Here is a 60,948-nt window from a genome sequence, read left to right on the forward strand (position 1 = left end):
AGCTCATTAATAAGTTGATGTTGATTACATATTGAAATGAAAATGTTTTGGATATATTGGGTTAAATAAAATATATTAATAAAGTAAGAAAAAGAAAATTCTGACATATAGTACTTTAAAATAAAATGTCTTTCCCCAAATGCCACAGATATCAGATTAATTATTAATACTATATATAAATGCTATATAAATGCTACATGTATATACTACTATAAATACTATATAAATATTTATATGGTAATATCCATGTGCCAGGCATTGCTCTAAACACTTTACATATTCACTCATTTAATAATTACAACAACCCTGTAAGGTAGGTCCTATTATTTTTCCAAAGATATTTTTAACTTGAAGTTTAATTTACATAAAATACAACACACAAAATTTAAAGTACAATTATATGATTTTTGACTAATGTATATACTCATGTAACCTTCACCTCAATCAAGATATAGAACATTTCCATCATTCCAGAAAGTCCCTCTGCCCTTCTCAGTCTTTACCATCCAAAGAAACCACCGTTCTGATTCCTTAGACCATAGATCCACTTTGCTTTTTCTAGAAACTTCCTATAAATGGAATCATAGAGTCTGGCTTATTTAGTATAATCCTTTTGAGATTCGCTCATGCTGAAGCAAGTATCAGTAGTTGTTCCTTCTATTGCTGAGTAGTATTCTATTGCATGAATACATTACAATGTGTTCCCAGTTTACTCGCTGATGGACATTCGAGTTGTTTCTAGTCTTTGGCTATTGTGAATTAAGCTGCTATGAACATTTGTAGACAAGTGTTTCAGTGAACGCAGATTTTAGTTTCTCTTGAGTAAATACTTAGGAGTTGAATAGAGTAAGTGTATATTTAACTTCATAGGAAACTACCAAATAGTTTTCTAAAGGTTGTAAAGTTTGATATTACTATAAAAAACAGGAAACTGAGTCCCAGCCAGATTAATTAATTGACCCCAAATAGCTTGCCCAAGCATATGTGTTCTAGAGTTTCTCTAGTGGGGAATGAATTAGAAAAAGGGAACCCTGGGGCTGGGAAAAGAAAAGGTTGTGAAGTGGGAGGGAAGAGGGTGCTAAAACCTGGGGATCCAGCCCTGAGCGCCCTCTCTCTGCCCTGGGGGAGGGGCCATGTGCGGCCAGGGGACTGGGTTGTCCAGGCTGAGCCCTGAGGATCCAGCCTGGGGGGTGGCAGATGACATCCTTCTCACCACACTTCTCTGCCCCCCTGGCTCGCTACTGCTCGCCCAGACTCCCCCACCAGGAAGCAGCGGGCGGGCAGGGCTGTAAGCTGCCTTTTACACCCGGACTCCCGAGACGCACGAGGCTAGAACGCTTTGCCTAGGACGATTCTCTGCGGATCCTGAGGGCGGGACCCACTCCCTCCACCAAAGGTAGAGGGCGGGTTTCCACCTCTTGGAGGGGATCCGGGAGCCCCCTCCGCCCGTGGCGGGAGTATTTCAGACTTGGCTGCCTCCGCCGCCGCCAAACCCAGCGGTCAGCACAGCACTTGCTGGATTCTTCGTGTCTTTTTCTCTTTGCTCTACTAAGTGATTTTTCAGGAAGCAGCTCACACGGAGGAGTGAGATCACATTTATATGGTAAAATCAAACATCTCAGCTGAATTATCTTTTGGCTGGAAAGACACCAACTTGCAGATTCTAACAATAGAGTTGTCGACATTGAAACAGGAGCGGAGGAAATAGGTTTTTTATTATAGCGAGGAAATAGATTTTTAAATGTTGGCATTTGATATAGACAGCCATTTGAACCAGAAAATACCATCCAACATACAATAGGTAATTGAATAGAAAGCAAACACATTTTCATCAGTGAGATGGAGACTGCCCTTGTTTTTAACCTGAAGATATACACTGAGGAGGTCAAATTTACCTGGCAACTTTCTACCTCACTTGTCCTTTCATTCTAATATTTTGATTTACTTGAAAGGAAGAAGTGGAAACGCATAACAGGTGCTCATGATGAAAAGAGATGTAAGTCAGAGGCCTAATCAATGGACAAGTTGTCCTCAGACCCTGGACGGGTGCCTAGGTTAGACCCTGCAGAGGCTCCAGAAGAGACAAGGGCCGTGGGTTTCACTGGGGAGACAAGATTTGAGCAGAAGAAGCAATCAGTGAGCCATACAAGACGGTCTGTACCATACAGTTATGTCACTAGTCATGAAAATTCACATTTTCCTTAGACCATCATCATTCCACCAAAGCTGAATTAAAAGTTCACTGAGATCTCGTTACTTCTAAAAATTTAACTTATTGCATAGACAATACATTAACCAGGCTAAAACATCAGGAGAAATTTGAAACATTTTCACAAAAGTCTCCCTTCTATGGCATCTCTTAGCCACCGGTTCCCATCTGTTCTCCTCCATTGTTATTAGTCTGAGTTTCTTTATGTGCCGATAAGCACAGAGGAATAATCTCTCTTTTACACAGTGTAGCATACAGTTCACACTGGTCTGCATCTTGCTTTTCCCCCTTAATATATAGGTTGAGGATCTTTCTATATCAGCTCACAGAGAGCTTCCTCATTAAAAAAATTTTTTTTCATAATATGAGAGTGTTTCACTGTATGAATGAGCCATAAATTATTTATCCAGTCCTCTTATCTATGAACATTTAAGTTGTTTCCAACATTTTTGCTATTACAAACAATAATGCAATGAATAACCTAGTATACATGTCACTATGCACATAAGTTATATCTCTAAGGTAAATTCCTAGAAGTAGAATTGCTGGGTGGAAAGTTAAATGCATTTTCAGTTTTGAGAAATATTGTCAAGTTGCTCTCTGCAGAGGTTGTCCCACATTATCCTCCTAATTTTCTCCAAAGCCTCACCTACAGCATGTGTTATCATAAGTTTAAAAGTCTTAGTGAAATACGTTTTCAGTGTAGTTTTAATTTACACTTATTTGATGAATGAGATTGAACATCTTTTCATACATTTAAGGCCCACTGTATTTCTTTTCTCTGTGTAGTCTTTTATATTCTTTGCTCATGTTTCTATTGGGTTATTAGTGGGTTTTTGTTTTTGTTTTATTTCTAAGAGTTATTTGTATAAGAGGAAAACTAGCTTTCAACAATGCAAGTTGCAAAAATTTCCCCAAATTTTACATTGTTTTCTGACTTTGCTTATAGTATTTTTGCCATGTGGGGATATTTTCTCTTTAATGTGGTTAAATATATCAATCTTTTTGGTATGTGTGGCTGCTGGAATTTAGTTATAGATAAAAATATTTTCCCACTTTAAGAGAGGAGCTTATTAAAACAGCTCAACATATTATATTTTTATAAGACTATTTACAACAAGGCATTTATTACATAAAATTGATCCCCTCCCCTGCCCCACGTTAGTACATTAGATAAATAAGAATGATATGATCAAAAGTGACTACGATTTAAAATAGATAATGTCTGTATTCAGATATTTTTAGACATTTTTATTTATTACAGTCTAGTCATATATAGAACAGAAATTTAGTACCTTAACTAATTGTCACATTCAGAGCTGGAGAGCAGATTCAAAACTAAAGACATGAGAAGACCTCAATTTAGGGTATATTTTCAAAAACCTATAATAATAAATTAAATTAAAAAATAAGTAAAAAGGGAATTCCCTGGTGGTCCAGTGGTTAGGACTGTGCGCGTTCACTGCCGAGGGCCCAGATTCAGTCCCTGGTTGGGGAACTAAGATCCCACAAGCCATGCAGCCTGGCCAAAAAAATAAAACTAAAATTAAAAAAAAATTTTTTTAGTTAAAAAATAGGGTACATTTTCACATCAAAGAAAGAGTGTCCATGAAGGGGATTGATGCCTATAATATATACAAAAGTATTAAGATAAATATTTTAGAACAGAATACTCAGGTAAGGCACAGTCATAACAAACTCTGGATCCACCTTAATCCATCAAAAATCAATATATACTTAGCAGGGGCCTGCCGTGGCAAGGCACTGCCAGGCACTGTGGGGAATATAAAGAGATTGAGAGGCATTGTTCATGTTTACCCTTCAAATTTTCACATTATTTTTCACATGTGTATATGATCATTTAGGTATTAAGGCATCTTTCTAAGGTATTTAGCTGGCAAGTCATCCAGAAACTTTGGCCAAAAGAGAACAAACGTGAGTAACCATGTGATTTTTGTTACTAAAATTAAAAAAAGAAAACAGTTGACATTTCAATTCTTCTTTACCGACTTGAAGGGCCACAGGAAGGAGACCAGACTGCTGCCTCCCTCATATTGATTTATCTTGCCCTCTCTCTGTATCTGCCCCCCACAATGGAGTGAATAGAGGTGAAGGTTGGTCATCTTGCCACTCTCTATGGCCAACTCTTTCCATCTTATGGGTACAGTTTTATGACCATTGCCTTTGATGCAATAGTGGAGTATCCCTATAAAACATAAATGATTACACAGTCTTTTATTATTTCTATTATTTTATGCCATGCATTTTAAGTGTTATTTAATGTGTTTTGGGGGCAGTGATAATGGGTAAAGATTTGTGAAGTCTGAAAATACATCTAGATTATTTTGCATGCATTTTTGCAGCCTTATGGAAATAATTACCATTTAGAAGATAACAGAGATAGAGAGCTATAGACCAGATTTCATGCTCCTCTTTCATAGTGTACTATATTTCTAGAAAGGGGCTTCCCATTCTGGATCTGTATTTCCAGCTCCCCTTATGGGAGGGACCACGTGCTAAATTTGTATTGGTAGAATATGAACAGAAGTCATTTTATACCATTTTCAGGCCAGGTTTAAGAAATGTGGGTGCCTTCTCCAAGTTCTTTCTTTGCTGATTGGCTGCAGAGAGTGACAAGGCCCTGGGAGATGGCAGAGCCATGTGAGGGAAGGAATCACCAGAGGAAAGACAGGTACCCACTGAGCAGGAACGTTAACACCAGACTGTTATATGAGGAAGAAATAAACTTCTGTTGTGTTCAACCTCTGAGATGTTGGGGTTTATGTGTTACAGCAGCTAGTGTTACCCTAAATAAAACAAAAATCCTTTCATTATAAGTTGCGTTTTTTTGTAATATAACTCCAATATGGAATGCAGATCACTCCTCTATTTCGGCTATGTAAGTTTGGTCCCTCTGTCCTTATGGAGGTTATAATTTAGTTGACTGTTCTGTCTTTAGCCATGTTCTCACTTAGTGACCTCAATGAACAATAGAGGGTCTAAAAAGAAATTTGCAGACAGACGCAAAGCTGAAAGGGATAGCATGATGTTCAATGAGAGAATCAAGATCAAAAAGTTATCTAGATTGATCAGAGGGAACAAGATGAAATTTAGGCATGCATTAAAATGATATGCTTTCATAGACAGTGGTTTGAAACAATTGTAATGATTCAGACATTACTATGAATTGGGATAGGGAACATTTGATAAGTAATGGAAGAAAAAAGGGATCAATTCTATTATGTGTAAGGAAAAAGCAGTTCTTGTGAGATGCAGCTTACTCTCCAGTTACTTGAATAAAAAATCTGGGGCAGAATGTTTTAAATTGTCATCTATATACTTTAAGTGTATATGGCTCAGACACAGAGACTTCCGTCCACTTGGAAGACCCTGTTTACTTGAAAAACAACAATAAAACACACATCAGAAAGACTGATTCAAAAGATTCAGAAGATTAAAACCTACAGTTTTTAAAATTCATTAGAACTCACATTTGTAGAAAAAGGAGAACTCATTCGAAGTCAGACTCTGTCTAGGTGTCTAGGGGAAACGGAATAGAGTTCTGTGTGAAATTACCATAGCAATAATCACTCATCTTGGGCTTCTCTGGTGGCGCAGTGGCTGAGAGTCCACCTGCCGATGTAGGGGACACAGGTTCGTGCCCCGGTCCGGGAGGATCCCACGTGCCGCGGAGCGGCTGGGCCCGTGAGCCATGGCCGCTGAGCCTGCGCGTCCGGAGCCTGTGCTCCACAACGGGAGAGGCCACAACAGTGAGAGGCCCGCGTACCGCAAAAAAAAAAAAAAAAAAAATCACTTATCTTTATAGTGCTCTAGAGCAGGGGTTTCCAACCCTTGGGGACTGGTACCAGCCCGAGGCCTGTTAGGAACCAGGCCGCACAGCAGGAGCGAAGCTTCCTCTGCCGCTCCCCATCGCTCGCATTACCACCTGAACCATTCCCCCCATGCCCGCCTCCCAATCCGTGGAAAAATTGTCTTCCACGAAACCAGTCCCTGGTGCCAAAAAGGTTGGGGACCGCTGCTCTAGAGCAGTTCTGTCCAGTAGAAATATAATGTGAGTCACATACGTAATTTTAATTTTTTTAGCAGCCACATTAAAAAAGTAATAGAAACAGGTGAAATTAATTTTAGTGTTAGATCTTATCTAACTAGTCGTTTCCACATATATTCACATGCAAAATTATTAATGAGATATTTTGCATTCTTTTTTTCAGACAAAGCGTTCAAAATCCAGTGTGTGTGTTACACTCGCGGCACATCTCGGTTCAGAGCAGCCACATTCCAACTGTTAGTAGCTCCGTATGGCTCGTCACTGCTGTATGAGCACAGTTCCGAAGAGTTCATTGTCTTGTTTAATCTTCACAGAAACCCTCCACCATAGGTATTATTATTCACATTTTACAGATAATAAAACTTTTACAGAAGTGAAGTAATTACCCCAAGACACCCAGCCGTAAGGGAAGATTCACCTTCCGATGGGCAGTGTATCTCAGGGTTAAGTGGGCCGGTGTGGAGTCAAACAGAACTCTGGCTTCAAATCCTGGCTCTGACATTTTCTTAGCTGTGTTACCTCAGGCACATTTTTTTCAACATGTGATTTCATTAATCGAAACCTGGTGATAATAAGAACCCTCAATAGCTATTGTGGGATTAAATGAGATAATGCCTGTAAGGTCCTTAGCACAGAACCCACCCATAGCAAGTGCTCCCTGGAAGTTAATGTTATCACCTTGACAACAAGCCCAGTGCTCCTCCCACCTTCCCACACTGCTTCCTGGGAGCCTCATCTTCCATTCACCCAGGGTTCATTCTCCATGCGTGACTTTGACCAGGAACCAGGGAACTGAATGTTGGTTCTGACTCCAAGACTAGACTCATCCCAATACATCACAACTGCTTTTTTTGGTCAAACATATTGTTGTCATCTTCCAACAGCACAGGGTGTGATGACTTGACAAACCACAAAGTAAATCCGGAAGTGTTGAAAGGCAGCCATGGAGTCTCATTCTGAGACCCCTCCAAAGCGCCCCCTCACAACTGTGGGCATCGTAGGAATACCTGTCACTTGGTTCTGGGACTGTTCCACCCCTCTCATGCCCTTTGCAATCTGCACAGCTGAAGGGAGGAGATAGAATGTCTCTAGGCAGGAGCTGGGGCGTTCTCACAGCCTCCTCCCTGCCTGGCACCAGTATCCCCACTTATCTGCAGTGTCGTAACATGACCCCTTCCCCCAGAGCCAGGTTGAACTTCCCGCAAGCCAGTAACAGAGTGTTTTTTACCACCCTGAACGAAATACTTTAATAAAATATGGGGTTGGAGTATTGAACCCACAAGTAGTAATATGGTGGTGCTCACACATGCAATGCACGCTGGTTAGTGACTGCCCCCCAGAGTGCTTTCTTTGCCGTCATAGAGCAATGGTTTTACCGAAGACAGGCTCTCAAAAGATTGACACATAATGAAGTGAATCTTAGTTCATTCACTCATTCAACAGATATTTATTGAGCCCCTACCACGGACCAGGTGTCATGCAGGGTGCTGGGGACGCGATGGTGGGCAAAAAAGACAGAATTACCGCCTTCAATGAACTTATCTTCTAGAGGGGGATGTAGATAGAAATCAAATATAGAATTACAAACTGTAGTAAGAGCTGGAGGAGAGGGAGCAAACCGCAGAGAGATCTGATCTGGTCTGCAGGTCAGAGGAGGCTGCCCTGAGAAAGTAAGGACTGAGCTGAGGAAGCTTAGACTATGTGAGGGCCTGAGGGGATAGGGGAGGTACCTTGGCAGAGGGAAAAGTGTAGCAAGGATTGTGCTGGTGTCATCTCAGGTCTAGGATAATGGAGCTGGCTATCAAGAACCTCTTTTATACAAAGGCCCACTGTGTATCCTGCGGAAATGGCAGAGGGATTTTGGGGTTCAAGGTTGGACTCCGGAGGTTCCAAAATCATCTCTCCTACGGAATTCTCTGGTGATTCAGTGGTTAGGACTCCACACTTCCACTGCAGGGGGCCGGGGTTCGATCCCTGGTCCGGGAACTAAAATCCTGCAAGCCACACAGCGTGGCCAAACAAAACAAAACAAAACACAAAATCAACTCTCTTAAATAAGAAAGAGAAAAATGCTGCCCCAAACTTCTGAGAGAAGGAAACTGGGTGGGCAGGTGTGAGAGGGTTAGGCCACTTGTACACACCATTCCAGGGCACTAGCTGGTGTCCCACTCACAGGCCAGACAGTTCAGGGTTTGCCCAGACTTGAGAAAGCTGAGCGTGGTGACAGTGGAGGAAACATCCTCCCACCCCTGCCTTGATGGCAGCAGTAGTTGAATGTCATGAGGGCCAGGGTGGTGGCCCTGGCTTCTTTTTGTCACCGGGTGGCTGGAGCAATAAGGAAATGGCAGCTACAGAATGTAGTAGGGTGGGAGAGGCAAGCACAGCGCGGGCAGCTTCAGCTGAGCTGAAGAGGGTGGATCAGGGGTGCTGGGATCTCACCCAGTGATGTCAATGTATTGGGGGCTTGGCACGAGAGATCATTGCATTTTTAATGCCTATGACTGACCTCCAGGTTGTCAGGTTGTGAGAACATAATGATAAAGCTCAAAAAATGTCCAGACTTGGGAGGTGTGTTCCCCTTCTCCCCGCCTTCTCTCTTCCTCTTCTCTTCTTTTCCCTTCGCTTTTCTTTTCTTCCTCCTTCTCCTCTTTCTTAGGGTAAAACCATGAGTTTTGGACAAGTTGAGTTGGAAGTACCTTTGAGACATCCAAGTAGTGATGTTAATTACCAGCTGGACATGTAACTCTGTAACTTAGAGGGTGAGACCTGGGCTAGAGATCTGTGTGTGAGCTCATTGACATACATGGTACTTGAAACACTAGGCATGAATGCATGGCTGGGGGAGAAAGCAAGAGAGAAAGGGGCCCAGGAAAGGTCTTGAAGAGCCTCAACATGCCATGACTGAAAGAAGATGAGTCCACAAAGCAGCCAGAGCAGTAGGGTCAGAGAGTGAGGAGGGACACCAGTAGAGGGGGTTGTCCAGAAATCTAAGGGAGGAGTGTGTTTCAGGGAAGAGTGTGGTCCACAGGGTTGAATGCTCCTGGGAGGTCAAGAATGGAGCCTGAAGATGCCCACTGGATCTAGTGAGTCAGAGGTCATTGGTGATCTTGGGGAAAGATGTTTCTATGGAGTTATGGGGGCTGGAGTTTAGGAATAAATAGGAAGTTCGGAAATGGAGACAACAGGTGAAAACAACTCTTTCTAGAAGCTTGATTATTCTGTTAGAGCATGCAGTTGTGACGTTGAAATCTGTGCATTAGGATTCACTGAAGGAGGTACCATATTTCAGTGGAAAGAGAGCCATCATTTGTCAATGGGAAATCACATACTAACAGAATTGGCGCCCCCCTTAATGAATCTGTGGAGCATTGACTCTGGTGGGATTGCTACATATATCATGGCAGCAACAAGACAAATGTTCTTCATTTTGGGTATGCACCTGTAAACCTAAACAGCATGATCTGTACGTGCAGATGGTTTTGTAAACAATTACTGATATGGGGGCATTTTTAGCCCATTGATCTACTAGGAACAGGAAGTGACAGGAAAAGAGACTAATCACACGATGATGGATGTGTGCATCAGAATTCCTGACTCACAGCATGCATCAGCAGCCAGGTCTCAACACCATTGCCTGTGACACTTCAAACGGCACTGAGGCCACCTTAAAGCCAAGGGGGAGGGTCTGCCATGGCAACACAGGCATGTGGCATTCATTCAACTCTGACAAATGCGAACTGCGAAGGCGAGAGTGTGGGACCAGATTTTTGGAGACTGAAACATTTACTAACACCCACAGCTTTGATGCCCAAAGTCAAAGGCAGAGGAGTATTTCAGTCATTTTTGATCGCAATACTTCAGACATTTTGACCCATTTGAAGACACTGACAGCACTCACTTGGTTCTGAATAGGAATCAGCACTTTTTAAAAATCTGTGTTCATACGCCTCAAATCTCTTAACTCTAATTTCTGACACCCAAAGCGTCCATTTTAGAGGCGGATACTCCTCTTTCTATTTTATCCTTTTTACCTGGAAAGAAGTGGATCCTGAAAAGTTGAAATACATGTCAGGAGAAGGGAGAATGTTTGAAACTTTCATATCAGTGTTCATTAAGGTAAGTATCTTGACGGCACATCATACTGATGGCAGAGACGCCATACACTGAGAGCGTTGGTACTCACTTAAAAATGGCTTCAGGCACATTTGAAATGTACTTATTCATAGACTGTGCATAAATTAAAGGGAAGGGTTTTCAGAAACAGTGATCTGATGGTGACAGTTATCTATGTTCAGACATCTGGTGCTTGTCTCTCCTCATGCCTGAGCTCCTCGTTGGGTTTAAGAAAGATGCCAAAGCTGCCAAAATATCTCTTTTGCGCCCAAATTCACTTTAATAAATACTTACGTCTCCATGTCTTCGGGAGGAAGAGAATGAAGCAGGTGGGCCGAGGCAGGACACCAACGTGGGCAGCACCAGTGGACCCCGGGGTCTCCTTATTACCAGGGAGAGAAGGTGACCTCCTGCCTGGGGTGATTTTAGAATGCCTGGAAAGGACCCTGGTGGGGGGCGGGGAACGATGACGAACTGCAACCACAAAACTCCTCCACCTGTAAGTCAGGAATCCCTCTAACAGGAGCTAGAGATAAAATGTAAATGCTTATGGCTCTGCAAGAGATAATTCAGAGATTTTAATTCACCCTCAGGTGTAAATGGTGCTTCCAGAAATCTGGTCAAGCCTGAAGGAAGGAGGGTGGGAGAAAGACCCAGGCAGTAGGGCAAGGGCTGCCTCAAGGGCCGAGGTGTCCTCCGGGGGCAGACAGACAGGATCCCCATTTTGGCTTTGGCTCAGGGCTGGGTCTGACTGGGAGGGAGGCGGAGAGAGAAACTGTGAGAGATGGGAGTGGGTTCTTTGTACTCTTGGGAGCAGGGTGGTGGGTTGTCGGATAGTGGGCACATCAAAAAGATACCACCCTTTGGCTGCCTTCTCTGCAAGCCTCAGGCACTTCTTTCACAAGGACACTTCCAATGTCTTTTCATCAGTCCTGACAACTGCCATGTCAACACAGGACCTTAAAATTTGTTGCAAGACACCATTTTGGGGTATGCTCAGAAGAATCAATCCTGTCCACTACCTTCACTTTCTGAGAGAATCAAAGTGATAGTTGGTGGGGACCAAACCAGATTTAGGGGAAGGACCCCACTGAACTCTTTTATCCCTAGTTTAATATTATGGTTTTAGCATTTGCATATATATCTTCTTAAATAACATTGAGGATCGTAAGTGTTTGTGTCTGTGTATACACGGACTTACCATTATTAACTTATAACTTTTATTTCTTTAAAAAAAACACTTTTTTATGAGAGGCAATATAACCTAGTGTTTAAGGGAGTAGGTCCTGGAGCCAGATGGCCAAGGTATAAATTCCAGCTCACGTATTTGCTAGCCGTGTGACCTCGAGCGAGTTACTAAACCTCTCTGTGCTTCACTTTCCTTATCTGCAAATTAGGCATGATAACTGTACCTGCTTCCTGGGGGTGTTATGAAGATGAAGTGAAATCATACGTGGAAAGTCAGGCCAATGCCTGGCATGTAGCAGCACCTAATAAACGTCAGCCACTTTTGTTGGTGGTTTAGGGTTTTGCTTCCTATATCCTTCCAGCTCCTTAAGCCATAGTTCAAGATGTTCCTCTGTCTTCTGTATTTCCTGCAAATTGGCAGCTGGTTATCTCAGGTTTTGTGATGTTAGTGGCTGTTGATGCTGAGTGCCTAGATCCATTAATTCATTGGGGATAGCGAAATGGTGATATTCTATAACTTATTTTTTATTTATTAATTGGGGTACTTTATTTTAAAAATGCTTCCCTTCAGCTAATACTTGGTTACCCAGTGGTAAAAGTCAATAGAAAGGCAAAATAAATGCTTTATTCTTTCTTTTTATTTACCACTTTTGAAAGTAACAACTATGATTTTCTGAAGATGACTTTTTTTTAATTTATTTTTTTAAGGTTTTTTTGATGTGGACCATTTTTAAAGCCTTTATTGAATTTGTTACAACACTGCTTCTGTTTGGCTGTGAGGCATGTGGGATCCTAGCTTCCTGACCAGGGATCGAACCCGCACCCCCTGCATTGGAAGGCGAAGCCTCAACCATTGGACTGCCAGAGAAGTCCCTAAGTTCATAGCAATATGAACTCAAGTTTGAACGTAGCTAAGTTTCAATCAGTTACAATTATTATCATTTTTGAAGTTAAAATTGTCCCATCTTTGGCTGGTGGGAGGCTTTTTAAGTTGGCTCCTGAGTCTTTTGACATGACTGAAGTAGACTTTGATCACTTCCTTGCTACCCAATAAAACAAGATGTCCAGGATGATCTTGTATACCTCTTACACCAGACTTGGAATCAACCATCTCTCCAAGAAACTGTGGTTTCTTTTAGTAGAAAATGGTATTTCAAGACTACAGTCTGGGTACTATAGATGCTCATTGCTCCTAGGTTGGTCACTGTTTCTAGGCCTCTTCAGTTGACAGAGCTAGGATGGATAGATCAATTGATAGATCAACCAATAGACAGATATAAACTATCTCATGAGTTCCTACTGATACTTCCAATTCAAATTCAGGACTAAAGGGGTTTTTTTTTGTTTGCTTTTGTTTTTGTTTTTTGGCCGCACAGCTTGCAGGATCTCAGTTCCCTGACCAGGGATTGAACCTGGGTCAAGCAGTGAAAGCCCAGAATCCTAACCACTAGGTCACCAGGGAACTCCTCTGTTTTTTGTTTCTTTAATCTTAGGGGGTTTTATTAGTCATGTATACTTTAGTAAGAATTAGCTAGACTCTTTCCAAATTGACAGATGAGAACAAGTTCTCAAGCAAGCTTAGGAAGAAAAGGGAAATTTAGTATAAGGATACACAGAGCCCAAGGACAGAAATGCAGACAGACCTCAGGAAAGTGGTGAAACCAGGGACAAGAAAGTTATCAGGGATCAGGACAGCCCTGCTCTATGGGAAGCTTCTTGCTTTTCTTTCATCAGATCTACTTTCTCCACTTCATCATCCATGTGGTTGGTAAAAGGTGTCCAAACACTTCCAGGAGATGGGCATTTTCCTGTGTTACAAACATGGCTACTGGGAGTAGAGACTAGGGAAGAAAAAGGCAGGGCTGTTCCTAGGCAAGAGGGATTCTCAATCACCTGGAGTCCATGTCATGAGGTGTGTGAGTGCATAAAGGCTGTGGGCACAAGGGAAGGCAACCATGCTCATGAAAAGAATGCAGGACAGGGTTTTCACTTAACCTTTCCTGTATCACATCTGTATCTCTTTTCTTCCACTCCAAGAAGCCTGGTTCACAAGGATACAGGGCAGGATAAAATTAGAATATCACATAATTAATAATCTACTTTAGGACTTCCCTGGTGGTGCAGTGGTTAAGAATCCTCCTGCCAATGCAGGGGACATGGGTTCGAGCCCTGGTCCAGGAAGATCCCACATGCCTCGGAGCAACTAAGCCCGTGCGCCACAACTACTGAGCCTGTGCTGTAGAGCCCGCGAACAACAACTACTGAGCCCACCAGCCACAACTACTGAGCCTGCATGCCACAACTACTGAAGCCTGCTCGCCTAGAGCCCACGCTCCACAACAAGAAAAGCCATTGCAGTGAGAAGCCCACGCGCCGCAATGAAGAGTAGCCCCAGCTTGCCGCAACTAGAGAAAGCCCGTGTGCAACAACGAAGACCAGCACGGCAAAAAATAAATAAATAAATAAATTAAAAAAAATAATAATAATCTACTTTATCCCACTTCACACACACAATAGTCTCAGAGTAACATTAATACCACCACTATCAATGTAATTACTGAGAACAGTTAAAACTCAGTTTTCATATATGTTCTCCCCATTCTCCCATTTTTACAGTTGTCTGTAGCTACATTGTATGAGCATATGGCCTTTGTGCCCTATATTTTCTGTTTAACCCTAACTCAGTCTTAGTTCTATGAGTAACCCTTTATTTAATGCTCACACCAGTCCTCAGGTTGATGTTTTTCTAGTCATTTTTGTTGTCTTAATTGTGAAAATTTAAGAATATCCATCAAAATTATATTAGTATGGTTCTCCAAAGAAATACAACCAATAGAATGTGTGTGTGTGTGTGTGTGTGTGTATTTATTATAAGGAATTGGCTCAGGCAATTATGAAAGCTGAGAAGTCCTAAGATCTGCAGTTGGCAAGCTGGAGACCTAGGGGAGATGATGGTGTAAGTTCCAGTCCAAAGCCAGCAGGCTCAAGTCTCAAGAAAAGCCAATGTTTCCATTTGAATCCAAAGGCAGGAAAAGACCAATGTCCCAGCTTAAGGTAGTCAGGCAGGAGGAGCTCCCCCTTACTCTCAGGTGGGTTGGCCATTTTTTCATTCAGACCTTCAACTGATTGGATGTGGCACACCCACATTAGGGAATGTAATCTGCTTTAATCAGTCTACCAATTTAACTGTTAGTCTCATCCCCAAACACCCAGAATAATGTATGACCAAATAGCTGGGCACAGTGTGGCCCAGGCAAGATGACACACAAAATTACCCATCACAAAAGTAGAGGGCAGGAAGACTTTTTGCTGCCCCTAAAATCAACAACAAGTCATTCATTCCGCCTGCTAGTTCACAAGGCCAGACCTAGTAATGGTGCTGGTATTATATGAAAGGTTGCAATTTACAGAGCATTACATGTATTATACCATCTAAATCTCCAAACAAACCATAGTCTACAGATCCAGAAACTGAGGCTTCGAGAACTAAAGCAATTTACCTAATGTCATACAGATAAGTAATGAAGTGGGGATTTGAATACAGATCTCCTTGATTTCCAACCCTGTGCTCTTAACCACTATGCTAGATATCCTGGAAAGAACACAGGCTTATAAGGATAGAACGTGAAGTTTTTTACTCTGTGGCACACAGTTCAGCTGAGTGATATTTACATGTGTTCCAAGCCTCACAGTCTCTTTAAGTATCCTTGGAAAAAAAACAGGTTTAAAATAGTAGATAACTGAGAAAAGAAAAAACCTGTCATGACCATTTTTTTTTTTAGCCACGCTGTGTGGCTTGTGGGATCTTAGTTCCCCAACCAGGGATTGAACCTAGTCCCTTGGCAGTGAACGCGCCAAGTCCTAACCACTGGACTGCCAGGGACTTCCCATGACCAATTTTTAAATTTGCTTACTACAGTTCAAAACTTCAGGAAGCTCATTTCTCCATTTCTAGAGTTCACACAGAATACCAAATAGTGGTATGTGGGTTATAAAACCTATGATACTTAGAACTAAAGCAAGAGAAAAATAGTTTTTGACAAAATATATATATAAAAGAGCATACATAAAATATATGTACAGTTCAAAGAGTAATAAAATAAACACTCATGGACGCATCTTTCTACCTGAATTATATCTACTAATTTCTACTACTTCTGGAAATTAGAAGTAGATGGAAACATTTAGTACATGTGTTTATCTGCAGGAGAGAGTCAAAATTGCAAAATTGATTTAAGAGCTGGGCTGAACCTCCTAGAGACTTGTCTTTCCCAAAGTGGATTCAGAGGAACCCCAGACCTGTGAAAAAAGGGATTCTATAGTCAAGTAAGTTTGGAAGAGAAGTGCATATTCCCCTGTCTCCACCTTCCACTCAGATCTACAAGGGACACATTAACATATCAGGAAAAAAAGCCCTGTAGTAATCTTTTAAATTCTGTGTAATGCTGGATTTTCCCAACATATTTGACCACCAAAACTTTTCAGGAGGCCTGTTACCACCTGAATGCAACTTGTATTCCCCTGGGGAAATGCCAGCACAGGTGCCCACTGGTGACAGGGGCATGATTGGAAGCTTTCCTGACCAGTGATGCTGATGAGAGCACAGTCTGAATGGTCAAATACCTCTAGACTCCTGAGAAAAGTTAGAGGTTCAGGAGTTAGTGGGGAATGGGAACAAAGTCACAGCCACTCTAGTCAAAGAGATGGGCAGAGACGGGAGCCAGCACAAGATGAGCAAATTTGCTTTGCTGCTCCAAGTCAACATTACCTTCAAGTTTGCAACTTAGGTGGTGGTTTCCAGGAGGCCTATGAAAAATAATGCATAAGATCCTGTTATTGGACTTGTGTTTTAACCGGTAAGAGTCTCTGTCTTAGTTCAGGCTACTGTAACAGAAAACAATAGACCACAGGCTTAAACAACAAACTTTCATTCCTCACAGTTCTGGAGGCTGGGAAGTCCAAGTGCTGGCAGATTTGGTGTCTGCTGAGGGCCCTTTTCCTGGTTTGCAGATGGCCACCATCTCACTGTCTGCTCACATGACAGAGAGAGAGAGAGAGAAAACTCTGGTCTCCATCCCATCATGGGGGCTCCACCCTCATGACCTCAACTAAACCTAATTACTTCCCAAAGGCCCCACTTCCTAATACTATTACATTGGGGATTAGTGCTTCAACACTTGAATTTTGAGGGGAGTACAAACATTCAGTCTATAGCAGTCTCATTAGCAATGATTGCATTAGCAATTATTGTACAAAATTTTGTTGTCCCATTATGCAACAAAAGCAAAAGCAAAAATAGACAAATGGGACTACAGCAAACTTAAAAACTTCTGTGCAGCAAAGGAAACAATCAGTAGAGTAAAAAGGCAACTTATAGAATGTGAAAAAATATTTGCCAAGCATATATCTGATAAAGGGTTAATATCCAGAATATATAAAAGAACTCATACAACTCAACAAACGAACAAACAAAAAAACAAATGACCCTTTAAAATGGGGATAGGACTTGAATAGATGTTTCTTCAAAGATGATATACAAATGGTCAACAAGCACACGAAAAGATGCTCAACATCACTAATCATCAGAGAAAGCAAGTCAAAACCACTATGAGATATCATCTCACATCCATTAGGATGACCACTATGAAAAAGGAAACTCAAACAAACAAACAGAAAATAACAAGTGTTGGCAAGGATGTGGAGATACTGGAATGCTTGCACACTGTTATTGGGATTGTAAAATGGTGCAACTGCTCTAGGAAACAGTATGGAGGTTCCACAAAAGAATAAAAATAGAACTACCACATGATTCAGCAATCCCACTTCTAGGTATATATCCAAAATAATTTAGAACAGAATCTTGGGACTTCTCTGGTGGTCCAGTGGCTAAGACTCCATGCTCCCAATGCAGGGGGCCTGGGTTCCATCCCTGGTCAGGGAACTAGATCCCACATGCCACAACTAAGAGTTCACACACCGCAACTAAAGATCCTGCATGCCGCAACTAAGACCTGACGCAGCCAAATAAATAAATAAATAAATATTTTTTAAAAAAATCAACAAAACCCCTCAGAATCATGAAGAGCAATTTGCACACCCACATCCATTTCAGTATTATTCACAATAACCCAAATGTGGAAGCAACCTAAATGTCCACCAATAGATGAATGGATAAACAAAATATGGTATATACATACAATGGAATATTATTCCACCTTACAAAAGAAGGAAATCCTGGCATATGCTACAACACAGACCTACCTTGAGGATATTATGTTATGTAAATAAGCCAACCACAAAAACACAAATGTTGCATGATTCCACTTATATGAGTTATCTAAAGTAGTCAAATTCATAGAAACAGAAAGTAGAATGGTGCTTACCGGGGGCTGGGGGGAAGGGAAACAGGGAGTAGTTTAATCAGCATAGTTTCAGTCATGCAAGATGAAAAAGCTGTAGGGATCTATTGTACAACAATGTGCATTTATTTGACAAGATTGTATTGTACACCTAAAAAATAAGAGGGTAAGTTTATGTTATGTGTTTTTTACCCACACACAAACAAAAAAAAACACGCCTTGTCTAGGAACCTCCTCAGATGCTGCTCTGAGTAATATTCCTCAAGCAGTATCCTCCAGCCAGGCCCCGGGAGACTTATTTTCCAAGTTTCTTCTAGAAAAGGAATGCAAAACTGAGTTTTCTGGGTACTTCAAGAGCCAGAATGATGGAAGAGAAACCATCCTGACCTCAGGGAGTCAGGCAGGGCAGTACAGGGAGCTGTATTTGCAAGTACGGACATGACAGCCTAGGGTACACACTGCTGGGGTGGGGAGGAAGCCGCCCTGAGGAGGGGCAGAGCTGGGGCCAAGAGCCACTCTACAGACTGGTGTGCAGCCTGGAAGCAGAGTTGTCCTGGAACCAGGACAACTGGAAAAGCCCCCGCAGCAGTGGAAAGGCAATGTGAGCAGCTGGGACTCTTAGAGAGGGAGCCTTTAGTTCTGGGAATGACACTGCTAGAATGAATGGGACTCAAGAGTCCAACAAGGGCTACACACCATTCTAAAATGCCAACACTGGTAAATTGCTTGATATTTAATCCTCAAGAGGGTCAAAGTTAATCACCATTTTTGACTCCTTTGAGACAGACCTTAAAGTTGAACCCTTTGACACTTTGTAGGTTTTCAAATTTTTAGGTCTTACTACAGGGGAAAAAAAAAGTATATATATATATATATATATATATATATATATATATATATATGTACACACACACATATATATATACACACATATATATACACACACACAAACACTTTTTTCTGTAGCATATATATATACACATATATTATATATAATTTTTAAACTATGGCACTATAGAAAACATGACTTAAATGCCTTCCAAAGTAGGTTGGGAAAGGAGGAATATTTCATGTATACCAGATGCTCAGCCCGGCCTACCCCCTTGACTCCATGACAGGAGGGCACCCCCAACTGCCACCCATGATTAGTGCTTACAACACGAGGAAGCCATATCTTGGAAAAGTCAAACTGTCCAAAGCGCTCACCGGAATAACACCACCCACACACTTCAGTCCTCACAATATGGGAAAGTGACTTTGGACAAATCAAGGAATCATACACTTGACATTTCTAGAAATTACTAGGTAATTTCCTGTTTAATCCTGTATCTGGGAAGCCTTTGAAATAGAGTCACTCTAAGGCTTGAGACCCTAACTCAGTTATTCTTCAAAAGAAAAAGGGGTAAGCTAGAGAGGGAAACATGAAGAGTTACCAGTAAGTGCCGGAGCCCAGCATTTCCCACCCTTGAGGAACATACCCCCCTTAAAGGAGAAGAAAAATTGCCCAGCTCTCTGGCGTCCACTTGTTACTCAAGTAAGTATAAAACCTGAAGCTGAGGAGACTTATGCTAATACTTATTATACTGCTGTAAAAAACAAAACAAAATTACAAGTTCAAACAAAATCACAACTAAAAACCATTCAAATTAAAGTCATTAATTTTATGTGATAAATGATATTGTGTTGCTACACTGAATTCTGCCCACCTGACTATGGTGCCGACCGCAGGACGCAGGTTCTTTGAGTTCACCTTACTTCCTTCTACCAACTTCCACACTATTTTTTTCTTTTTTCTTTTCTTTCTTGTACTGTCATCAGGGAACAGTTCTGGTGGAGCTGCTTGCGTCACCTCTGCTGTGAACGCAAACTTGGAAGCTGAGATGACGTGGCAGTACTGGATTATAAGGTAGTCGTTCAAACCATCAGGAATGTTATATGATAGTTTGTTTAGGTTAGCATCAAAGCTGAACATTCAAAATTAGAAGATGTCCCAGAATACATCCTTGTGTCTTAAATATTTTGACAAAAAACTTCCAAAGCCTAAACCTGAGGCTCTTAACTTTTTTGTACCACAGCTCCCTTTGGTGATCTGGTGAAGCCTCAGAATAATATTTTGCATAAAAAATGATAGGATTGCAAAGGAAACCAATTATACTGAAATTTGGTTGTCAACATATGAAAAAATGAAAATGTGGTATTGATATATGCTTCTTTATGAATATATTATTCACAGGATCTAGTGGCAGATCTGGTAACTCATAATTTCTAGGTAGTGATAAATGTAATTGATAGTTTGTGATATCTTCAATAACTGTAAAGTGGTATTAAAAAGTGCTATAGGGCTTCCCTGGTGGCGCAGTGGTTGAGAGTCCGCCTGCCGATGCAGGGGACACGGGTTCGTGCCCCGGTCTGGGAAGATCCCACATGCCATGGAGCGGCTGGGCCCGTGAGCCATGGCCGCTGAGCCTGCGTGTCCGGAGCCTGTGCTCCGCAACGGGAGAGGCCACAACAGTGAGAGACCCACGTACAGCAAAAAAAAGAAAAAAGATAGCTAGTGGGAAGCAGCACAGCACAGGGAGATCAGCTCTGTGTTTTGTGACCACCTAGAGGGGTGGGATAGGGAGGGTGGGAGGGAGACACAAGAGGGAGGAGATATGGGAACATATGTATATGTATAACTGATTCGCTTTGTTATAAAGCAGAAACTAACACACCATTGTAAAGCAATTATACTCCAATAAAGATGTTAAAAAATAAAATAAAATGAGACCTCTTGGAAAGTTAAAAAAAAGTGGTATTAAAAATATCTGTGATTTCTATAAATGACAAAGTACCAATTTTACTATTTCATAAAACTATGAATTTATAATATTTTATATATTTCAGAAGAAGTTAGAGAAAATAAAGATGTAACTTTCCCCCAAGTTCTTGAATTCTGTCCACAGACCTCTAAGGTCTGTGGGGTCCCAAGGACCCCAGACAAGAACGCTTGCTCTAAATCTTACCCAAATAAAATGGTTAAAATTATGCACACATATTCAAGATTCACTGCAGGCTTAGATGATTAAGGAGCTGCCCAGGTACATGGATTATCCATCTCTCTCCCTTCACAGAGCAACTGGCCAGGACCCAAACCCAGCAGACCTCTGAACCTCTGTGGCACCATACCATGAGAAACTGGACTGTCCTGGCATGATGATGTTCTTACCTGGATCTTCTCCTTTCACCCTCTTCTCTTCAAAGATTCACTGCAGGGTGAGATGTGTATCCTCCCCTTAGCTCTCAGGAGCTCCTCCCTGGGAGGAGTCCCACATTCTATAGTGCACTTGTGTGGCTCCCAAAACAGCAGGAAAGGCCCTAAAGAGACTCTGATAATCTCCTATGAGGAAGGGAGTAACCACACAGAGCACAAGGACCTCCTTAGTCGTTAGGCAACTGGTCAAGAGGAAGTAGGGCCAGGAGACCTTCTGAGCAAGAGACACCCAACCAGTCACGAGGTTGCCCTCGCTACACACCCTCTGGCTGGGAAGGGCTGAAATGCCCTAGGATTGCTAGGCAACAGGAAAGAATTCACTGATGATGGTACCCAGAAGACTGTTACACGCTTGGTAGTCAGTGGCATGTGGTATGTGTATGTATGATGTGCCCCATCACTTCCCCTGGAGGTCTAGAAGGGGGCAGAAAAAGTCAAATTTCTAAAACAGCTTAAAGGGGCTTTTGGGGGTTCCAGCCAGGCTATGAAGGCTAGGGTTCACCACAGTATGTTGAAGGCACCCCTCCCCTGGGATGTCCCTCTTCTTCCCATACTATTCTGACTTCCTGTCAAAATCTGCTCTCCATACATGGTCAAGGTGCTAAAAGGGACTGGTAAACAAATCCATCATAAGAACCCAAGTGATAAGACTTCCCAGCTGCTCCCTGCAATGTGGAGAACGAGCACAGACTGAGAACCAAGCTCTCTGCGTCAACCCCGGCTCAGCCTCTCCGTAGCTGTGTCGTGACAGCCCTCTCTGAGCCTCAGCCTTCATTTCTGTAAAACGGAGCAGTAAAATCCATCAGAGAGTCACTAGGAGCATCAAGCATGCAGGCCAACCTGAATCTAACCAGGAAGAGACCATCCGAAAATCCAAATTGAGGGACACTCTGCAAACGACTGATTTGAATGCTTCAAGATGTCAATGGCATGAAAGACCAAAAAGGGGGAAAAAAGGTGGAAGACTGTTTTAGATGAAAGCAGACTAAGAAGTCATGACAACGAAATACAGGGAATGATCCTTGATTTGGTTCAAAAAAGAAAAAGTCAAAAGACATTATCCAGACAACTGGGAAAATTTGAATATGGATTTAATACCGTTGTATTAATGTAAAACGGCTTAGGTTTGTGGTATTGGGTTACGGAGCAGAATGCCCTTTTCCTTAGGAGATACATGCTGAAATATTTTGAGAGTGAAGTATTACGATGTCTGTAGTCCGTCCTGAAATGATTCAGCAAAACTTATATACACAGACAGATAAAGCAAATGTGGCAAAATGTGAAATGATGAATCTAGGTCTATGGGTGCTAACTATACTATGTTTTACAACTTTCATGTAGGTTTGAACATTTTCAAAATAAAAGATAGGAGAAGAGGTATACAGACATCTCTCCACAGAGGGCCTGGCACAAGGAAATAGTTAATCAGCTATGATTGTTTGACCTTTGCATCTACAAAGGGATGATTTCATAAACCAAAAGAATGACTATAGAAAATGGAATGACAGGCTCTGGCACGGGATGGTGGCAGGACTCCGTGTGCTGGGGCCTCCCTGCTCTGCCTGCCCCTCAAGGGGTGATGACAGTGTCCCTGACACAGAGCGAGAGCTCCTCCTCTCACCTCTGGGAGGAGGACATCCTGGCTGGCCCAGCCCAGGCCATCGGCCATGTTCACAGCCTGGCCTTGAGACTTCTCTGTGGAAGGTAAGAGATTAGAGCTGGAAAGGACACTTTTAATCCCAGGCTTGATGGCTGCAGCCTCCCAGGTGAGGAACTTGGAGAGCAGACGGTACCTTTGTGAGAATGAGAAAGAGGTGCTCCTTCCTCTGGGAGACCCAGCCCGTGTCCAGGCACTGGCCATCCAGTCGCACACAGCAGCCCTGATTAATCCCGTGTACATAATATTAGCTTCCATTAATTGAATGCCAGGCATGTTCTGTGACTTATTTTGTTTGTTTGTTTGTTTGGTTTTTTTTGCGGTACGCGGGCCTCTCACTGTTGTGGCCTCTCCTGTTGCGGAGCACAGGCTCGGGACGCGCAGGATCAGTGGCCATGGCTCACGGGCCTAGCTGCTCCACGGCATGTGGGATCTTCCCAGACCGGGGCATGAACCCGTGTCCCCTGCCTTGGCAGGTGGACTCTCAACCACTGCACCACCAGGGAAGCCCTCTGTGACTTATTTTGAAACCTCACTACTCTTCAGGACAGATGTTATTTTGCTCATTTCAATTGTGGGGGAAAAGGCTCAGAGGCTTGTTTGACTGGCCCAGCTAGTAAGTGTCTGAGCAAGAGAGCAAGCATCTGAATCTAGGACTACTGAGCTCTCATGCCACTGCCGCTCTCCAGCCTTCTGTTTGTGCAGAGTTTTATGCCATGTCGAACTCCGTTCCTCGTGTGGTCTGCAAGTCCCCATAACTCCACAAAGTAGAGAAGGTAACAAGTGAGGAAACTGAGAGAGAAGGGACTTGCTCCAGATCATCAGAGGCATGTGGCACAGTCTGGAATGTAGGAATCGGGTCACTCTGTGTCCTTAAGGGACTCCCTCCCAAATAACCATTGGAGGCTGTGACCCACCTCCTCCGGAAGCCTGAATGGGTTAGGAACAAATGAACACGGCCCTCTTTCACCTCTGCTTTAGGGAAGCCATTTGACGGTTGAAAGTTCCTCCCTTTGGGGAATTCACATGGTCATGCTTTGACTCCCAGGCTCCTCTCTTGGTTTTACTTTTCATGACATCTGTCTCTCACCTATGTTCCTGCCAGTCTGCATGGCACCCCTTCCCTCCTATATCTCAGCAAGCCCACGACCCAGCCCTGCCTCAGCTGCTTCCTCCATCTCCCAAACCTGTGTTATTGTTTCCTTAGTGGAACATCTCTCCTTCCTTCCAGGCTTCTCCTTTTAAGAAGCAATATGCTGACCACCAGATAGATGTTCACTATGATTCTTGATTTCTCTTCCTACAGAAGTTCTTCTTCCTCTATTCCCCTTGCAGCCCATCTATCCATCCATGTACTTCCTCATCCATCCATCCACCCATCCATCCATCCAACTACTTATCCATTTAGCTATTCATCCTCCCATTCATGTATGTACACACACACACACTTACTCACACATCTATCCATCCATCCATTCATACATCCATGTATTCATCCATCTAATCATCTGACCTTGACTTATTCAACCTTTATTGAGCACCTACTATGTGCTACAAATACAAAGAGAAACAAAGTCTGGCCCTTGTCTTTGGGAAACTCCCGGCCTATAGGGTCGGGGTAGACAAGTATCACCATGGGTTGAAAGCTCCCCTAGAAGTATGTACTAGGGACCATGGGACTTCAGAGGAGGAAGGGGCTAACTGGCCAGTGGCTGAGAAAAGCCTCAGGGAGGGCCAGGCATCTGAGCTGTGACTCTGAGTCCCCTTTGTTCTGTTCCTCCTCTGTGCCCATCGTTCCCCCAGTCCTCCATCTATTCACTTTGTTATCTGTATGTGCTTGGGCTGAGGGCAGTCTCAGTGGACAAAAATCGAAGACTCCTCCCCCAAAGTTGCACAGGTGCTGGCTTTTCCCTCCTGGCTTTCCTGCTTTAGTTAGGCCAGTCTTCTGTTTCATCTATCAGAGCAGGTCTCTTTTTATCACTGGACACTTGCACTCAGGCAGCAGGAGACCCCCACCACCACCTTCCAGGGGATGAGCCTGCCACTGAATCCAGCAGTTTCTGTAGAAGAGGCTCATTATAGTTCCTCTCACTGGGAGGCGGGGAGGGGTGTGTGTGTGAGGGAGGCATGCCTAGACTTCCAGGGATCAGCTGGTGCCCAGTTTGGCTTAGCTCCTCAACCGGAAAGCCTTGCCCCATTCCCCCCACCCCTGCCTAGCCAAACCCACTGTTCTTGGGCCTTCCTCCAGGGAGCCTGTGGTCCTCAGCAGCACTCAGGGGCCAGCCTGAGCCCCAGCTCCCATGGACTCCTCTGTTCTGATGGCCCCTCTGGTCACAATGCCTGGACCCTTGGGACTCTGCTGGGGCTCTGGTGGGGGTTTCAGGGGCAGTTCAACTCGCCAGGGCTGCAGATGGAGAAATGATCCAGTGGATACTTGATGACTTCCTGCCCCCTGGGCTGCTGTGAGATTGAAACCTGGCTCCCTCTATCTGCAAACAGTCACTGAAGTAGTGGCCCAGCAGGTCTGGGGTCACTACAGGGCCAGTGGTAGGAGTAACACAACAGGTTCCTCCTTCCTGAGCTCCTCAAGCCCCTCATGTTTTTCTGTCCCCCAAGCCCCACCCAAAGGCTGAGGCTGGCAAAGCTTTCCTGCTGGAGGGTTGAGGGGCAGAAGACCTGGCGTGACCTTGGTTCTCCTTATCTCCTCACAATGGCACAATCAGGACTAATGCTGTGATTCTCTTTGTTTCTGTGGGGACTCCCGTGCAGAGGGGTCCAGGACCAGGCAGTATGAAGAGCTCAGTAGGGGGATTCTGCAGAACACCTGATGCTCCTGGGCATGAAGATCCCTAGAAGTTCCCTTTAGGGGAATTTTGCTTCCCTCTCGGGCTGCCCCTGGCATTTAAGTCCAGCTGGATGATCATGTTGGGAGGAAGCCTAGACTGTATCCCCTGGGAATTCTGGGGCTCCAGCAGCCAGACTCAATTTTTGGGTGAATCTGCTCTCAGCTGAAAGGATGTGAACCTATGAGAGATGGGAGCTAAGCTAAGGTGATCATCAATATCCACCCAATTAATGACAGTGACACAAACCAAAGATAATCAAAACCTGCAGTGAGTTGGGTAAACTGCAAAGAAAGCCTCCTGAAAATTACAGTATGGGCATTTGGGCATGATGATGGCACATGTCTTCCAAAGCCCAAAAGAAGAGCAGGGCCAGCAGTCCTGCTATAAAGCCAAGGAAAGAGTCTTCCATGGGGAAGAGTTTAGTTCAAGATCCCCCAGACATCTAGAGGCTCTTGCTAGGCCAACAGCTGTTTTCTGTTTATTGAAAAGGTTGTTATGTCAACAGAACCTATGGGGACCAGTGCCCGTAAGCTGGAGTAGCCAAATTGGGTCTGTGAGGCAGCCGGGGAGGTGCCCTGCTCACATCTCCTTTCAAGAGAACCTGCTGTGAGAAGTGTAATTGGTGGATAGTCCCCAGCCGTTGCACCTTTCAGTCTGCTTCAATGTTCATGTCCCCCCATTTCTGCCCAGTGGAGGACTCCTCCAATAGGCAACCTTAGCCACTAGCCTTGCTGAGATTTTCTTAGAGCTGCACTGTAATCTGAGACTCTTCCCACCCAATTCTTCCTTCCCGCTCTCCTTTCACAAGTGTCAGGAGACACTTCCGGCCTATTCCTGCTCCCTTCCCCCTTTATCCTTCACAGCTGTTTTCTCCTATAAATCTCTTTTATTTTATTTTTGGCTACGTTGGGTCTTCGTTGCTGTGCAGGGGCTTTCTCTAGTTGTGGCGAGTGGAGGCTACGCTTCGTTGCGGAGCACCGCCTCTAGGCTGCACGGTCTTCAGTAGTTGTGGCACACGGGCTCAGTACTTGTGGCTCATGGGCTCTAGAGCGCAGGCTCAGTAGTTGTGGCGCACGGGCTTAGTTGCTCCGCGGCATGTGGGATCTTCCTGGACCAGGGATTGAACCCGTGTCCCCTGCATAGGCTGGCGGAATCTTAACCACTGTGTCACCAAGGAAGCCCCTCTCCTGTAAATCGCTTGCACGTCTAATTCTGCCTTGGCATCTGCTTCTTGGAAGACCCGACTGAACATCTACTATATTCATGGTCTAGGGTTTCCCTGGTGGCGCAGTGGTTGAGAATCCACCTGCCAATGCAGGGGACACGGGTTCGATCCCTGGTCCGGGAAGATCCCACATGCCATGGAGTAACTAAGCCCGTGAGCCACAACTACTGACCCCGCGTGCCACAACTACTGAAGCCCGTGCACCTAGAGCCCGTGCTCCACAATGAGAGAAGCCACCGCAATAAGAAGCCCGTGCACTATAACGAAGAGTGGCCCCCGCTCGCCGCAACTAGAGAAAGCCGGTGTGCATCTACAAAGACCCAACACAGCCAAAAATAAATAAATTAATTAAATTAATTTAAAAAAAAAAGAAACAGAAATACTGTATTCATGGCCTGGATCTACTGGAAAGTAGATTCTCAGGGTGGGCAAATCTGGAGGATTTTATAATAGCTGGAGAGGTCTGTGGAGTGTTGGGAAAGAGGGTTGGAGAAGGACGCAAAACTTAGAGAAAATGAACACAATGCTTATCAGCAAATGCAATGAGCTGGATAATTCGTGATGCATTCGACGGAGCTGGATTTTCACCTCAACGCCACCACCTCTTTGGGCAAGTCATTTAGGATTACTTTCTTCATCTATAAAATGGGAATACTTTTACTTACCTTGCTGGGTTGTTGTAAGAAGGAAGAGGATGATGCGTGTAAAGTACTTCACAGCATGGCTGGCACAGGTGCTCTCAATTCAGAGTACCAATCGTTAATTCTTATTTCCCTTTAGGAAGAGAAAGAATGTCTTTCCTCTTATTTGAAGCCAGGCAGGGACTGGTTCGATAAATAAAAGCACTGGATCCATCCTGGGAGGGGGCCCGCAGGCTTGGTCCCCTTTCAGCCTCTGGGAAAGGTGAGGGCTCTGTATTTGCCCAGAGGGCAGGTCAGCGACTCCACTTGGACCTTGTTGCTTCCTGCAGAGGGTCCGTGCGGTGCGTGTGGGACAGAGGTGGGAGGGGGAAAGGGAGGGGAAAGGACCTTAGAATCTAAGGGGAGGTGGTCTCTGGGCGGTAGCTTCGGACGCCATGAAAGATGGACCAGAAGTGGAGCCTGGAGGTGGAGTCAGGACCCAGACCTGGAGGGCCGGGCCCCTCTGGGCTCTTCCCCTCTCCTTGTTCATCACCCTCAGCTGAGAGAAGTTAAGCTGCTAGCCTCATCCCCCTTGCCCAGGAGGACTCAGTTGTCTGGGGACTTCTTCAGAGTCACCAGGCAGTGGCGTAGGGCTTGGCTCCATGTGGGGATGAGGGCAGACCCAGTGAAAGGGAGAATCCCAAGAAGAAACAGCCCAGGCGTCTAGTCCCGGGAATGCCCTTGCCCCGCTCCTGGTGACCCAGAGCCTGTCACACACCCCCAGCTCTGGCCCGGGTGCCCAGTGTAAGGCAAGCCTCACTAGGGCTAGCTGGACCCGGACAACTCTCTGCCACCTCCGTGGCAGCTTCTTTTAAGAAGTCCATTTTTCTGAAAGGAAAGGTAGATGACAAATTAAGTTCCTCAGGGGCTGATTCAAGGGAGAAGAATGACGGTAGGTGGCAGTTCACCTCAGGAGGCCCTCTCCCTCTTACCTCAGGCCTTCCTCCCCACACCACAGGTGTCTGGTTCTGGCTGTCAGGATGCTCTGTGGCCTGGCACCCTTTTCCACCTGGCAGAGAGTAGCCAAGAAGCTAACCACATCAAGGACTTCATCTGTCTCCCACTCCTCCAGTGCAGGGACTGGTAAATGTCAGCTGAGCTGAATTGGGTTCTCTGCAAATGAAGGAACGAAAGAACTGCAGAGGGAGAATGTGTGCAAACACCCCTAAATCCACCCCCATTCACCCTTCTCACCCTTCATCTTCCTTAACCTTCCCATCCCCTCTTCTCTCTCCCCCCACCTTCCATAATCTCTCTCTCTCTCTCTCTCTCTCTCTCTCTCTCTCTCTCTCTCTCTCTCGGTCACTCTCCACACACACCCCCATCCCCATAATTTGGGAGGCACACGGACCTGGGTTGCACCTGCTCCCATAATTGGGAGGCACACAGACCTGGGTGGGACTTCGGGCAGGATACTTAACTCTCTCTGTGCCAGTTTCCATGTCTGTAAAACAGGATAACACCTGTGGAACCGGGCTGTTGTGAGGTTGAAAGGAGACAAAGCAGACACAGCAGCTGGGCTCCAGGCTGCAGGGCTTTGGGAGGGGGACTGAGTAGCTGCTATGGGTCCAGAGTGGCAGTTCCCCGCCAAGGAGGAAGAAGCTGGGGGCAGGGTGGGGGTGGGAGGCTCCTGAGGGGCCAGAAGCTCAGAGAAGATCTGACTGGTTAGCAGAGGAAGTGGGTCATGGGTCAGAGGAGCCCTGCCCAGAGGCAGCTCTGCTCTCCAGTGCTGGGTGGATGCAGTGTCCTGGCTTCTCCTTTGTCCCCACAGGTCTCTGAGGGATCAGGTGTTCAACTAGCATTTCAGAGAACACCTACTGAGCCAGCTGCTGGGATGGGCCCTTTAACTCATTTTGTCTTCATTCTCACAGAGATCTACATAAGATAGGCATTATTATTCCCACAATACAGAGGAGCACATGGAGGCTCCGAGAGATAGGCAGCTGGTGAGGGGTAGAGGTGGGACTTGATCGGTCCAGATGACTCCAAGCACAGTGCCGTCTGTCCTGCAGCAAGATGTATACCTTGGTTCTGCTGGGTCATCGACCTCCTGTCGGCCCCTTGGGCTAGGTTCTGGGAATGTCACGTGAACAGGACAGACACAGTCTCAACTTCTCACAATTCACATTCTTGGTGGGAGAGAGTGACAAGTAACTGGACAGATACAGCAGCGCATGGTAGGTGCTATCTGAGGTGAAATCCCCAGGGCCAAATGTGAAATCCCAGGATTTCCCAGGACCTGAGGATCAGGTCCTGTACAGGGGATCAGTTAAGGCCTCCTGGTGAGTCATGGCAGAGAAACTTGAGTGACTATAGGAGCCCCCTCCCCCAAATTTGGGGAATAGGGTTGGTTTACTCCTCCAAAGTCAGGCCAATAGCAAGGCTAGGTATAAGTGACATTGGCAAGGAGGCTCTCCCCACCTCCGTCCCTCACCCCCTCGGGCACCACTTCTCACCACAGCCCCAGGTCCCTGAAGTACAGCAGTTCCCACTGGGGATGTATGAAATAGGACTAACAGAGAAAAGCCAGCTCTGACCTTGAATCTCTCCCATGGGCATGGCTGGCCCAGCCTCCTATTCTCCATCCCCTGGTGGGTCTGGGATCTCTGGAGAGCAGTGGGGAACGGGTCACAATGAGGCCTGTCCTCCACTACCCTGACTGTATTCCTCCCACATTACCCACAACTTCCTCTGAATCTAAGTCAGCAAAAGACTGCCCCTCACTCAACCTCCTTGCCTTCCTTATAATTCTCAATGCCAGGAATAACCTCCCCTTGTTCACACAATGATCTCCCTTTTCATCTGAGGGCCTCCTCAGTCAAGAAGTATCCCTGCCTAAGAGGAGGAATATCTCTTACTTAGCTTCAGGGAATAATCGTGTAGATGTGCTCTAGACCTGGAGCCGTTCCTAATGGGGCTTGCCCTTTGGTGGCATCCCAGAAGCTGAGTTAGTGAACTGGTATGGCTTATGGGAAGCTCCCAAAGGCTCCATGGTATGATGATGGCCCACTGCACTAGCCCTAGCAAGTTACAACTTGTCTTACCTACTCTACCTTCAAGCTCCCTCTCCTGACCTGGGGAAAGAGACATCAGGGGGACTTGGTGGACACACAGGAGCTCAGAAGGAGAATCAGAGATGTTGACTTTGTATACAAAATGGCTTTATTAAAAATTCAGCTATTAGGAAAACAAAGCCTTCTCAAAGGTTCTATCAGAAAGTACAAATTTTAAATAAATGCATCAGAAAAGTGGCAGCCAGATACACAGGCCACAGTCACAATCCTGGGGGATGGGAGAGAGTGCCCAGAGTCCCAAGAAGAGGCTGGGCACAGGGGTCTTTGGATGCTGCAGGGCCAGGTCCTGGAAGGGCCCTTTCAGTTTTTCTTTCCTTGGAAAAAAGGGAAAGAACCCGGCAAGTGTAGGAAATTCTAAGTCTGAAGCGGAACGGTACAAAAGTCATTTATAAGGCACGACTGCTGACTCCAGCCCTGAGGCAAATGGAGTGGATGAACGGGTGATCAGAGCCACAGGGCCCCCCGCTGTGGTCATCTCCTGATTGGTGCCTCCTCTGGGTTTGGCTACAGGTTAAGTTAAGCTGGCTCAAGTGGACTGCACAATCCCGGCAGGCAGGGCCGTGGAGCCAGTCTTGAGAAGAGTTGTGTTGCTACACTAGCAAACTGGTATCTAGCCCTGCCAGGGCAAGAAGGATCACACTGGCTCCCAAGTAATCCCCCTATGGAGAGCACCAGGCCAGCTGTCCAACCCCGGCCTCTGAACCACTGTGTGCACCCACCCTGGACAAGGAACTTCCAAGGGCAATTCTTTCCACCTAGGCATCTGGAGAAGCCCCAGGCCCCAGAGCCAGGGTTTCTCTGTATGGCAACACAGAAGGTGGCACTGTCAAAACCAGTCCCCAGCAACTGCTGGCCCACACCCATGGTCACTTATGACAGGCCTCCCTGGTGACGTTAGGCAGTGGGTAGGCAAAGAGGGAGAAGTCCAGGATATACTTAGGCAGCACGTCCTGCAGCAGGGCCCGTGGGGCACTGCACAGGTGGTAGTGCAGGCTTTCGGGGCTAGCCGGCCGGTACCAGGCCTGGCGAGCTGGGAATCGGACATGGGGCGGTGCCCGCACCCACTCCAGCACCTGGTTGGCATCTGCCTCCAGTCTCTCATAGGAGCCCACAAAGTCGTAGCGCACGGCACAAGGCTGGCACAGGTGGTACACGGGCATCCAATGCTCGTTCATGCGCTCAGGGTCCTCGTCCACCAGGTATCTCAGAAACTCGGGGAAGGTGACATCGTCCCCCGCAGGGCTGGGCCCCGCTCCAGCCCTGTACCGCCTCACTATCTCAGCCCCATAGCGCTGCTGGTACTCTCGGATCTCGCCAAACTTGTTGCGGTAAGCAGAGAGAAGGCGTTCCAAGGGGTCCCGCACAAACAGGAACTTGAAGTAGTGCTGCAGGCGGTAGCGAATCTCATCAGGCCTTAGGTCTGCCAGGAACACCAGGTCGCTGCGGTGGTCCATTTTCAGGCGGACGTCCACGTTGTCCAGGACGCCCGCCAGCACTTTCAGCACCCGCTTCCAGTTCGAGCAGGCCACCTTGGGCACGTAGCAGTAGAGGAAGCGGTAGCGGTCATTCACGAGGATGTGGCGCAGCAGGGTGCGCCGCTGCCCCACCGGCAAGTCCCAGGGGTCCCGGGGCATGCCTGGTTGTCCGCACACTGCCCGCAAGGTCCGGTTACGGACGTCCTGCCTCACCTGTAAGTCCGAGTCCCCCGCATCCAGGGACAGCCTCCCAGGCCTGGGGACCGTCCCACGCCAGACCGCGTCCTCGCGGTTGGGAGGGTGCAGGGGAAGGGGCTTCATCTCGGCCAGGATGCCACGCTCGATCATAAGCAGCAGCCCGCTGGAGGCCACGATAACCGCGAACATTAGCATGGACGGCAGCAGCAGGGGCGGCCCGCCCAGCCCGGCCCGGGCCCTGCCCAGTGGGGCCCGCCTCAGCGCCCGGCCCAGGGGCTCGGCGCCATTTGGGGCCGCCAGCGGGGTCAGCGGGCGGGGGAACATCGTGCTCCCGGGGCGGGGGCCTGCGCCGGCCCGGCCGATCCGAGGGCTGCCCGGGAGGCGGGCTCGGGCTGGGGGCGGGCCCGAGGGCTTGGGCCCGCGGAGCCGGGATGGGGTAGGGGAGCGGAGGGCTGGCGTGAGGCCCCGGCGCGCGCGGGGTTGGCCGACTCCCGGGCTGCGGCGCCGGAGCGGGCGGCGGGCAGCGGGCGGGCGCGGCGAGGGACCTGGGCCGGATGTCCCGCCCGGGCGCTCTCCGCCCCCGGCCCCGCCGTGACACAGGCGCGGGGGCGGGCCCAGGCCGGGGGCGTGGAGAGGGGCGGGCGCCCCTGCTGCGAGGGGGCTGGGAGGGCGCGTGCGGACCCCCACCCTGGAGAGGGCGCCTGAGCCAGGGCCGTCCTGGTCCTCCGCGCTTCGGGTTCAAAAGCTGCCGAGGCCCCGAAGGCAGGAAAGACTCAGGCCGCGGTTCCCTCTCCCGCGCAGCGCGTGCCCTCAGGGAGCTGGAAGGAGAGGACCTCCACGCAACGCCCTGCCGCACACTCTGGCCCGGCCCAGCTCTTACTCCAACAGCGGGTCTGGAGGCAAGGGGCTCCCGCAGTGCTCTCCACCGACTCCCAGATTTGAGTCCCAAATTTCTGGAAGTCTTAATTGCTGGAAGCAGAGTCCCCAGTGTGCTCCTCCTACGCGCCGTGTCCTGGCCACTCCAATAAGGAGGAACTAGACGGTCAGGCACTGACAATGGCTCAGCTCGACGGTGACCCTTAGATTTAAGACTGTACCTAGTGGTTACAGTGTTTATCCACCGCGGAATGCTGAAATGTCTGGAAATGGAATCTTCTCTCCTCTGTCTTCCCTCTTCCAGGCCTGAAGAGGTGGGACACTCTCTGGTGAGGGGCCAGTGACAAGTTGGTGCCTCGTGACCACTGGTGTGGTCAGCACACATTTTGAAGGGTGAGGAGTTGGGGGGCACAGAGCAGCAGCCTCTTTGCCTGGAGTCAGGCGTGCTCAGGGGCACCGGGCTGGCCACGTGGACTAGAGACAGACATGGGGAATGCCTCGGCAGTCAGTAGCCAGCCTTTACTGATCTGAACTGGGCACCTAGCTAAGTATCCAGACTTCACCCTGTTACATGCGGGGAGCCCGTGAGGCTCTGAAACAGTGCCCACATTATTGAGTCAGGTGTCATCTGTTGTATTCATTACCTTCTTTAGTGGTCACAGTCACCGGGGGTGGTAGGTACTATGCGCATCCCCGCTGCACAGCTGAGGAAACAGGCTCAGGGAAGCTGAGACTCTGTGTGGGTTGGTCTGATTCTAAATCTTAAATTCCTAATCACGATCCTTCAGAGATGAATGGAGCACAAACACGGAGGGAGAAAGCAGGTGACCCCAGAACACACTGTACTGAGGAATTCAGAGGATGGGGACTTCTGAAGGATGAGATGAAGCTAAAAGACTCACGCATGGCCCGCCCAATCCTAGCAGTGTGATCACAGCAGATGCGCAAGGGGAAAGAATGGGAAACCTGGTGGGCTTCCAGCTCCTCAGGACAGGCTCCCTACTCTGTCTGAATGCTGGGGTGCATCTCAGGATGCACCAATTCACTGATTTAGAAGTTTGCATCAGGGTTTAGCCCTCACCGAACTGCTCCTTGCTTCCAATAGCACTGAAGGTAGATTTCTGGTTGTGGGATTATTTCTACTGAAATCTTTTTTCTTTTTCTTTTCTTTTAAACAGTAAATACGTCTTCTATACTAGGAGAGGAAAAAACCACTTTGAGAAAGTTTTCGGTAACTGCGTCACACGTGCTCATCTCTGAGCAGTTTTCTGTGTTAGCAGTCACAGTGAGGCAGTCTGAATACAGGAATAGCCACTTACTCTGGGGGAGTCCTTAGACAAAGTACTTGTCTCCACACCAGTTTCCCGTCTGTAAAATGATGGGATACTGCCCATCTCATGGGACTCTTGTGGACAGCACACTGATGGCAGTGCTGCAGTATGTCCACGATTGTGTCTGTGCCACTAACAAGCCCTATGGAAGTGCAGCTGCCCAGACGTCCTTACAAAATGCAGGAGCGGGTTGGGCAGCCTATCTGCCTCCTAGGAACCCCGACAGCCTTAGGTCCACCCCACCTTGAACACAGTCAACACTGAGGCTTTGGGGCTAGGGCTAGGTTGACTGAACCAAGCGTCCAGGCGGTCTGAGCCCTTGGCCTCATGACGCAGCCTTCATTTCCTCAGCAAGGAGTGCCAGTTGCAAGATACCAAGGCCCTTGAACAGTTTCTGCTGGCCAGTTCTCCAGGGGCATGATCCAAGGTGATGAGGCGGTATCTTCACCACGCAACCACTTGGAGACCAGTTCCCAAGGATTTCACTCAGCCCACCACGATGCGAATAAGTCACCTCCAAGTTCCCATTCCCTCTGTCTCCTCTCCTCCCGCTGTTTCCCCGCACATTCCTGTGCTCTTTGCTTACTGACCTCAGTAAGCCCCTGCACTGCAGTGGTTAAGAATGGTGAGCCCGGGCCTCCCTGGTGGCGCAGTGGTTGAGAGTCCGCCTGCCGATGCAGGGGATACGGGTTCGTGCCCTGGTCTGGGAGGATCCCATATGCCGCGGAGCGGCTGGGCCCGTGAGCCATGGCCGCTGGGCCTGCGCGTCCGGAGCCTGTGCTCCGCAACGGGAGAGGCCACAACAGTGAGAGGCCCGCATACCGCAAAAAAAAAAAAAAAAAAAAAAAAAGAATGGTGAGCCCCTCTGCACCCACACACGAAAAGATGACACGACACACAGGAAATGGTCCTTTTCTAAATCAATACAATTTCTCAAATTTATTTTTTTTTCTTAAAGAAGTACTTCTAATCTCTGTCAAAAGGGAGGTGAGGAAAGGTCCTCCCTCCCTTGTAAACACTGAAATACAGATCTGAGAAACCAGGGTCGACACACACAAAAAGTGCATTTTACAAAATATCAACTAAAATATATTTTACATGAATTATGCTTCCATTGAAATTCTACCAGCTGCATTTTCAGGTTCGAAAAAATATTTCCACATCTAAGAGATTTCAAAAGCATTTAAGTTGTGGGCAGTGGACCCTGCCTCCTGGGAGACGAGGGGCCTGATCTCCTGCTGGGTGAGGCTGGGCTCCTTGGCAGCAAGGGCCCAGCGCCCTGGGAAAGAGCAGGCTCCAAGGCTGGGTCTCCAGAGCCACCAGGGCCCCACCCCACGGCCACTCTGCCAACCTCTCTTACTGCCCCGCCCTCCTGGACTGATGATGCCTTCCTCCAAACAGCTTATTCAATACAAGGGGACCCAAGTTCCTTCCCTTCAGGTTTGGGGTTGGGCTTCCCATGTGTAAATTCACCTCTGAATGGTCCAGGGCTCACCCGAGCCCAGTGACCAATCAGGAGCAGCCATCTGCTCAGGGACAGCACAGGGCTGGGGGATCGCTGGGAGTGCCCTCGGGATTCGCTTCCACCTCCCACCCAACTGTCCTCACCCAGTGCCACCTCCTCAGCCTGCAGGGTCTGTGTCTGCCCCTCCCTAGGGGAGGGGGACCCAGTGCTGCCCTCCTTGGCTCCTGTCCCCAGGGTTGTGGCCTGTGGAATCACTCACGAGCACGTGCCCAGCGCCGGGCTCAAGCCACACTCCCTCTCCCCACCAGGCTCCTCTTTGGTACAAATGGGAAAGAACCAGACTGCTCCAGCCCCCACACGGAGTGCCCCAGGGCCAGGGCCTAGTTCTGGCAAGGATAGCAGGGGGCTGAGTCTCCTAATCTACTCTGGGGAGCAGCATGAGGTGAGAACAGGGCCCAGGGCAACAGGAACAAACTGAAAATGCAGGTCCTTAGCTCCTAGAGTGAGTGGCTGCAGCTCAGCAGGTCTGTGGACCGATACAGTGTTGATTCTCGCTGGGATGTAAATTAGTGCAATCTACAAAAGACTAGGGTAAGAGGTGGCAGGGCAAGGGGAGCCACAGCACTCCTTTGGTTTGATTTCAGGTGGGTGTGGCTTGAAAAGTCATGTGTGAAGTTCTGCAAGAGGTTTCCTAAACCTCCAAGTGTAAGGCAAGAGGAAAAGTCTTCAATAAATCAGGTAGCAATTTTCCTTGCCCCCTGCCCCCACCCCCTCCCAGCTCCCTTCTGCTCTCCCAGACATGACAAACCCCATGTTGATCAGTTAATTTCTGGGAGGCCAGACCTGCTGGGTGGCCTTCACCAGGAGGTGGACAGGAAGCTGATTCCCACAAGGGGGCCACACCCATGACTGTGAGGGCTGGTAACTTGTCCCAGCACCAGGGGCTACTGCAGGGGCAAAGGAGGAATGCCAGAGAAAGGCCCCAAGTCCAGGAAGAGAAAGTCAATGCTCTGGGAGCCAGACTTTGGCTCCCTAGGCCTCAAAGGAATGAGCTCGGAGCTGTGCTAGAATCTGGGAGAGCCTGGTCCCAGGCTAATGGGGAAGCAGCGGGTCACAGTGGGTGAGGTAAAGCTGGCTCCCACTCCCCCCTGAAGGGCCCAGGGGAGGATAAAGAAAGGGCCTGGTTCCTGAAGGACCTTCCCCCAATCCCCCCAGGGGCCATGCCCCTGAGGCTTGGCCCAGCCTCAGGGAAGACTGCTTCTTCAGGAGCCTCTGCCCAGGGGACCACAGAGAGGCGCCCTGGGCCAAGCTGAGGGCTCTGATGCTTTTCTTATACCCTGGCCTCCCCTTCCCTCCCATGGGGCCCAAACCCATAGGGACCCCTGCCCTCCCCCCACAAGAGAACCACAGGCCAGCCACCTCAGGCTCCTGTGGCCCCTTAACCAAGTGCTGTGCTTCAAGCAGTGCCCCCTGCCCTGAGCCCCACTTGCCCATGGGCAGCCCCAGTGTGGGCGTGAGGGGGCTACTGTGGGTTCTTGAGGATGCGGCCATGGCGGAAGTCATAGACATGGCGGCAAAGAAACACCAGCTCAGGGTCCGTGTCCTCGGGCACTGTGCGGTGTGGCGGGGTGGAGTAGTCCGCAGAGGGGGGCACCAGTGCTGTCTTTCGGCTGGGGAGACCCTCGCCTCGACGCTTGGCCATGGCACAGAATCTGCAGTGACACATCATTCGCTGTCTTTACCACAGCTATCTTAGCAGGAAGACCAATTCCTTCCCCACCCTGCCCAGAAGGCTGGGACACCCCCTCCCACCTCCACAAGGGTAGGTGCTGCCTCTATCCCTGTGCTGGGGCCTATGCCCTCTCTGCCAACCATCTCCTCTGTCCCTGGGGAACCACACCTACCGGGGCCTCCCTCCCAATCACCTGTCAATTCTCCTTGATTTTTCCTGAGAGCAATACTGTAACCATCCCCGCCTCTGCAACTCTGCTCCAATCACTCTGCCTCAGAGGAGGAACAATTTTTCTTTCTTTTTTTTTCCATAAAAATTAGATGATAGAAGCAGACTGTGGGAAGAAAGTTCTAGGAGGTCAGGCCCAGTGAGTCAGATCCCCTTGGGGATCACAGGCAGCCCCCAAATAGCCCTGGGAAGTCTGAGGGGAGAGGCTAGCCAGAGGTACAGGGCACCACCCACCTGCAGTACTCAGCAAAGGTCAGCACGTAGCACTTCTCTTCAATGCAGGCCACACTATTCTGGTCCTGATGTCTCGATGCGAAGACTTCATTCTGCAAAGGCTCAAGGGGAGGGAGGAGGAGGTTGGCTACCAGGGTGGGAAGCACCTAGCTCCAGGAGCAAGGCAGACATTAACCACTCTGCTGGGACTCCTGACCTGAGATAGACAACTCCAGCTAGTGCCCAGGAAGCTAGGGAGCTTCCCTGGAATTTCAGCCTAACTACTCCTCATCAAGCAGCCCAAGGCATTCCTCCCAGGTCCTGTCCTACTCAGGGGCAGCCAAGTGCCTGCTCCAGCCTCTGACTGACATCAGCCTCCCGACCCCCACCCCAGCCCAGGGGAGGAGAGGGGAATTGGTGTGCATTCTCCCATTTAGATGAAAAGTCCCAGCGAGGGAAAAAAAAGTAAAAGGGAGCCCAGACAGGGGGTGGAGCAACCCACTCACGGCTTGGTAGACACCGAGGGGTGTCAGTAGAGTCTTTTCTCCCCTCCCTCTCCTGCTGCAGACAGTAAAGGTGTGCAGCTCCACCTCCCCTTTCCTGTCGCCAGGAAGACACAACTACTTGCTCCCATTCTGGCACCCCTGCTCTTGGGGGCTCCCTTTCTGCCCCACCTTTCAAGACAAAGGTTACTATTCCCTTCAAAACATGAATTGGGGCAGTGTTGGGAAAAGAGGCTAAAACTCAGGCCTTTCCCCAGGTTCTCTGGTGTCCAAGGTGATGAGTCCAGGGACTTGAATGCCCAGGCTGCCACCCCCCATACCACGTTCTCAGTGCCCCAGCCTCTCCCCCGCCAGGCAGCTCACCTCGTGCATGCTGGGACTGCGGCCTCCCTGTAAGTGCTCTGGTCTGTAATACCACAAGAGGCTCATCATCAGCTCTCCTAGGGGGGAAAGAGAAGCAATCAGGGCTTGAGCTGGCAGCTCCAGAGTTACTTAGATAGGCAGGCGGGCTGGCCACCTGCCCTGGAGGCTCATCCAACTTCAAAGCCTAGGCCAATTCTGCAGGCTCCAGCCACCCCTATCCCCTGCCTTGGGCCAAGTCTGGCAATTCAGTGGCCTAGAATGCTGTTAGGCATGGAGGAAGGAGGAGGAAAAGGCACTGACAGGTGAGGCAGGGTGACAGGCACCCAGGCCCCGATGGCTGGGAAGGTTAATGAGCTGATCCAACCCAAGCACAAGGCCGTCTGCAGCCCTGAACACCAGACAGACGCTGGCTTAGTGGAAGGCAGACTCTGCCAAGGGCGCAGGACACTAGTGCCAGGTCGAACTCTAGACAAGGGGTACCTGATTCCGGGTTCTCCCAGAGGGCAGAAATCTTGGCCACATAAGGTGTGGACGTCTTTCGAGGGCCTGACTTGAGCAGGACAGTGTCCCGGACTCGGATCGTCTCTCCATGCCGCTCCACCGCCTGGTAGCTCTTTCGGATGGCTGGTTCCGGTTCATCCTGAGCAACAAACCAATGACACAAACAAGGCTTGTGGGGCCGCACTCAGCATGGGGAGGGAGTGACATCCTCTCTGTGCTCTCCTCAGGGCAGTCAAACCGCTGAGGATGGGAGACTGCCAAAGTGGTTTGCACTCTGGCCCCTCCTCCCTGAGCCTGGCTTTCAGGGGCAGGAAAGGGAATCCTCATCGTTGGAGAAAGGATGAGAAATGGGAACAGGGGTAAGAAAGTGGCTCGAAACTTCTGGGCCTGCACTCTGACCATCACACCCATGACAGCCGGCTCTCATGCTCCAAGCCCCCAGCACCGGGTAGGTCCTCAAGCTTCCTAATGGACAGTCTGGGTTTGACTCTTAAACCACCATGGTATAAGCAGCAAAGCCTTATCACGGGCAAATGACTTAATCTACTGCTAAGCCTGTTTCCTCGTCTGTGAAATGAGGGTAGTTCTAGGACCACGGGGTGCGTGCGTACCTCACGGGGCAGCGGTGATGAGGAAAGCGGATAATGCATGTAAAGTGCTTAGTTCGGTTCTGGCACCTAAGACGTGCTCGATACATTTCAGTTTACATTCTTTTCATCATCCCAGATGTTCCGGTATCACCAATTTTCTCTGCCTATCCCAATTTCCCCTACACATACTTATCCAAAAAGCCTCCAGGGAAGTCCTCCACTTTATAATCCAGGATGAGAGGTGAAGACACTTCAGGAGGCTTCCCTAAGAGTCGGTGACAGAGATGGCAGCCACCAGCTGTGACTGACTGTGCATTCCGTGACTCCCCAAGGCACAGGGCACAGGATCAGTAGGGGCTGGGGGAGCAGGCCGGGCCAGTGTGATCAGTTCCTGGGGTACAACTGAGCTAGAACCCCTTGTCACTTCTCAGAGTGGCTAGAGCCAGGGGTTCCTGGGACCCAACTCACTGCAGGTCCTATGTCCCTACCGCCACCCTCCCTTCTCCCCATCAGCTGAGAGCTGGCACTCACCAAGACATAGACGGCTTTCTCACAGGCAGCCCCAACGGGCACCCAGCCGTTAGTGCGGCGGCGGCGGCGGCGGCGGGGGCGGGGGCGCTGGACACGAGGCTGCTTGGGGTGGCTGGGCCTGCGGGCAGCCTTGCTCCGCGCAGTGTGCCTACAGCTGGAGCCCGTGCGCAGACCTGACTTGGAGCCGCTAGGAGGCTTGGCGCTCTGAGGGCACGCGCGAGCTACCGTCTGGGGCTCCGAGGTGGGTGTCTGAAGATGGGGGACAGGCTCTGCTGCAGGTGGCACGCTGGGCACAGGGCATCCCAAGAGGGGGTGGGCAGGTGAGGCAGGGTGGCCGGCTTCCGGGAGAGGAAATTCCAGCTGGCCCAGGGACCTGCAGCCTTCTGGGAAAAGGAGAGAGGGGGGTCAGGGCAGGTAAGGATAAGCAGGGAACCCCCGGCCCCTCTGCTTTCAGAGCCTGCTTCTTTAAATTCTAAGCGTGAACCCAAAGGCCACTGAGGTGGCAGGTGGGATCAGACGCTGTTAAGGGAGATGATCAGTGCCTGGCCAAGGGTTTTTCTTGACCTTGGAGACTGGCCCACAGACATCTCCATCTCCTCTTCTAGCCTGAGAGAAGGGGAAGTAATAGGAATGGCATCTCTAAGCTCTGACTTAATCTTCCTTCTCTAAGGCTTCCACCGTACTTAGGAGCAGGGGATCTGGAGTGAGACCAGGATATGAGTCCCAGATCTGCCACTTACCAGCTGTGTGACTTCAGGCAAGTCACTTTACCCTTCCGTGCCTTGCAACAAAAGTAGTAGCTGTGAGTATCATACAGTGTGTCCTATAGGTGTTTTCCTGTCAACGTGTTAACTCTTCACATCCTTACAACAACCCTATGAGGTAGGTACCATTTACCCCCATTTTACAATTAAGGAAACTGAGACACAGGGTGGTTATTGGTTTGCCCCACAGTCACGTGGCTGAGGAAGTGGGGAGAACATTTCAGTCTGGCTCCAGAGTCTGTGCTCAATTAACATGCCATATGGCCTCCCATATATAAAGCACTAAGAACAAGTGCCTGGCACATGGTGCTTACTGGTGTCCCAGGGCAAGGGGCTAAGGGTCTTGGGTCCCACAGGTTAAGTGACTAGACTTAGAGAGTGGTACGGAAGAAAAAGAAAAGCCTAAAAAGAAGCTTGCTCTCATTTCTTAGAGCTCCAACTCATGCGAGAACCTGAAACAACCAGTCTGGCCAGAGTCAACCGGTCTATAAAGTTGTTTTATGGACCCCTTCAAGAAGGGCTGTGCAGGGGAGGGGAGAGCCCTGAGAAGGCCTGGCCCCTCAGTTCACCAGCAGCAGGGCAGACCTGCTGGCTAGCATGGCAGACCTGCTGGCTAGCATGGCTCTGGTCACCTCACTTCCACCCAGGAACCAGGAAGGGAGCCTGGAGAGGCATGTGAGGACACTCCTGCCTGTTTGGGGAAAGAGAGATCACTTAGGGGTGTCTCATCAACTACGTCATGAGACTCTCAGGTGTCTGGATCTTGCCAAGAAGGTAAGACACCAAAGCCCAGGCCCTGATGGCAGCCTGTCTGTTCTCAGAGAGTGCCCACCCGGTGTGTACCTAGCAAGGTGATTCTAAGTCTGAGCATTACTTCTCTTTCAAGGCCTGTATGGCCAGGACGAAGCTGTCCTATTGCAGCTGGTACCACCTACCGGGCCTGGTACCCACCACCCCTCCCGTGAATGCTGAACTCGGTTGGCATGCAGATGGTCTGGGTTCCCGGGAAGTAAGGAATTCTAGTTTTCCTCGAGGAAGGCAGAAGGACATGGGAACAACTTGGCAAAAGTGCTAATTTCAGCATCTAACTTGCTACTCAGAGTCTAAGAATGGGCATCCCAGTGGAGAGGGAGGAGAGACACGCCCTGCCCACTTCATCACCACAAAGCTACCTAACTGCCATGCCGAGAAACCTCCATAGACAGTGGGGATGGAGCAGGGCTGCTAAGAGCTAAACACGGGCCTCTTTCCTGGGAATCTCCTAGGCTGGGGGCACAAAACTAGAGGAATCCTCCCTTCTCAAAGCCCCAGACTCTCCCACGCGGTAGACAGACGCCAGTGAGCCCCACCCTCCTGGGACACTGCCTCTCAGAGACTCCCTGGTGTACCCCACCTCCAGGAAGGCATACCTGCTGCAAAAGGCATTTTGTAGGGGCAGCCGCCACAGGTAGTGCCGATGTGGGTAAGAGACGGGGGCAACATTTCACAGATGCTGTAGCCATTCACTCCAGTATCCTCACTGGAGCAGTAGCGAGAACCCCACGGAGGGTGCTGGAAGTGGGTGCCCGCGGCGGGCACTGAGCTCGGGGCCAAGAGGAGCCCCGCGTTAGCTGCAGCCACTGGGGACAGCTTGCCCTCGGGGAGCACGGAGCAGGAGGGGTAGCCCCCACACCGCAGCCCGGCCTGGCTGCAGTACAGGTAGAAGCTGCCTAGCGCGGTGAGCTCAGGCCCACCACACAGGCCACTGTAGTCGGCAGGGTTGCCAGGCATCGGTAGCGGGGAGAGCTGGGGTGCGGGGAAAGAGGGCTGGTGCAGTTCTTGCTTGGGGGCAGGTGACTCCTCGCCTGGGCGCCCGGGCTCCGGCTTCAAGGCTGCTTGCCCACCCATCAGCAGGGGCAGGTGAGGGCGCAGCCCCAAGGGGCTCTCCAGAGCCTCGCTCAGGGGCTGGTAAGGGGGCTGGCTGGACGGCCCACGAGGGGCGGCAGATGGCCATGGCTCCTCAGGGTGTCCTTGCCAGCCAGGTGGGCCTGCAGTCTCCCCAGAGCCAGCCCCTTGCCGGGCCTTGGGAGAGCTCTTGCCATTGACCTTGGCCCACTTTGGCCTCGGGGCCCTCAGCGCTGGTGGCTCAGTGGCGTGCCCATCTGCTTCTGGGTGGGCGCGAGGCGGCCGCAGGGGTAGCTCCCGCTCCTGGCTCAGCTTTAGGAAGGCAGCTGCATTCAGGCTGGCCAGTCTCTTGGGAGCTGGATCGCCATCTCGGCGGGCCCCTTCATCTGGTGCTGGCTCTGGGGACAGGTCCCGACTTCCTCCTCCGAGGTCCCCCAGCCGGGGCCGCTTCTTGGAGGAGGCCCAGCCTCCAGTGGCCCGGTCACGGTCCCGGCTGCGGTGGGGGTCTCCCCCTCGGCTGCGGCGGGTGCCCATCAGGCTGCTGGTCTCTTCCCGCTCCAGCAGCAGGTTATTGAGGGCCTCGGCGTTGAGGGAGGCCAGGCGCCGCTTGCGGGGCTGGGGGAGGCCAGTGTCCTCACTGGATGGGGCCGGGCTAGGGGGCTTGGGCAGGTCAGGGGGCAGCTCATCAGCCTCATCTGCGCTCCGTGGACCAGCCACATTCTCCAGGCGGGTCAGCAGCACTTTGCAGGCCTTGGGCTTCTCGGGAATTAATGGGCGCTTCCGCAGTGGGTAGTTCTTGCGGCGCCCCGTGAGGTGCCCTGGGCTCTCAGGAGGACCTGGCTCCACACCCTCTGCCCCCTGCTCCATACTGCTGCCTTCCATCTGCAGGGGCTCCTGGCGGCCCGTGGGGCCCGAACTCAGCATGGAAAGAGACTTCCTCCGAGTGTGTGTCATGGAGTACCTCCAAGCTGCAGGACATAAGGCAGGAAATGAGAGAAGCCTGCCCTGGCCTGCTTTCTCCCCCACTGCAGCCCATCCCGCATCCCCTGCAGTAACTCTGGCCTGCCCTCACCCCATCTCCAGCTTGGATGTTCCCGGGACCCCCCCCCTTCCAGAGTGCAAAGGTCTAGCGGGGTCAGGCTACCAGCAGCTGTGCAAGGACTGGCTGCCCCACTCTCCTCTGAACCAAGCCCCTGGAGACCCTATGGAGCAACGCAAACCCCAGAGCTGGAAGACAGAAGGAGCTGGGGGCAAAGCTCTCGGTTGTCTCCACGTGTTCTTCTCCCACTAGATACTCATCGTAGGACAGGAGGAGACTGTCCTGAGGACATGGAACCAGGATAGGGGCTTGGGTGGTGGGAGCCCACCAATTCCTTCAAAGACATTATCAGCCCCCTCCCCCTTCTTGAGGCTTCTGAGATTGGCCACAGGAGGATAAGGAGATGGACAGCGAGGAGCTGAGATGAAGAACCTGCCTGCTGGGCTGTGGAGGAGGCAAAGTCCACCTGTGAGGACACCTGCCTGGCACATACAGCAGGACAGCCATAACCTGGGTATTGCTGGAAAGCCCCTCAAGAGTGAAGGCCTGGCTGTGAGGAGCCTGTGGGGGGAGGTCTCAGCCAGCCCGTGGAGCCAGCCCCACCTTAGTTCAGATTCCAAACAGCCCAGTGCCAGTGCCTGGGGGAGGGATGTCAGTAAGGCTGGGGCCAGCATTCCCAGGTAGGAAACCCAGGGACCGCACTCTAGACCTGTGGTACAGCTTTAAAGGCCCACCAGTCACTAAGAGCTGGGGAAAGAAAGTACCAAACAGAAGAACTAACTCAGGCGACAAACCCAGGCAGCCCTGTTAGTCCTGCCTTACTCCTCAGGACTCCCTCCTTGTACGCAAGATGCCAGGCAGGGGGCAGGATGGGGGTGAGTCACAGGAAACCCAGAGCCCCAGACAGAAAACGCCTGCGACCAGGCATCATCCCTTAACTTTGCTTAGCAGACACCCCCCCAACCTCCAACATACCTGGGCCCCCCAGGCACCCCCCTAAATGAAAAAGGCAGCAGGCTGTGTGCAGGAAGCTGGCACAGCCCAGGCAATGGAGAGCTGAGGGGCAGGGTGGGGGGGACGGACACTGCCGGCATCGGTGGTCAGAGACTACTATGCTGTTCACTCCCTACCTACACCCCAACAAAGCAAGATGCTGCCGAGTAAGGTGTCAGACGGAGCTCTGCCCTCCCCAGCACTCTGGGACCCCTCCGGCCCAGCAAGCTTTTCAGCTAGATTTCTCCGCTGCTATTGTTATTCACTCTCGCTCCACCAGAGGAGCTGGGAGCAGTCCCTGCAGGGCCAGGATTTAACCCTGAACGTCCCAAGCCTGAGGACTCCCAGGGAATCCAGAGCCCTTCCGGTAGCTCCTGTGGCCTTGGGCCAGTAGCTGGGGTCACTGGATACCCTCTACCCTCTCTCCAGAGACATGCCACACTAGTTGAGAAAGAGTGCTCCAAAAACCAGGCTGAGGGCAGCGGGGGTGTCCCTCACCCCTGAGAAAGAACTTGGAAAACTGGAAAAGGGAGGTGGGGTGCCAGGCATTGCTCTGGCTACGTGCGGGGACCTGAATACCCAGAGACCAGGCCCCAGGGCAGGACAGAGAGTCACAGAGGCAAATCCATTCATTCCTGAAGCACAGACTGGAGTGCTCCTGAAAAACCCCAGGCATCTGCTAGGCTACCTAAGACTCTTTCCTTCTTCTAATCAGAGTGTCCACCCATCCCTGAGTGCTCAGCACGCTTATTAACCCTCAGAAGAATCCCAGTTGCTTATAACCCCAGGCCCTTCCCTCAAGGGCAGGGCACCCCTGTGCCAGAGGTGAAGGAGCAGGAACAAGGAGAAGCACATCTGTATTTCCTAGGGAAGCCTGCGCCCAGCCTTCCCCCACCCCCAAAGGGCCTGGAGAAGGAGGACAGTGAATAGACCACACAGCTGAGCAGGGGCCAAAGCCCCTCAACAGGCCCCAAGTTACCAGAGGAGTCAGGCCTGGGAATGGCCGGTGGCCAAGGCTGAGGTCACCTGGGTTTATGGCCTTTAAGGACATGGACACCAAGCAGAGTAAGGAGGGGTGGATGGGAAAGGGAAAGAGAAAGCGAACACGGGAGGTGTTTCCAAGCCTAGCCAATGAAGAGCTCTTAGCGGACCATGGTCCTTGGTCTGCCCTCGCTTCCCCCCACCCTCAATTAGCTGGTAGACTTGCTACATGGATGGATGGCCCAGGGATTCTGGGATACTTGGTCCCACTCAGTCTTTCCCTTGCAATATGAAAAAGATTTGGAGGAAAGCCTTCCACTTTTGGGAGCCTGTCCCCAGAACCTGGGAATTTGTTCCCGGCAGAGTATCTCGCTCTTTCACCTCCCTCTTCATCCCTCAGGGACACCCACTGTCCCTGAGGCTGATGATCCCAGGAAGCTTCTAAGTCACAGGGTGCAAGTCACGTTTTCAAATCAAGCATATGGGCCTCCTGCTAGCCTCCCCTGAATTTGCCAAATCCCATCACCCGCAGAACTCCTAGCTTTCACGTGGTGCCTAAGGCAGCAACGTCACTCACGCTCCTGAGGAGAGGCTGGGGACTCTGCTGCCTACTGCACTGCACTCCAGGCTGAAGAGAGTCAGTGAGTCATGCTTTGAAGCCAGATGGACGTGTGAGAACTTCGGCAGCAGCTTTTCCCTGGGGTGGGGCTGGGTGGAGGGGTGCCCAGACTGCAAGGGCCCCTCCAACCTGCAGGGGTGGCCCAGCTCAACGGGGCAAGAAGATCCCGGGAAAGCAGGAGGCCTGGTTCCCATTCCAACTCCACCAACCATCCTGCTGTCCTGTCCCTCCCACTTACACACCAGCTCAACCAGGAACTTTCTACCACTACCAACAGACAAGGGTGCCTTGCTTCTCTCAGACTACCCTCCTCTGGGAAGCCCTGTCCTCCCAGGGGCAAGTAGTTCAGGCACCCTTGGGAGAAGGCTCCTAGGAGGGACTCCCCAGGGCATCTTAGAGCTCACCTAGACCATGTCAAGCGAGCCCTCACTGAAGAAAACCAGTCTGAAGCACAGTGGCCGGCCGGTGGTCCTCCGAGCCAAAGACCCAATGAATCACAAGTTGAATCCAAAATCACAAGCCTGACCAGGGCTGGGAGAAGTCATCTCCACAGAAGCAGAAAAGGAGGGAGACCTTGTCTTTTGCCCTCAAGCTGCAGCAGCACCTTATATGTAGCCCCCACGGCCCACCAGGGCAGGTGGAGGACACCCAAGGTACTGTGAACAAGGGCAGGTCAAAGGCCTGGAAGAGATGGGCTGTGGGCCCCAGAGGGGAAACGAGGGCAAGGGTGGGGGCCTGGATGAGCAGGTCGAGACCAGATCACTCCCCCAAGCAGAGGCTGCCCTGGGGCAGAAAGAGGCCCTCAGCCTTGGCCATGGCTCTCCCTAACTTACCCAGCTCTAGGCCACACCCACACCCTCATCGTTAGGGGTTCAGGACCCAGGGCCCTGCCCCACTGCTCTTCCTGAAACCTCTCTTACCCACTGCACTTGAAATTTTGCTTTTCAGGCTTTTTGGTTTATTTGTAATGGGAGGGAGTACTTGGGGTGGCAGGAGCGGTCTTAGGTAAGAGCAGACCAGGTGGCCCCCTGGGTGAGGGTCAGGAAGAGCCCTGACCCAAGCCACCTCCCTCCAATTACACCTAAAGCCACACAGTGGGCACTGAGTTAAGTAAGCACTGCCCACTTCTGCAATCTGTCTTGGAAAAAATAACCCCCTCCGCCACCCCTCAACGGAATAATACTTTTTCACAAACACTAAGTTTCTTGAATCTGCTATCAGAGAAGAAAAGCAGCAAGAGCACAAAGGCAAGCTCCTGTTCTTTTAAATTTAGTTGATGTCACTTCATGGAAAAACAGAGAGGTGAAGCTGCTGAAATTCTTGTGATAAAGCCAGATAAAGATGTGGCTGGTATCTCTTGAACCCCCCAGAGCTGGTAAAATGGAAACAGCCAGAGCTTTAAGTCAGCCAGACCTGGATCCAGCTCTGGCCCTCATGAGCAACTTACCTAACTTTGTTGAACTTCAGATGCCTCATCTCAAAGAGACACATCAGAAAAAACTTTACTTAAGAGTGGTGGTGAGAATGACACCAGGGACCACGCAGGAGCCTAGCAGAGTAGGAACCGGGCGGGCCAACATCCTGGGGATCCCCCCCTTTCAGACCCACAGACGAGGAGGGCGGCCTGCCCTCGGCCCTTGAATCTCCACATTAGGAGTCCAGAACCACCAGGGATGGTGAGAAATCTGAAAACGCAGCCTGTACCTGACCCCTGCTCTGCTACCGTTCCATTGAAAACACCCGAGTGTCCACCCCGGGAAACGCAGCAGTGCCACCCCTATCCCACTTGGGACCCAGTCTGGGGTGAACTCTGGGGGCTCGGTTTACAATGAAGCGAAGAGGGCAGGGGCAGAAACTGTATCCCACAGACCCTGAATAACAGCTCCACGCCTCCAAGAAAGAAGAAAGACGAGATCTTCAGATGCTAAAGGCCCAGGGGATGGGGTCAGAGGGCACTCGCTCCGCCTGCTGCTGCCATCTGACTGTAGCTTCAGTGCAGGTTCCCAGAGAGAGCAGAGGCGTTGGCTCCAGCAGCTCAGAGCTCAAGCCCCAGGGTACTGCCCCGAAGAGAGGGCCTCCCTAGTGCCCATTCAGCCTCACTTGCTGTGGGTACTCAATTCACTCTGCAGTCAGGCTGGGACCCTACAAACACCTGGGCAGGAAGCACGGCGCCTGACCAAAGGGAACTGGCCTGACCCGTCTGGATGCGGCTTGTTTTATAGACTGCCCTCGGGTCTTGGCCATCTGAGGAGCTGGGCCCGCCTGCCCTGGAGGCACCAAGCCTATCTCTGGCCTGTCGACCACCTGCTCCTCACACTTCACACGGGGGCCTCCCAGGAGCCCAGAGAGGCAGGAGCAGCAGTGCAGGGGAAGGCCCACCGCCACCCCACACAGGGTCCGGTGCGGCCACCAGCCCAGCCCCACAGCCGGGCCCCACCTTTGGCTACTCCTGTCCACGCTGAGCATCCCAGCGGGAGCGCCCAGACACACGGGCCCAGAGCTACACCCGAGCGTCCAGAACCTCCACGTACTGCTGGCTCTGGACCCAAGGCCAGATATCACATCTCTTGTTAACTGTAAAAGAACATGAATCTCTGTGGGGAGGGAGGGGACTCAGACTATGAAATGGACCTCTCCATTTTTACATTAGAAGTGCAATTAAGTATAGGAATATAGTAACAGTAGAGTTGGTGGAATCTCCTTCACCTTCTCACTGGAAACAGCCAGTTTCTAGTCTCAGGGTAAGGCTCTTCCTGCACGTAGGGGGCTGAGAGTGAGGGAGACAAGACTTACCCCTGGGACCTATAAGTCACTATGTACACACAGACCCGAGTGAGGACAGCGGGCAGAGAACACTGTATTTTAGTCAGACCACGGTGCTCTGCTCTAAGAAACTCAGACCTGACAAATTAGAAGGTAATCACGTGCAATACAAAACTAGTCTGCAGAGGCTTTCTCTAAAGGCACGTGTCCCTACTGAAGGCAACCTACCTTCCCCTAGCTTTTTCCCAGTGCCCAGCTCCTGTGTGCACGAGGCAGACCTCTATGTGCAGGTGTCGGTCCAGCTAAGCCAGAGCACCCGTCGCTCACTCCCAGGCACACGGCACCTCTTGTGACCTTTGCTCATTCAGCCAACGTTTGCTGGCCCCTCGCCACAGCTCAGCAAGGCGAGACCCACAGGGGGCTGGAAGCCACTTCGTGCCACTGCTAATCCTAAGTGGGCTTGGTCAACGGCTTGAACTTCTCTGAGCCTTGGTTTCCTTACCTACACAGCAGGGTTGTTATGAGGATCAAGTTAAATAAGAATGTGTGTCAAGTGCCTAGCAGAGTGCCTGGTATACAGCAGGTGCTCAACACAAGCTCATTCTTTCCCCATACATGTCAAGTATCAGGCTAAGTGCTGAAGCAAAATGCAAAGCAGACTGAGGAACTGGAGCTTGGGCTGGTAGGAAGACAGAGGACAAGACAGTATGACAGGGCTGTGACCGAGGGCTCGGAGCTCGGTGCAGAGAGCTTGGCTCCATGGCAGCTTCCCAGAGGGCACATTTGAGCCAGGACTTTCAGACTGTTACTGAGGGTCTACGGTCTACTTCTTGCCAGGTGTACTAAGCCCAATGCGAAATGGGCAGCACTTTGAGAAATGTGCTTCCTGAACATTTGGAAAGGGCGGGAGACAAATGGAGCTTTCCCCGGACTCACCACCATAAGCTCTATACAGGATTACTCCAGGCTGGGGGACAGGGAGCGCCAGGCTAAGGCCCCCTCAGACCCTCCCACCCAGACTCCACAGTGCACAGACCAGGCCAGAAGCAAATCTCCTCCTGGAGCAGGACCCATTTGCTCCCGGCAGTTAAAGTGTGGAAAAAATAAAGCAGGAACAGGGACAGGGAACCTCAAGGCTCAGCAACAGGTCAACCAGGAGGAAACCTCGTGTACTGATGCACCGTTCTTCAAAAAACACAACAGCTCACCAGCCTGCTCCGGGCACCTGCCCAGGAGTGGCAAAGGATATGTGCTGGTTGAACCACCAGGACACTCCAGGAACCAGTAACTTAGATTTCTAAGATGGCTTGCCGAGACTGGAGGTGCAATCTCTTGTCCTGAACACAAGAAACTGGCCAGCCAGGCCAACATGGGAGCTCTGCCTTTAGCCTCCCCAGCAAAGTGCTGATGTCCTGAATGAAACAGCCATGAGGAACAAGACCCAAGACCAGGGCTTCTGAATACTCCCACAGCACGAACAGAAACACAGGCAGCCAACCTGAATATCTCACGCCTAACCAATTAACTGTTTAGTAACACCCCCATTATGCAAGCTCTGCAGGGACAGGCGGGCTCTGCCTTCCTTACCAATAAATCTTATCCACAGGGCTTAGTAAGAGCTTACTGAACAAATGAAGATCTGGGTGCCCACCTGCTCCATCCCATATAACATTTCCACCCTAGACTGATGGCACAACTTACAGCCCAGAGAAACTCTGACCTCCAAACTATCCCTCATCCCCAGGAGTCCACCTTGCCTCTTCAATATAATCTACAGCTCAATAGGCTACTTTAGGAATTCTCTTATATTACACAGCACAACCTTCTTCCACTACTGTCCTCTTTCTTCTCTCTCCCAACCTGCCCAGCTATCTCAGGAGAATATTCCTCTCGTTCCACTTACTTCTTACAGTCACCGTCACTCTCTTTCATCCTTGCCACCCCCCACTCCCGGTGGCTGATATCACCTCACCCTAACATGGAGAAAACAGAGGCACAGAGAGGCAGAAGAACTTGCCCACACTCCCACACCATCGAGGGCAGAGGCGGGGCGGCTGGTGTCAGTCCCCAAGCCCACGCCCCAAACCGCAACACAGGACGGCTGCTGAGTCACAGACCAACATTCGAGATCAACTTGCATGTGCAATTCTGCTTCTCTGTGCTCTTTTAATTATTGACATTAACACATTATTCATTTTTCCTGATTTTTCACCACAAAAGAATTGAAAATGTACTATGATTAAAAGCCATCTATATACTGGCCAGAGAACATAAACATAATTTTACAAACTGTTTCTACAGAAAAGTCTGCTCAAAGTTCCCAATATGCTCTTAGATGCACTTCTGAAACAAACCCATTTTATACCCTCGAAAGGGGTAAGGGCTACAAAGACATGTTTTCTTGATTTTTAACAGTCAATCCAGGAAAGGAGTCTACAGACTGCCCCCCGCCACCCCATGCATCTAACCACGTCTCGAATCAGATGAAATCTCCATCACGGACTGCAATGAAGACTGAAATTTGGTCATCACACTCCAAACAGCCATCTTAATATCTGAAGACACATTACCTGACCTCTTGGCTACCTCTTTGGGCCGAATAAGTCCAAGTCCTTCCAATTTTCTCTGACGATTATCTCTTACAGTCATTTCATCTGTTTTACAATACTTTTCTACACTTTGTCCCAACTGTGTGAACGCCTCCAGGCACAGAGCAGGGGACACCCCTCACTACTGAGGAGGGCCTGCTGACCCTGACTATAGCAGAATCGTGACTCCATCTTCCACTTTGGAATACACGTCAGGATATCCTGGCATCAAGCAACACCCTAATACCTTTGCTGTGATATCTGCAAAGATCCTCTAAAAACTAATAATTCACCTCTAGGGAATTCCCTGACCATCCAGTGGTTAGGACTTGGCGCTTTCACTGCTGAGGCCTGGTGGGTTCAATCCCTGGTAGGGCAACTAAGATCCCACAAGCTACAAGACACAGCCAAAAAAACAGTAATAATAATAAATCACCTCTAAACCTCCTGGCCGGATGAGAATGTGATTAACAAACTGAATTTTCCCCAAACATTTAGACAGGCAGCTGCCGTTGGAGAAGGGCCACCCCTCTCCTCTGCAGGTAGGAAACTGAAAGAGCTGCATGTAAGGAGGGCTGGGGCCCAAACAGGCACTGAAGATGGAAGGGAAGTATGGGGTGGTCAGTACCACTCCAGGTGAGACCCTGGGGTCACAAGAGGCAGAGACACACCAGGTGTCTTAACACACCAGGTGTGTTAAATCCCCCACCCCCATCGCGCAAACCTACTGGAACAGAAACATAAGAAAAAAGATGAAGACCTCAAGTTTCTGACTGGCATTAATCCTGTTAACTAAGACGAGTCACTTGTCATTTTTTCATTCAGGTAACTTGGTTATGGTGCCTCAAAAATAAGTTCCTATTTCAAACCTCAGAGAGGCTGAGAGACAAACCCATTCTCTTATTCCTGGTGCCTGCAGAGAGCCTCAAGGGCAATGTTATTATTATTGTTATTATTACTGGTTGGACGCTGAGACAGGTTAATAACCAACCATCTTTGCAGGTGTTTCCCACTGGGAAAAATGGAATCTGGATGAAAATGCTTCCCGGGACATCACACAAAGTCCTGGATGTGACTTTGCCCTAAGGCCTGCTCACCAAACCCACCACAGTCAGATCCCCAGACGCTAGACCAAGTCGCCTAGGGCAAGACACCAATCCCTCCACTGCAACCCCAGTGCCAGACTAGTACTCAGCCACTCTGCAAAGCCAGCTCAGTGGAGCCAAGGGCACTTGTCTGGCCCTGAGCAGGCCGCCTGCAGCCTCAGCCTCACGGCCACTGCTGCCGCTACTCCTCCCTATTAGCCAGTTTACTGCTCATTAGTGGCAGTACCAGGAGGTGAGCAGGGGAAACACAAAAAGGAGCTGAAATTCAAACCAGTCTATTTTACTCCAGTTAGGTGCCTCCCCTAAAAACAGGCAGGATTTCATCATCCAGGACCTCCCTATCCCCTTCTCCGGGGAGGTCGAAGCAGCCTGAAGGGTGAGGTGCTGCAGAATCTCAGGACCCCAGGTGCCAGGAGCCTATGCTTCTAATCATCACAGGCTCTTGACTACACGCTGTATTGTCCACCTTTTCAGGGTTAGCAGGCACTTCCAGCCATGAGGTGGCCCATCACGTCAAGGCAGGGGACCTGCAGAGCAGGGGTGCTGGGGCTGCCCTCCGTGTCAAAGCACACTCTTCTTGTCCCTCCAAAGCCCCCAGCACAATGGCAAGTTCACAAAGGAAGTGAGTCCTGCCAGACTATGCTAGCAAATTCCCATAAATACTCGGGCTGGGGTAGTACTGCTTATGTAAAATGCTTCCCCATTGAGAGATGCTGCTTTATTTACATTCTTCACAACCCATTCATAAAAAGGAGGCCCTTTAATGTTGGGGCTGTTCGTATAATGCTCCATAAACCCGGCAGCTTCAACTGGCGGCCTTAGTTCAACACAGGCAACTTCTCAACTCCAGAGACATTTTCCCCTTAAGCTTTTTTTTTCCTCTTTAATGACACCTTGCGACAGGGCGCTGAGGCCAGATGTTGCCGGAGCAAGGCCAAGAGGAGTAAGAACAGATAAAATGAAAACACACGAGTCCTCCTGAATGCTGGGACAGAGGTGGGGAGGAATGAAAATAAAGAAATTGAAAATCCCCACAGAACTCCAATGTGAACTCTGTATGCTTGGAGGCTTAATCCCTTCCAGGTTTACTGAAACTTCCTTTATGGATGTCAAAACGCTCCCCAACTTACACCTCTATGTACCAGAGACAGTGTGGAGGGGATTTTTTTTTTTAACCCTTAGAAAAAGGTTCTTTTTGGTTTTTAATCTGCATTGTGGGTGAATAAAAAAAGCAGAAATTTTCTCTGCTTCTTTGTAAAAGTGTTCCAGGGGCTGCTAGATCCAAGAGGGGCACAATTTGCTTAGAGTGGAGAAACTCAGACCATCCTCAGAAAGAGAGGAAGGGCTGTGTTCTAGGACACACAGCACAAACAGCCCAAGCAGCTGAGAAGAGAGGCCAGGAGATGCATTCTGAGGTAACCTGTCTCCTGCTACTGTAGAAGCAAGGCGAGAAGTAGTGCTGATTTTTTTTTTTTAATTGACGGGGGAGCGGTCTGCATTGCCATGGCAACTGTGAGGGGTGGCATTCCTGCTTGGAAGGGAAATGCTGGTCCATTAATCATCAAACTGGGGCACAAAAGGGAGGTTTGGGGGAAAGGGGATGGATGCGGAATTTATTTTTTCAATGTCTAGACTCAAACCAGTCACCAGTCCTCTCTCCCATTTCTCCCATGGCCCAGGGTTGGTGGTAAACAAAAATGGAAGTTCCAAGAGAGCTGGGATCATAAGCTGTCCTTTCTGATGGGTCAAGTGTGGGACTGATGGTGCCTCCCATATCAGCGATGCCTCTATAAACAACTCCTCCAACATCAGTCCCCAAAGCCCTGTCCACACGCCAGACACAGGAATCTTCCTTTTCTGTTATCAGAACCGTGTTTTCTCTCCCATTTACACCCAGGATTGAGAAGGAATAAAACATATGGATTCATTTAGCATGGACAACAAGGAAAATTGCATAAGAGCAGCAAAGGCGGGTAGCGAGAATGGCCTGGTAAGGTAGGAGGAAAACAGGATTACAGTCCTTTTCCAATTCATGTCTATATCGTATCATGTGGGCAATCCACAGCACAGACTCTTCACCAGCTGGAATATCAGAAGCAATCATTTGCTCCCCATGCTAAAGCACCCCAAACACACCCTATGTATATGCCTTAAAAAGGTCAGAAACCACCAAGAGCTCCTATACTAGCATTTCTAAGGAAACAGAAGGGAACGCTTCCCTTCCGCTCCCACTCAACTAAGCAGCCAACTGCATTTATTCATTCAATAAAAACGATGTGCACAGCACTATACCAGAAATCCTAGAATACTCACACTCACACAAAGGTTTAATACTCACACTGTCCTTGTCCTTAAGAAACTTCCAACTGACAAAAGCACTCAAGAAGATACCATGTTATAAAATCCAGGGTCACAATCTCAGAGGCAAGCAACGCTGGCCTGGAGTGGTCTGAGATGAAGGATGAGAGTAGGGTTCAGGCAGGAGAAGAAGGCAAGGGGCTCCTAACTGGGGACAACTGGCGAAATCAGCAGGAGCAAAGATGCAGGGAGATAAACATGCACAGCGCAGCATGGCTAGGGGAGAGCCTTAAGGGACACTGTCTAGGATGAAACTGCAGGAAGAGGGGAGTCACTGCAAGTTTGTGGGTAGGGGAGTGACATGGGGAAAGGAGTGCTTTACAAAGAATGATCTACCAGCTGTGTACAGACTGGATCAGAAGGGCCAGAGGAAGCAGGAGGGACAGGGAGGTCATGACAACAACATAGGCCTGACATGGGAACAGCAGGGCAACAGAAAGGAAGAAAGGGAGGGAGATATAAAAAAGAGAGAAACTCTTCACTGGCTAAACTCTCCAGAGCAAACCCTCTTAAACACTTGATCTGACTGACATGAGTCTCCTGCCAGGTAAGAGCCTGTCAAAGAGGGAATCATTGTTTTGGCCATTCTCCTTTACGTTCTGGTGGCCAGACAGGTCACCCCCTTCTGACTGCCACCAAAAGAAATCACATACATACTGGAGAGCCCCTCAGGAGACACAAAGACCTTGAGATGCTGCATCATCCTCTGGATCTTAGACATACAATTAAATTCTCTCAGAAAAAACTTTAGTCTCCTGCATGAGGTAATACCTCCCTTTCCCACAAGCCTCAACTCCACCCAGGCTGGGGTCTAGACCCTCTTGGGGAGGGGGATGGAAGGTGGCCATGAATTAACTCCATGCTCAGACTAAGCAAGGGTGACAGGCGGTTTTCCCAAGGAGGGATTACAGTCAACCACAGCTGGGAGCAGCTCATAACCAAAACCTTCCTGGGGTGGGACCCAGATTTTAGCAAATATCTACATTCTAAACACCCTAAGTCTCCCTGTTTTTGTGGTCCCAACTCTTCCATTAAGTATGGGATCACAGGAGAGGGCACAGGAGCTCTGAGTGGGTTTTTATATATGCAAAAACAGCATCCAGCTTAGAGCTGGTAACTGGTGGGGTCAGAAGCACTCATGGCTTAAGCCACTGGTTCCCAAATGTCCTCTATTTGGCCAAGGACAGTGGTGTTCCTCCAGGACATGTGGTCTCTCTGGGGCCCTTTTCTCCTTTTTGCAGAAGGCATGGGGGTGGAAAAGGTGGGAGGAAAGTCTCTCAGGTGGTAGAAAAGAAACCTTTTTTATTTAATAATTAAATTCCTGCCTGGGTTTATAAACTCAGCTTCTCATTTCTCTATGTGAGTACCTTCTTTCACTAAAGAAAAGTGCTGAAGCCAGTTGTCCATGGATTGCTGGAGCACTTCTGGGATGTATTTCCTAGTCCCCAGTCCAACTGGTCTTCTGCCCTCTTAAGACTAATGACAATGGGCGACTGGGAGATGTCCCAGGTGGGATTAACCCTCTGCCTGTGGACAGAGTCTTCTTGCTGAAACCCCTCAATCCTGGCAGGCTCTAGAGCTGCTCACCGGACTCTCTCCTGGTGAGTCCAGCAACCCGGTCGCCACCGGCCAGGCCCACCATGTGCACACCCCCCCCTCTGCCCCTATGCCCCACTGGGTCGACCCACTCTTCCCAGAACAGCGAGGTGATCCGGGGCTGGAGCCGTGAGCCAGTGCCGCAGCTCCTCCCGGCGGTCGTCCCGGCCCCCGCAATCCCCAGGGCAGAGTCCGGCCCGGTCGCCCTCCCCTCGGGGTGGGTGGCTCGGACCCGCTCCCCTCCCCGACGCCACCACCTGCGCCCGCTCCGGCGCCGCCTTTGTCCAGCGCTTCGCCGCCAAGCGGGCCCCTCGGGCCCGACCTGACCCGGCCCCCGGCCCTGGAGGAGAGGCGACGAGGCAGGCAGGGCCAGGCCCGGCCGCGAGCACTGGGTCCCGCTGTCACTTAGAGGCGGTCTGACAACTTCGATCCCCCCGCCCCACCTCGGACTCGGCCGCTGCTCCGCACGGTCCCCGCCGGGCCTCCCGCGGCCCACACTCGCTTCTCGAACCGGTTCCCTTCCCTCTTCGGCGCCTCCCTTCCTTCCAGTCCGATCGGGTCTGGTCTACACTACCCCCCGCCCCGGTGTGGCCCCCATCCTCTGCCCCCCATCCAGCAATAACCGGTCAGCTCCCTGCGCGGGAGGGCGCCCCCCACCCTGTGCTGGCGATCCCGCGGCGCCGCCCCCAGCCGCGGCCCCTTGCCTCGGGGACCGCGATGGGGGGAGGGGGCACGGGGGGGCGGGGGCCTCGCCGCCCGCGCACTCGGAGGCGAGCCGGCTCTGCCTCGGCGGAGAAACGACCGGCGTCCTCCCGCCCTCCGCCGCCCGGGACGCCCGCGCCGCCGCCGCCTGGCCAAGCTGCCACCCTGCGGCCCCCACCCACCCCGCCCCCGGCCTGCGAAGCGGGCGGCCCCCGGGGGCTGTCACCTCGAGGCGCTCCGCACTCCCCGATGGCGGGACCGTGGCGCCGGACCCGGGGGAGAGAGGCGGCACGAGCAAGCGGGCGGCCGCACCTGCTTCGCGTCGTCCGTCCGTTCGTCCGTCCCTTCCCGGGCTGGCGGGGGCGGCGGCGCGGCGCGCTCGGTGGGGCGCGCTGACGGGCGACCGGTCCTCTCCCCTTCACTCGTCTGCCTCCCTCGCTCGCTCCCTCCCGCCCGCTCGCCCCTTCCCCCCTCCTCGACTGCGGCCCCTAGCTCACCGGGACGGCGGCGCGGACGGCGCGGCTCTGGGCTCCCGCAGGCCCCGGCCGGGCTGGAATCCGGCGGCTGGAACCCCCCGGGGGCGCTCAATTCCCGGGCTCCACGCTGCTGCGTCAGCGCCTCCTCCTGGGGGCCGGGGCCGGGCGGGCGGAGCGGGGGCCGCGGTCGGGCGGGGCCGTCGGGGGGGCGGGCGCGCCTGGCCGGGGCGGGCGGACGGCGGGGGCCGGACGGGCGGGGCAGGCAGCCGGACGGGCGGGCGGCGGGGGCCGGGCTCCGGGATCCGCTACGCCGCTCGCGGTTCCCCCACAAACTCCCCGAGAGCGGAGCCTCCGCCGCCCTCCTTCCTGCTTCCTCGTCCCCAGCCAATCAGCAGCGCGCCCCTCAGCCAGCTCCGCCAATCAGCCGCCCCGCCCTGCGCTGGCCCCGCCAGCCAATCCGGCCCTCGGCTCCCCCTCCCGGTCTCCAACCAATCAGAACCGTGGGTCGGTCGTCCCAACGCAGGGGGCAGCACGAGGCGGCCGCGGGAGGCGGTGCGGGGAGTGGTGGGGCCTGGGGGGAGGGGTACGGTGCCAAGGGTGGTGGAGGGGGTGGTTTTCTTAGCCGGCTTCTTGGATTTTCTCCTCGTCTCCAGAACATGAGCTCGTATCCCATGGTGACCCGACCCTGGAGCCCCAATCCCCTAGCTGCTACCCGCCCCCCCCCCGAGAAATCTAATCTCACCCCCGCCCTGGCCGTCACCTCTCTACATCCCTCGTCCCCCTTCTCCTCTCCAGCACCCAGTGGAGAGAACTGCGAGCCAAGGAACACCCCCACGCTCGCCAGCGGCTTCTGCCCCCAGGGCAAGGCTTCGGGAAGACCAGCCGAAAATCAAGCGAGGACAACCCCCCTTTCCTGCAGAAAGGGCCCCAGACTCCAACGAAAGGGCCCCGACTGCTGAGAAGCCCCTCCCGCCCTTGCCTCATCTTTCCGACTTCCCTGCCTGCCACGTCTCCTTTCCTTTCAAGCAAGGTCGGTCCTGGCTCGGTAACCCCTCACCCGCATCTCTTTTTCCTCTTTCTCCCCTTCACCTACCGCCCCCCACTCCAGCTCCTAATTCACCCTTCTCAGAAGCAGAGTGTGGAACCCTCATCCATTTCCAGCCGACAGCAGAGCCTGGTCTGTGAGTCCTTGACACCCACACACCCTCTTCCACCACCGCGGGGAACATCAGAGCTCTCCGGGGGAGGGAGGAGGGGGTGGGCAGCCTGACAGCCCAGGCTGGACTCCCTCTCTCGCGTCCCCAAGCCAGGATGGGACCAAGTGTGGACACTTACCTGGCTTCCCCTAGTCACCGAATGCTGTGGCTCCGTCTCACACCCACAGACGTGCCTTTCCAAGCCCGAGCACGCTCGCGGGGTCAGCGGGGTGGGTGGGCACAGCAGGCTGAGGTCACACGGAGGTGTGGGAGGTCCCTGTGAGGTGCGGGAAGGGGCTGTGTCTTCGGCACCCTGTATCGCCAGAGCCGGCAAAGGGCTTCACTTCAACAAGCACTGGATGCGCACATAGTAGGTTCTTGAGAAATGCTGAGTCCACCCTAGAACAAAGCCTCATTCCCAATTCAGGCGGGGGAGGGGAGCTTTGGGAAGTAAAAGGAGGAGCGGCAAAAAGGGTAGTGTCAAGTCACCAGAGCCTGGGAGCAGCCCAGGGAGGGGCTGAGTGGAGGAACACCTCTGGCAGAGAGAAGCACCCCCAGTGCTGGGGCTGCCTAGGCAAGAGGAGAAACCCAGCCTTGGAGTGTGGCTGAGGGACTCCCCCTGCACCACACATAATGCCTAGCCTTTCCTAGACCTTGAGACTCAGCACTTTAAGAAAATCAGGGCTGCGAGCCCCTATGGCTGGGAAATAGAACCCTAAAAGACGGTTTGCCATCTGTCTCTGGAGCTGTCAGTGGGGCCCAGACAGTCTTAGCTGTGTTGGGGGACATGTTTAAAGGAGAGGGCCACCCAGGAGGGTGTGAATGGAAGCTGAAAACTAAGACTGTGGCACAGCAACTTCTCAAAGGGCCAGGGTCTCCTAAGACAACTGCCCCTACTTCTCCCACCTCCCACCCTTAGGGAAAGCAAAATCCCCAAACCTATAAAAGAACACTAAAGGATTTCTCCCCTCCCTGAGCCTCCCAGGACAAAGATTCCTAGCAGTACCCCACCACCATCAGGCCACCCCTACCCCCACCTCACAAAATACCCCCTCCACCTGTCTGTCCCGTGAGCTGATGTCCCCCACCCCTCATCAAGAGACTGGTGGTAGAGGGTAACAGCAGAGGTGGCTGCTGGTGCTGAGCCATGCCATCTGGCAGACTAGAGCCAAGGCAGAAGAGGGGAAGGGGCCCCTGTCAGCAG

General features: G+C 50.6%; 2 protein-coding genes across 4 annotated transcripts; both read right to left on the bottom strand.

Annotated features, from left to right (window-relative positions):
• Positions 1–30,743: 30,743 nt before the first annotated feature.
• Positions 30,744–32,886, bottom strand: CHST14 (carbohydrate sulfotransferase 14). The gene has a single exon (XM_082617048.1). The coding sequence runs from the start codon at positions 32,668–32,670 to the stop codon at positions 31,540–31,542; it is 1,131 nt and encodes a 376-aa protein (XP_082473174.1). The 5' UTR covers positions 32,671–32,886; the 3' UTR covers positions 30,744–31,539.
• A 2,575-nt stretch (positions 32,887–35,461) lies between these two features.
• On the bottom strand, positions 35,462–58,922 carry BAHD1 (bromo adjacent homology domain containing 1). Of its 3 annotated transcripts, none has more exons than XM_082619869.1 (7): positions 58,570–58,922; positions 42,853–44,295; positions 40,680–41,062; positions 39,538–39,697; positions 39,058–39,134; positions 38,213–38,313; positions 35,462–37,730 (listed from the first exon to the last, which is right to left on the bottom strand). In XM_082619869.1, exons 2-7 carry the CDS (start codon positions 44,279–44,281, stop codon positions 37,541–37,543), a joined length of 2,340 nt encoding a protein of 779 aa, XP_082475995.1. In that variant the 5' UTR covers positions 44,282–44,295; positions 58,570–58,922; the 3' UTR covers positions 35,462–37,540. The 3 variants fall into 3 exon arrangements, with proteins under 3 accessions (XP_082475995.1, XP_082475993.1, XP_082475994.1); XM_082619867.1 differs by having other exon boundaries at positions 40,680–41,059; positions 58,570–58,695; XM_082619868.1 differs by having other exon boundaries at positions 38,213–38,304; positions 58,570–58,695.
• Positions 58,923–60,948: the final 2,026 nt, after the last annotated feature.

Source organism: Mesoplodon mirus, assembly GCF_964341445.2.
Source record: "Mesoplodon mirus genome assembly, chromosome: 4".
NCBI lineage: Eukaryota > Metazoa > Chordata > Mammalia > Artiodactyla > Ziphiidae > Mesoplodon > Mesoplodon mirus.

Coding starts and splice junctions, on each gene's coding strand:
- BAHD1 (XM_082619869.1), bottom strand. CDS start 44,281: ATGACACACACTCGGAGGAAGTCTCTTTCCATGCTGAGTTCGGGCCCC. Junction 39,698..40,679: donor AGAAAGCCGTCTATGTCTTG/GTGAGTGCCAGC, acceptor TTTGTTGCTCAG/GATGAACCGGAACCAGCCAT. Junction 37,731..38,212: donor ACCTTTGCTGAGTACTGCAG/GTGGGTGGTGCC, acceptor GTGTCACTGCAG/ATTCTGTGCCATGGCCAAGC.
- CHST14 (XM_082617048.1), bottom strand. CDS start 32,670: ATGTTCCCCCGCCCGCTGACCCCGCTGGCGGCCCCAAATGGCGCCGAG.